The sequence below is a fragment of the Podarcis bocagei genome, assembly GCF_964188305.1.
Source record: "Podarcis bocagei genome assembly, chromosome: 1".
Classification (NCBI taxonomy): domain Eukaryota; kingdom Metazoa; phylum Chordata; class Lepidosauria; order Squamata; family Lacertidae; genus Podarcis; species Podarcis bocagei.
This window is the reverse complement of record NC_138125.1, coordinates 85,575,645-85,633,982: the sequence shown is the minus strand read 5'-3', so window position 1 is coordinate 85,633,982 and position 58,338 is coordinate 85,575,645. Positions and strand designations below refer to the sequence as shown.

At 42.9% G+C, this 58,338-nt stretch overlaps 5 protein-coding genes and 1 pseudogene across 6 annotated transcripts; all 6 read left to right on the top strand.

Annotated features, from left to right (window-relative positions):
• Window positions 1-11,736: 11,736 nt before the first annotated feature.
• On the top strand, window positions 11,737-12,737 carry LOC308592766 (olfactory receptor 5AR1-like; annotated as a pseudogene). The gene has a single exon. The product of its transcript is annotated as an olfactory receptor 5AR1-like (transcript).
• A 5,305-nt stretch (window positions 12,738-18,042) lies between these two features.
• Window positions 18,043-18,981, top strand: LOC308573030 (olfactory receptor 5AR1-like; the record flags this gene model as incomplete). The annotated part of the gene is made up of 1 exon (XM_081169702.1): window positions 18,043-18,981. One exon carries the CDS (start codon window positions 18,043-18,045, stop codon window positions 18,979-18,981), a length of 939 nt encoding a protein of 312 aa, XP_081025828.1.
• A 5,967-nt stretch (window positions 18,982-24,948) lies between these two features.
• LOC308573162 (olfactory receptor 2G3-like) lies at window positions 24,949-25,884 on the top strand (the record flags this gene model as incomplete). Its single annotated transcript, XM_081169821.1, has 1 exon — window positions 24,949-25,884. The coding sequence occupies one exon, from the start codon at window positions 24,949-24,951 to the stop codon at window positions 25,882-25,884; it is 936 nt and encodes a 311-aa protein (XP_081025947.1).
• A 6,967-nt stretch (window positions 25,885-32,851) lies between these two features.
• LOC308572934 (olfactory receptor 9G19-like) lies at window positions 32,852-33,821 on the top strand. The gene has a single exon (XM_081169497.1). The coding sequence runs from the start codon at window positions 32,867-32,869 to the stop codon at window positions 33,818-33,820; it is 954 nt and encodes a 317-aa protein (XP_081025623.1). The 5' UTR covers window positions 32,852-32,866; the 3' UTR covers window position 33,821.
• A 4,247-nt stretch (window positions 33,822-38,068) lies between these two features.
• Window positions 38,069-39,037, top strand: LOC308572939 (olfactory receptor 9G19-like; the record flags this gene model as incomplete). The annotated part of the gene is made up of 1 exon (XM_081169511.1): window positions 38,069-39,037. Exon 1 carries the CDS (start codon window positions 38,084-38,086, stop codon window positions 39,035-39,037), a length of 954 nt encoding a protein of 317 aa, XP_081025637.1. The 5' UTR covers window positions 38,069-38,083.
• A 12,927-nt stretch (window positions 39,038-51,964) lies between these two features.
• LOC308573175 (olfactory receptor 9G19-like) lies at window positions 51,965-52,900 on the top strand (the record flags this gene model as incomplete). The annotated part of the gene is made up of 1 exon (XM_081169847.1): window positions 51,965-52,900. One exon carries the CDS (start codon window positions 51,965-51,967, stop codon window positions 52,898-52,900), a length of 936 nt encoding a protein of 311 aa, XP_081025973.1.
• Between the last annotated feature and the right edge of the window lie 5,438 nt (window positions 52,901-58,338).

The following is a 58,338-nucleotide window of genomic DNA, read 5'->3' as shown; positions in this document are numbered from 1 at the left end:
TACCTTCTTACAATGGAATATATGAGGGCTCCACACCCTTTATATCTCACACATGAGATATGTGTGAGATAATGAAATAAAAAATAGTGACTATTTTAAACAATGACAGAACTTTGAGTGAAGCAGGGGTGGAGAAACACTGAGAGGAAAATTGTGGTTTTAAACAAGAACAGATGTTTGAGTAAAGCGGGAATGGAAAGACATAGAGGGAATTGCCCATTTTAAAACAACAACTGGGGTTTAAGTAAAGCAGAGATTGAATGATACAGAGGAAAGTTGTAGTTTTAAATGACAGCAGAGGTTTGGGGAAAGCCAAGATGGAAATTTAAAACAAGATGCCAAATTTAAAACAACAGAGGCTTGAATAAAGCAGGCATGTAGAAAAATTGAGAGAGGGAAAGGAGCAATCTTGAACAATGACAGAGGTCTGAGTAGAGTAAGCAGGGGTAGGTGACACTGAGGGTGGGGAAAAGCTAAATTCAGAAATCACAGTTTAGTAAGCCCTGCATCCTCAACTAGATACTCATTGGTTTCCAGCTACTCAAACTAACTGAAAACAAAAGATTCAAAGTTCATTAAAATGGATATTTACCTATTTTTTTTTTAAAAAAAAACACATTTCAGTAATGGCAACTACTATTCTTGCAGAAGAAAGATTATTCCTTCCCCATAAAAACTCAGCATGTATATTATAGGATCTGATTGCATCACCTCAGCCTTACCTGTAGTCAAACAGAATTTTCTTCATATTGTGCACTGATTCTAGAGGCTATGAGTGTACATGTGTTTTAAAGAACTGATTCTAGAGGTGATGAGAGTATATGTGCTTATTGAACAACAGAAAGCCTTGGGGGCAACTTCCCATGACACTCATCCTAGAGAGACCATGCAGTAATAATCACCATCTTGTTAGTCTCATCAGGTAATTGTAATGTGTGACACAATGCTGATTCCTTCCTTGCTCTGAAGCAGGGATGGGGTCCTGAGGCCCTTCAGATGTCGCTAGACTCTCAATCTTCTCCAGCAATCATGGCCAATAGTCAGGGATGATGGGAGTTGCATTCCAGTAATATCTTTGTGCCCCCCTTCAGAGATTACAGACTGACTTTGCAGATATGCCTCCATGCCAGGGCTATCAGCATCTTTTGAGTAAAGCATGGATAGAGGAAACTGAGAAGGAAGTGGTGGATTTAATGATTTGTACTTTTTTGAAATGATTTGTACTTTTTTGAAATGGGTCAAAGCTTTCCTGACCAGAAAGGCAGCTGCTGCTTCAGTAGTCAAAGCTCTACTGAAGGATATCATCCCCCAGTTTGGAGGTCCTCAAATAACAGAGCCAGATTTGGGATCCCACTTCAATAATCAAGCTGTTTAAACAGTGCTTACATCCTTGGGAATAACCCAGCAATTGCATCCACTGCATTGCCCACAGTTATCAGGGCTTGTTGAGAAAACTACTGGGAAAATTAAGGTGGGATTGGGAAAACTTGGTGAAGAAACATAGCTTAGAATCACCTCAATGGTAGGTACAAGCCTGAGCCCCGATGAAGTCCTCTTTGGAAGATTATTTCAGTTAACTGGGCCATTATGCATTCTATATGCTTCACTAATGGGAGGAGATTAAAAATTGGCTGAACATGTTGAAGAACTCCAGAATGCATTGACTCTCACTCTTGCGCTCTTTGGGAATACTCAGTCCTGGCCTCTGGATGTGGCCCTGTATGATCTGCAACCTTGTGACTGGGTCCTCGTAGAGAAGGTAATAAGAAAGAAAGAGCCACAGTGGGATAGCCCTCATCAGGAACTTCTGGCCATTCATCCCTCTGTAAAATGGGAAGGAAACAACACCTGGATTTACTGCATGCAAGTTAAAATGAGTTCCTGGCCTGTTGCAGTTTTTACCCTGGAGGTTAGGGGAACATCGGGTGCCTCGGGGGAGCACAGCTGAGGGACTGACCTGGAAAAGGTCACTCCAGAACCAGACCATAGAATTACAAGAACGAGAAGCACAAATGGAGTTGGAGGAATCACAGATATTCCCCTTGAGGCTATGCAGATGACCAGACTGAAGCATTTCTCCAGAAAGACCGGTAAACTGAAACGAACTGTTTCCCTTTTGGAAGGCCAACTATTGATAGAGAAAATACTAAGATAGAAGATTTTTCAAACTTTCCATCTGAATGATCTGGACCTGAACGTCACCAGGGAGTTTCTCGCCCTTGGTGGAATCATAGTCTTTGGTGGGCAGTTGCATTATTATTTGTGGTACTTACTCCTTTGTTTTTCATATTTCTTTTTGGTTGGACTTAATATGTACTATAAATTTGTTGTTGCTTTTAAGTCTTTTTAGTTGTTGTTTTTTAAATCTTATACCTATGAACTGCCTTGAGATCAACAGATGAAGGGTGGTATACAAATTTAATAAATGAAATTTATTGCAATGTTTAATTCTTTGTCAGAAAACTATATCTCAACAAAATGAAAGGTGGGGTTTATTGCAAATACAGAGTATTGCAATGCAGCCTTTCTTCTGTACAGAGGATGATGGGAAGGACTTCAACTAATTTAAAGAAAATTTGGATGAAACCACTACAGTGGTACCTCAGGTTAAGAACTTAATTCGTTCCAGAGGTCCGTTCTTAACCTGAAACTGCTCTTAACCCGAAGCACCACTTTAGTTAGTGACTTTTTCTGAAGTAGAGTTACTATCTTGAAATCAGACCATGTGATCTGACCATGTGGCCAGCATGACTAAACCGCTTCGCCAATCAAAAAGCAGAACAAGCAAATCAGAAAGTTGAGGCTATAAAAGGGGAGGTAAGGCCGCTACACAAGCACATCAGTGATCAGCAGGCCTACCTGTCTATGGTGGAGCTGAGAAATCGGGAAAATAACCTGAGATTGAGAGCTATTCCAGAGCTTGAACAGAAAGATTTGACTGGTTACTTGACAGCAGAATTTTCAAAGTTCTGGGGTATAGAAGAATACAAAGACTTTAAAATTACAACTGCATTTAGATTGGGAAGAGTCGTGAGGAGGGACAGATCCAGAGACTGCTTGATCATTCTGAGATCCAAGCAGGAGAGAGACAAAATATTAGGCCTTCATTTCAAGAAATCACTTGTTATTCAAGACAAAAGAGCAGAAATTTACAGAGATATACCAAAACAACTTTTGGACCTTAGAGCTACATACACAGACCTAGCAAGACTACTGAGAGGTAATTCAATTCCTTATAGGTGGGAGTTCCCCCAAGGATTATCCTTTACCTTCAAAGGAAAGAAAGTTAAAATCAAAACAACAGAAGACCATCAGAAGTTCCTGAACGACCACGGAGAAGACCTTCAAAAGGGAGCAGCAGCATCTTGGCCACTGCCACCGCCTGGAATAGTACCGACACCTACACCCTCGGGATCAGAGGAAAAGGAAGACACCTCATTATAGGACCAACAGATTGATCCAGGATGTCTCTGCAGCTGCTCAGTTGGAACATTAATGGCGGAAATTCTCCGGAGAAAAGGAGAAGAATCTTTCATATTTTGAAAAAAGAACAATTGGACATTATCTGCTTGCAGGAAACTCATGTGACTAGGCTCCATAGGAAAGTGTTAATTAACAAAAGACTAGGCCAAGAATTTATCTCATCCGATAGAGTTAAGAAAAGAGGAGTGGTGATCTACGCAAAGGAGAGCCTGTCACCAAAATTTTTATTCAAAGATGAGCAAGGAAGAATTGTAGCAATTGAAATACAGACACAAGGAGAAAAATTTTTGATATTAGGGATTTATGCACCAAATGAGGGGAAATCAGAATTTTACAAGAAGCTGCATGAGATAATGCTGGACTATCTGGATTACTCCAACATCATTATGATGGGAGACATGAATGGTGTGGTCTCTACAAACATGGATAAGTCACAAAACCAAAATTTAACAAAAGATGGTAGACTACCTAAGACTTTTTTTGAATTAACTGACAATATGGACTTGATTGATATATGGAGGACAAAGAACCCCCTAGGTAAAGAAGGAACCTTCTTTTCTGAGGCCCATATGTCATGGACAAGAATCGACCAAATATGGATAACTAGAGGGCTGGCACCTAAGACTAGAAAAGTGGAAATCTGCCCTAAAACTTGCTCCGACCATAACGCCATGAAAGTGGAACTGAGACTTACTCCAATCGGTTCCTTCAGATGGAAAATGAATGACACCCTGCTAAGAGACCAGGAGATTGTGAAGAAGGCCCAAAAAACTTTAAAAGATTATTTTGAAATAAATTTGAACACCGCGGTGGAAAAGAGAACAATCTGGGATGCGAGTAAAGCAGTCATGAGAGGGTTTCTGATACAACAGAATACGATTAAGAAAAGACTCTGGAATGAAAAAAAAGATAAGATCCTAGAGAAGATAAGAGATGGAGAGAAAAAACTGAGATCAAAACCAAAGTCGAAGGAGGTTCTAAGAGAAATTAAATTCCATCAAGCACAATATGCGAAACTGATAAATCAAGAAGTTGAATGGAAAATTAAACAAATGAAACAAAGATTTGAATCAGCGAACAAATGTGGAAAACTGCTAGCATGGCAGTTGAAAAAGAGACAAAAATTGAACACGGTCACCAATCTAGAGATTGATGGGAGAATTATTCAGAAACCAGATGAAATTAGAAAGTGTTTCCAGAGATATTTAAAAAAACTTTACACGCAAGGGCCGCAGGAAGAGACTGAGATAGACCAATTTCTAAAAATAAATGGATTACCAAAATTGGCTCAGGAAAAGAGAACAATCCTGAATTATAAGATAACACAACAAGAAATTGAGGGTGCCATTCAGAATATGCAACTAGGCAAATCTCCAGGACCAGATGGACTTACCTCCAAATATTATAAGACATTGAAAGATTTCTTGATACAACCACTATTGGAGGTCTGCAATCAGATCATGGAGGGGAGGAAGGCGCCGGAATCGTGGAAAGAAGCTTTCATCACATTGATACCCAAACTGGAAACTGAAAAAACTCAACTTAAGAACTACCGTCCCATCTCACTCCTAAATGTGGATTACAAAATTTTTGCAGACATTTTGGCAAGTAGACTTAAAAAAGTATTAAATGAAGTAATTCATAAAGACCAGGCAGGCTTTCTCCCAGGTAGACATCTGTTTGACAACACTAGGAATATTATTGACATTTTGGAGCTTTTGCAGACTAACATCAACACGAAAGCAGTGTTAATTTTTATTGATGCGGAGAAGGCCTTTGATAATATTTCTTGGAAGTTTATGAAGAAAAACTTGGAAGAGATGGGAGTGGGACGGGGGTTTGAAAATGGAATAGAGGCAATCTATTCAGAGCAAAAAGCTAAATTGATAGTGAACAATGTGGTGACAGAAGAATTCAAAATTGAAAAAGGAACACGACAGGGGTGCCCTCTATCCCCTCTTTTATTTATCTCAGTCCTGGAGGTGCTTTTGAACATGATTAGGGAGGACCGGTTGGTGCAAGGGATACAGGTCGGAATGAAACAATATAAACTGAAAGCCTTTGCGGATGACTTGGTTTTAACATTACAGGAGCCAGAATCTAGTACAAAAAGAGTTTTAGAACTGATTCATGAGTTTGGTCGGGTGGCAGGATTTAAGTTGAACAAACAAAAAACCAAGGTCTTGGGGAAAAATTTGACACCTTTAGAAACAGATGGGTTTCAGAAAGAGACAGAGTTAAATGTGGTTAAAAAAGTGAAATACCTAGGGGTCAATTTGTCTTCCAAAAATTTGAATTTATTCAAAGATAATTATGAAAAATGTTGGTCAGAAGTTAAAAAGGATTTAGAAATTTGGTCAAGATTGAAACTTTCCTTGTTGGGTAGAATTGCAGCTATAAAAATGAATGTATTGCCAAAGATGTTGTTTTTGTTTCAAACCCTACAGATTGTGGACAGAGTGGAATGTTTTGGAAAATGGCAGAAGGATATTTCTAAGTTTGTCTGGCAGGGCAAAAAGCCCAGGATTAAGTTTAAAATTTTAACAGATGCAAAAGAAAGAGGGGGATTTGCCCTGCCGGACTTAAGGATATACTATGAAGCAGCAGCCTTCTGTTGGATGAAGGATTGGATACTTTTAGAGAACACTGATGTCCTAGATCTGGAAGGGTTTAATAGTTCTCTAGGATGGCATGCATATCTGTGGTACGACAAGGTAAAGACTCACAAAATGTTTAAAAACCATATTGTCAGAAAAGCAATATTTATTGTCTGGACAAAACATAAAGACTTATTAGAAAACAAGACCCCAAGATGGTTATCACCAATGGAGGCTAAGGCCCGGAAAAAACCCAATATGGAAGCCGGTTGGCCGAAATATTGGGAAATAATAGAAAAAATTGGAGACAATTGGAGGTTGCAGAGCCTGGACAAATTAAAGAATAAGGTGCGAGATTGGTTACATTATGCTCAAATTCAAGAGGTTTTTAAAATGGACAAAAAAATTGGATTCCAGGTGGAAAAATCGAAGTTAGAGACAGAATTGCTTGAATCAAAGACTAAGGTACTTTCGAGAATGTACAACTTGTTGCTTAAATGGAATACCCAGGATGAGACAGTCAAATCAGCCATGATAAAATGGGTGCAGGATATTGGGTATAACATTATGTTTGAGGACTGGGAAAGGTTATGGACCACCGGAATGAGGTTTATGGCATGTAATGCCTTAAAGGAAAACATTATGAAAATGATATATAGGTGGTACATGACCCCAGTCAAGCTTGCAAAAATATATCACCTGTCTGATAACAAATGTTGGAAATGTAAAGAGGCTGAAGGGACATTCTTTCACCTCTGGTGGACCTGTCCGAGGGTGAAGGCCTTCTGGGAAATGATCTATAACGAGCTAAAAAAGGTATTTAAGTATACCTTCCCCAAGAAACCAGAGGCCTTCCTCTTGGGCATTGTCGGCCAGAAAGTGTTAAAGAAGGACAGAACGTTTTTTATGTATGCAACAACAGCATCAAGAATACTCATCGCAAAGCACTGGAAGACACAAGATTTGCCCACACTGGAAGAATGGCAGACGCAACTGATGGACTATATGGAATTGGCCGAAATGACTGGCAGAATCCGAGACTTGGGAGAGGATACAACGGAGGAGGACTGGAAAAAATTTAAGGACTATCTACAAAAATATTATAAGTTATATGAATCTTAAGAATTTGCATGCTTTGGAAAATCTAGCTTCAGCAATCAGGATTTAGAGATATAGGAACCTAAGTTATGAGTATGAAAGGATTAAAGTTTAAAGTAATATTATATTCAATTTAAGGTATAAGTAAATTGATAATAAGTATTTAAAACCCAAAATATAATATTTGAAAAGTACAAAAGAATGCATGAAACAAGGTAATAATTTGCTGATATCTTTATTGTAAAGAATGCAGGGTGAGGGAGATGTGGGGAAGTCCGGTTGGTTATGAAAAAATGTTTTGAAATGTTGGAGTTCTTTTTTTCTTTCTTTTTTTCTGTTTTCTGTACCTGAAAAATGTAATAAAAAATATTTTTTAAAAAAATATGAAACTGCTCTTAACCCGAAGCACCACTTTAGCTAATGGGGCCTCCCGCTGCCACTGCGCCGCCACTGCATGATTTCTGTTCTCATCCTGAAGCAAAGATCTTAACCTGAGGTACTATTTCTGGGTTAGCGGAGTCTGTAACCTGAAGCATCTGTAACCTGAAACATCTGTAACATTCTGTATGTGGCAAGGGTTGGAAGGATTTAGACCTGTTCCCCGGTATGATTTGTCACCAAGCATTGGGGTGATAGTATATTTCTGTTTTGCTTGGAGTCAGCAAATGCAACCGGCCCTATAGTTGGCATGTTATTGGCATGTTATTGCAGGCTGCCTGTGAAAATGTGTTAAAATGGTGGGAATGGATGGTGGGAAATAAATGAATCAAACCCTCTAGGAAGTTGCAAGGAACAGGAAACAATTCCAAAGGGCCATGCAACTACAATAATAGCAGAGGACCAGAATGGATACTGTATGGTTTCCCAGAATCCAATTTGACTATTTGATTAAGCCCTGAGATAGGTTGGGTATTTAAAGATAAAATAAGTGCAAACTTCTCAATTCCTCAGTCATTTTCTTTATATTTTTTGCAAGAGGCAATGTCTTGTGCTATGGATAACTCAGGTTTTAATATTTTAGGCTAGGAGCAAAATTGTAACTGGTATAGGAATACAGTGGTACCTCAGGTTAAGAATTTAATTTGTTCTGGAGGTCCGTTCTTACCCTGAAACTGTTCTTAACCTGAGGTACCACTTTAGCTAATGGGGCCTCCGGCTGCCGCATCACCGGAGCACAAGTTCTGTCCTCATCCTGAAGCAAAGTTCTTAACCCGAGGTACTACTTCAAGGTTAGCGGAGTCTGTAACCTGAAGCATCTGTAACCCAAAGTACCATTGTAGTAAGTATAGGGGAAATTCACAGGCTTACCCCTCCACATGAATATTCGTTCTCTATATTTTATTTGTGGACAAATAACATATAGAAGGTTATTTATGGGATGGAGGAGAAGGGTGCACAAGGCACTCATTCTAAGGGATCCATGACATCACTGAAAAAGAGAGGTACCATTGCTTTCAAAACAGTGCTGGTTGACGGGTTTCCCCTAGCAGCAGGTTGAGTGTGGCTAGTCCAATTTTAGTATATGTGCTGCCGAAGCGAGCACGAGTGTGGCTAGTCCAAAGGCAGGTAAAGGATTGAGCAATAGGGGAGGAGAAGACAAAGAAAGAACAAGATAACCACAAAACCAGTGAAGTTGAGAATCAGTCAAGTCTCATTCTAAAGCATTTTCTAGGGGATCTCATAACCTTGGTTGGCTTCAGGAATTTCATGAAAGAATAATTTATTAATTCATACAGGAAGGCTCATCTTTCTATATTGTTCGACTTCCATTTTGTTGCTTTTACACTTGCCAAATTTTATAAATTAAGAAAAACCATTGCAGGGAGAGCAAAGAACTTCCTTATACATTATTTTCTGGAAGCAACAAACAACCAACTAGTGTGAACCATGGAAAGCAGTAATGATGACGGTTGCGTAAAGGACTGCAGGCCTTCCTGGGCCATCTGCCAGGCTGCCTGTTCACTCATCCCACCCACCTACTCACTCAGCTAAGCCGTCTGCTCGTTCAGACCCCAGGCTTCCCTCTGTTGTGCAATCATGGAAGCAAACAGGCGGGTGGCAGCATCACAGGGAACAGGTCAAAGCCCACCTGGACTGCCTGCCCGCCAGTGTGTTTGCTCATTCTGCTGGCCTGCTCATTCACATAGTCATCCTATCGGTTTTGCTCGTTCCATCCACTGTTGTCATGCTGCAGTTCACATGGTCACCTATTGGCGGCCACACAAACTGCAGCATGATGACTTTTTCCCTTCTAAAAATATTTAAATATAAACACAGTTATGGCCTATTGCTTCTAATTATTGGCAGCCACTTTATCAATAACCCAACCAGGTGTTCGCATTCCCATGTTGCCTCTGGATGGCAGATAGGCTCTCCTACAATTATTAACTTTTCACTCTACCAGTAGTGTTACATCAGTGTTTCTCAAACTCGGGTCTCCAGCTAGCAGGACAAGTGGTCAGGGATGATGGGAGTTGTAGTCCAAAAACAGCTGGAGACCCAAGTCTGGGAAACACTGTGTTACATTCTCTTTGCCACACTAATGAACGGAAACAACAACTATAAACCACTGGTGTTATGCCACTTTGATGTACAGTTTCCATACAGATTTAGGAGATGTGTGATGTCAGAGTACAGGCAATGGCATGTAGACAGAACATGATGTATTGACAATATTCAGGATACAGAGGTTGACAAATATAGTAAATTGATTAGCTACAGCTCTGGCCTTGGTTCACTTGTAGGATTAAATGATCCTCATTTACTTAACAATCTTGATTCTAATTAGTAACTTCTTCAATAACTTGTGGCTTGCCCTGTGAGTCTTTATTAAAACAAACATTTCCTGGATTCTGCACCCCAGAGAAGACAAGCAAATGAATAAATAATTGTGTACAAAGGACATTATTAGGAGGATATTAGTGTTGGCATTCTTTGCTGATAAAGTCCTATTATTTTTAATTGCAACATACAGAACTCTGTAGCACAGTCTATAATTATTCCCTATGGGCTTTGTTTGTCCCATAACAAAATAACCCTTAGAGTATTTGTCACACTATGGAATGATATGATGCAAAATACATCTTAAAAGTGTAGATGTGGAGTTTGGATGAGTATTGAAAATGCATTGAAAATCAACTGGAATCAGTATTTATGAAAGGCAGTATATAAAGGCCTCAAATAATAAATATATTAATAAGTAGTTAATGGTATTTACCATAACAAGGGAAAAGTTGTTGCTCAGATAATTTCCTAGCATATTTTGATGAAATAAAAACCCATCTAAATGATACATATTTTTTACCTGAAGGGAAAATTTTCCCCATGATTCTCAACTTTCAACTTTGTACATTAATTGAAGGTTAGGTATTCTCACCTCCATGGCATTAAAATAATTTCACAGACCTCTGTTTTTAATGCAGATTTTGTTTCAAGTCTTTATCATGCTTATTTTTGAAGATATTCACTTCAGAATTGGTGAGGGAACATGTTAGTGACTTTTTCTGAAGTAGAGTTACTATCTTGAAATCAGACCATGTGATCTGACCATGTGGCCAGCATGACTAAGCCGCTTCTGGCGAATGAGAGCAGCACACGGAAACGCTGTTTACCTTACCGCTGGATCAGTACCTATTTATCTACTTGCACTTTGACATGCTTTCGAACTGCTAGGTTGGCAGGAGCAGGGACCGAGCAACGGGAGCTCACCCCGTCGTGGGGATTCGAACCGCCGACCTTTTGATCGGCAAGTCCTAGGCTCTGTGGTTTAACCCACAGTGCCACCCGCGTTCACTTTGTAGTTGTGTCTTAATTAATGTGGCCTTGTAGTGGGTCAGTGAAGTGCACTTACTGTTCCTCTTTCTTACCTGAATCACACAGGCAAAAAAAATCCAAGGGTAGGAATGGCAGCCTTCTACTGCCAAGGGTTGCATTCCTTTGGTGGAAATTTGTTGGCATGGAGGGCACATGCCCAGGGTGGACAGAGGCAGTGCAAATGATAGGCAAAGTTTGCTGAATGAACTAATTGAACATAAAGAGTGTCCCACTCCAGTTTTCAACATGGCTGCCTCAGGTATGGAGCTGACAGGCTGTCTGTGTAAGATGGCTGCCTAATTCCTCTTAGCTTGCCCTACCCACCTCACCTTTGCAGTTCCCCTCTTTCAGGCAGCACTAGCAGACGGAGGGGGAGAAACTTGTTGCTTTGGGGATGCTCTGACTAGGAGTACCCATTGCTCTGTTAATCTTCATCTAACCCAGTGAGTTTTTATAATTTTTACTGCATTCATTCTCTGTGCCATTGTAATTATTTGAAAGAGTAACTTTTACCCCTAGAGAAGACACAAGTTTTAATAGATTGTGTTCCTTTCTATGCATACATCAGTTGAGAAGTATTTTGTCAGTTTTATAGAGAAGGCTAAAGAAGCAGTATCTGGCAATGCAGACTAATTATCCATTTTTCTGAAGCAGGTTACAACATTACTATTTTCTGGAACTGGCAGTACAGGCTTTGCCTTTCCTCACTTCTCCTCTTCATCTCCTGTTCTGAAATTGTCTGGTGATGTCTGAGGGCAATCACACCACTGTGACAGAGTTCATTTTTGTAGGCTTCACAGATGATCCAGCCTAGAGGTTATCCTCTTTGTGGTGTTCTTATTGATCTACCTGGCAAATTTGGTTGGGAATGTGGGCATGATCCTCTTGATCCTCCTGGATGAGCAGCTCCACACACCCATGTACTTCTTCATCTGCCAGCTCTCAGTAATGGACCTGGGCTACTCCACTGCCATTGCCCCACGCATGCTGGCTGACTTCCTGTGGCAACGTAAGGTCATCTCCTTCTCCAGTTGTGTCATTCAGTTTGTGTTTTTTGTGATATTTGTGGATGCTGAATGTTACACCTTGGCTGCCATGGCATATGACCGCTATGCTGCTATCTGCCGCCCTCTCCATTACTCCTCAGTCATGTCAAATAAGGTGTGTGTGGTGCTAGGGATTAGTTGCTACTTTGCAGGTCTGATGAGTATGGTGGCCCACACCAGTCTCACATTCAGCCTAGATTTCTGTGGGCCCAACGTTATCAACCACTTCTTCTGTGAGATCCCTCCACTCATAGCGTTGTCTTGTTCTGACACTTCCATCAGTGAAATCTTCCTCTTCTTCTGTGGAGTCAACGAGTTCAGCACCATCATTGTCATCCTTATCTCCTACTTTTTCATCTTTGCTGCCATCTTGAGGATCCGCTCTGCTGAGGGCAGACGTAAAGCCTTCTCTACCTGTGCTTCCCACCTCACCGGGGTCACCCTCTTTTATGGGACAGTTATGTTTATGTATCTGAGGCCACCATCAAGCTACTCATTAGATCAGGACAAATGGGCCTTTGAGTTCTACACACTCATGAACCCCACACTGAGCCCTCTAATCTACAGCCTGAGGAACAAGGATGTGAAGGAAGCATTTAGAAGAAAGCTACTTCCAAGGTGGAGAGGAGGTGGGGTTGTGGGCCCACCCCCCTCCCACTCAAGCGGGGGCTGGCTCAATCGGCGGGCTGGGGAGGCGTGACCTAGCTCATTTAAGGCCGGCGCGCCCGGGGACTGCCCTCTTTGCCCCGTACCAGCTGCCTGGTTTTCCCATCCCACCCACCCTTTAGGGTTAGCTAGCATTGACCTTGCTATGGACTCCGGTTGGTCGCCGCAAGGGGCCTGGTAGGAATTTTTCCAACTTGGCGCACTTCCAGCCTTTTGGTTTTTTCGCCTACCTCGTAGCAAATGTCACAACTTCCTCGGTATTGGCGGTTAGGCATTGGCAGAGGTAATTGTTATGCAAATGAAGGGGGAGGGAAGCGCCATACCTTCCCCCAATGAAAAGGGTAGTCCAGTAGAGGACTCTGGGGGGGCGTTGCCCTGTCCGAAACCTAGGGAGGTAAGGGCCTCCGGCACGCCCCCGAGCAGTGACACCTGTGGGGTCCTAGTTGGCGTACTTCAACAGGACCCCCACGGCTGGTGGATAACCCTTCCCGGTCTCCATGCCGGGTAGTCGATAGGAGCCAGTGCCTAAGGCCAATACCTTCCAATTCCTGTAATCAATAAAGTTGTGGCCTTTTATGCTCATTAATCTTAAATAATGTGTCCAGTGTCTTCATTTCACATGGGGGGAGGGGACTTGCCACGCAATCATCAACAAGAAAATGTTTTCACACTAACTCTGGTTATAACTATGAGGTGGTTCATAGAGATTGATGAGGAAAGGGATGCACTGTGTACCTAGTAGAGCAGAGTTATTCTGTGAAGTCCTGGTTATCTATACAGCCGTACCTTGGTTTTCGAACAGAATGTGTTCTGGAAGTCCGTTCAACTTCCAAAATGTTCAGAAACCAAGGTGCAACTTCCGATTGGCTGCAGGAGCATCCTGAAGCCAATTGGAAGCTGCAGAAGCTGCACCGGACATTCAGCTTCCGAGGCAAAGTTTGCAAACCGGAACACCTACTTCCGGGTTTGCGGTGTCCGAGTTCCGAGTTGTTTGTAAACTAAGCTGTTCGAAAACCAAGGTATGATTGTATACCAAATAAGTCTATTTAAAGAAGGAAATGTATAAGGAATGGTACATAGGCTGGCTAATAAATAACTGTTGTCATAATGTCTTTCAATATGAGTGTATGTATGTTTCCTGATGGAGCCTTTGGATGCAGAGGCAGCATACCAGCTGCTAGGGACAAATAATAAGGGAAGCTGTTGTCTTCATGTCCCACTTGTGAACTTTCCAGGGGCATCCAGTTAGGCACTTTTGAAGCAGAATACTGAACACAATGGACTGCTGATCCAATTCAGCGTGGGAGGTGTATGTGTGTGTTTGTGTGTGGGGTGTTTCTATGTTGCTTTTCATTCAAATGAATCCCAAAGCGGCTTAAGAACAACAACATGATAGAACATAATAGAACATCACAAATACAACATAAATCGTATAGCATAATTAACAAATATTCAGTGAAACAATTACAATCTATAAAATACTGTCAACCAAACAATGACATAAAAATAAACTAAACATCACAATTAAAGCAAAAGTCATATTTTATGATTACCAAATAATATAGCATTAGTAATCTATAAAATAATATTCGGAACACTTAACAAAATAGCAACCAGAACATAAACTAAGCACTGTTATGTTCATACACATAATCTCCCACCCCTATGACTCATAATCTTGCACTCTCTTCAGCTCATTAGGATACACATACACATAATGCCTGCAGCAGCAACTCCCTTCTGAAGGTTCCTCAGGCTAGAGGTGGCAAAGGTGAAACAAACAAACTCCTGATAGCAAACATAGTATGTATCCTCTAACAGTTCTTCTTCTTCTTCTTCTTCTTCTTCTTCTTCTTCTTCTTCTTCTTCTTCTTCTTCTTCTTCTTCTTCTTCTTCTTCTTCTTCTTCTGGAAACAGCTCCCTTATGAAGGTTCCTAGGGCTTGAGGATAGGGCAAAGATGGTGGAAAAGCCATTACCTTCTGGCCAACACAGAGTCTCTCACCCCTCAATGGATATATTCTGAAATACAGGAGGACTACAGCATAGGACTAAGCTTCCAACTTTAGGTTTAAAAGAAATAGGCTGCTGGGCTATGGTATATAACATCATATACTTAAAGTATTTAGTTACAGATAGGTAGCCGTGTTGGTCTGCCATAGTCAAAATAAAAAAATTCCTTCCAGTAGCACCTTAAAGACCAACTAAGTTAGTTCTTGGTATGAGCTTTCGTGTGCATGCACACTTCTTCAGATACACTGAAACAGAAGTTGCCAGATCCTTCTATATAGAGAGAAGGTGGGGAGGGGTATTACTCAGAAGGGTGGTGGGAATGGGAGATTGGCAGATAGCTGAGATGAGCCTGTTGACGACTCTTAACGACTGCAATAGGTCTTACAGGAAAAGGCAAGGGGTGAGAAGGTGAAAAATGGCTAAGTCATGTATAATGAGATAAGAATCCAATGTTTTTGTTCAAACCAGGTCTCTCCATGGTAAAACATGTTTTACTACAAAGGAATTTCAGAAATAGACTGGAAAGAGAAGCTGCTGAATTGCAACTCATTACCAAACTTAAAACCATGGAGAGACCTGGTTTGAACAAAGACATTATACATGACTTAGCCATTTTTCACCTTCTCACCCCTTGCCTTTTCCTGTAAGACCTATTGCAGTCGTTAAGAGTCGTCAACAGGCTCATCTCAGCTATCTGCCAATCTCCCATTCCCACCACCCTTCTGAGTAATACCCCTCCCCACCTTCTCTCTATATAGAAGGATCTGGCAACTTCTGTTTCAGTGTATCTGAAGAAGTGTGCATGCACACGAAAGCTCATACCAAGAACTAACTTAGTTGGTCTTTAAGGTGCTACTGGAAGGAATTTTTTTATTTAAAGTATTTAGGTGGTCATTCCCTTTCCCCAGAGAATCATGGAAGAAGTTGTAGTTCTGTGAGGTGGGGGACATGAATGTCTAACAGTGACTTCTTATTAAGTACCCACTCAAAATATAATTTCAATGATCTTTGGAGGAATCCATGACAGTTTTAATTATGAGGTACTCTACTTCCAGAAGAGGAACTTCAAAGGAAGCACCATCCACATTTGGCTGAGGAGGATTCTGTGACATATTGGGAGGACTGAGTCAATTCTAGGTATAATTTTCTGTATAACAGCACAAAATTTGTGTTGCTGAGGAAAGGTTCAAGAGAAAGAACTTCAATTAACATCTTTAATTATCTCTGTAAGGATGAAAGGGAGAAAGTGACAAGGGGAGTACCCTTGAGAAGTATTTTTAATGGCTACCTGTGGAGCCATGTAATCCTTGCATCAGCCATCTGGGGTTCTGAGCTGGATAAATAAATACCACCTTTCTGACTTGCCAGTTTACAACAGCTAAGAACCAGAGGAGAGGACAAAAGTATGGACTGAGCATCTGACTTTCAGGTGGGATAAAGTTTTTCAAAGCAGGAGGGGCTCAAGGTTGTGTAAGTAGATATGTGAACCCAAGCTAGCTCAGGGAATTTTGGAAATTTAAGAAGACAAGGTTTCTGCTTGAGGAATCCCCTAGCAAACATTGTCCATGCTAGAGAGTCCACCTTGCTTAGAATTCTTACTCAAGTTGACATTGAAAGCCAAGCAAGAATCTCCTGAAAGCAGTTGTTGTTGTTGTTGTTGTTGTCGTCGTCGTGCTGCTAGAATTGGGCAACAGATAGGCACAACAATTTTTAACAACCCAAATGCTGTGCTCTTCCAAGGGTAGTCTGGTTAAAATGGCTGGTGAGTAAGATGCAGTGATGGCCACTGACCTGGATAGCTTTAAAAGAGGATTAGACAAATTTATAGAAGAAAAGGCTATCAGTGGCTGCTATGCACGGTGGTTATGTTCTACCTTCACTGTTACAGGCAGCAATACTATTTGCTGTGAATCACAAATGAGGAGAGTGCCATTTCATTCATGTCCTGCTTGTGGACTTTCCATAGGCATGTGGTTGGCTGCTGTGATAGCAGAATGCTGAACTTAAGAGGCCTTCAACCTAATCCAGCAGGGGTTGGCTTAGCTTCTTAATGTTTACATATTCAAAACCAGGACAATTTCAGGGTCATTATCTTCTTTTATAGCAGGCAGAGCTAACAATTCAGGGGGATCTGCACAGGGAATATTTACTTCAGTGGAATCTGGAATAAGTCATGCAAACAGGGTGCTACAGAGACCATGGATATAACCCAGAGAACTAGTAGGACAATGGAAGGTTCCAGGCCCTGTGCTTCTCTCATGGTTCTCTCAGGGAAGGTTGGGTAGAAGACTAGAAGATCCATTAGCTCCCAGGAAGAAGAGATGGTAGCAGGAGAAGAGTAACATCAGGAGAGTATAGATGCTTCCTCCCCTTCTCCCACAGATTAGTGATTTGGGGAAAAACACCAGACTCCTCCTATGTCAGGGAAAGAGGGGAAGGAGTGTCTTATAGGAGCTATCTGAAGGCAGCCCTGTTTCGGGAAGCTTTTAATGTTTGATGTATTATAGTATTTTAATATTCTTTTGGAAGCCGCCCAGAGTGGCTGGGGAAGCCCAGCCAGATGGGCGGGGAATAAATAATAAATTATTATTATTATTATTACTATTCACCCAGAAGTCCCATTTTTTAGCCTAACCCTATCTGCCATGGTGGAAAAGATTGCAGAAGCTTCATATCCTCAATAAACTGCACCAGTTACATAAATGTGCCCCTGGATGTGTTTCCCTTTTTACTGCACTCTCTGGCTACACTTTTCTAGATCCACATGCAAAGTATATGAAAAAAAATTATTCACTCTATTGGGATCTGGTAAGAAATGGAGCTACCAGCATGAGTTTGACCGAACTGCAGGAGGCAGTGGAAGACAGGAGTGCCTGGCGTGCTCTGGTCCATGGGGTCACGAAGAGTCGGACACGACTAAATGACTAAACAACAACAACAAATGGAGCAAATAATGGTCAAAACTTTATAAAGCAGCATATTCTATCTGTGGCTTTAACTAAGGCAGGCTTTGATTCCAATCAGGGAAGCGAATGAATAAAAATGTTTAATTATTGTACTTTCCTCCATATAATAAAATAACTGCTTTCTTTTCTTTAGGAAGAAACACTGAATGTGATAGTTTATGTTCCTTTCATAACATTGACTAAGGGGACTTGAAGTGATTGGTGGACCCAGTTGCAGAAGGAGTGCTGTATTCTCTGTCCAGCAGGGCAGACTGCCTTTCTCCCATTCTATTGCTCTACACTACAAAGCATTTCTTCTGACTCAAGTAGTGTCTTCTGTCTTCTGTCCGGATCCCAAGATCCCCAATTTGTCTTCAGCCATGATGGCTGAGGGCAATCATAGCCAGGTGACAGAGTTCATTTTCTTGGGCTTCACAGATAATCCACGCCTCGAAATGGCTCTCTTTGTGGTCTTTCTTTTCATCTACCTGGCAGATGTGGTAGGAAATGTGGGCATGATCCTCCTGATCACCGTAGATGAGCAACTCCACACACCCATGTATTTCTTCCTTTGCCACCTCTCCTTAGTGGATCTGGGCTACTCTACTGCCATTGCCCCACGCATGCTGGCTGACTTCTTACGCCAGCGAAAAATTATCTCCTTCTCCAGCTGTGCCACACAGTTTGCATTTTTTGTAGGTTTTGTGGATGCTGAATGCTATGTCTTGGCTGCCATGGCATATGACCGCTATGTGGCCATCTGCCGTCCTCTCCATTATACCACAGTCATGTCAAAGCAGGTTTGCATGGTACTGGCTATTGGTTCCTATGTAGCAGGTCTAATAAGCCTGGTGTCCCATACCAGCCTGACTTTCAGTTTAGATTACTGTGGCTCCAATATCATCAATCATTTCTTCTGTGAGATCCCCCCACTCCTAGCATTGTCTTGCTCTGACACCTACATGAGTGAGATCCTCCTCTTCAGCCTCTGTGGCTTCATCGAGTTCAGCACCATCCTTATCATCCTTATCTCCTATCTCTTCATCTTTGCTGCCATCATGAGGATCCGCTCTGCTGAAGGCAGACGTAAGGCCTTCTCTACATGTGCTTCCCATCTCATTGGAGTCACCCTCTTTTATGGGACAGTTATGTTTATGTATCTGAGACCGACATCCAGTTACTCATTAGATCAGGACAAATGGGCCTCTGTGTTCTACACGGTTGTGATTCCTATGCTCAACCCTCTAATATACAGCCTTAGGAACAAAGATGTGAAGGAAGCTTTTAGAAGAGTTGTCAGCAGAAAAGTTTTATCCCAGTAATATCTTCTCTCAGTGCTCTTTCTAGTCAATTCTGCTTGTCCTTTGCCTAGAAAGCACGGGTCTGAGCAGTTTCCCACTTGTCTCAGACTTTCTAGGCATGGGTCCAAATGATTTTGCCTTTGCCTCCCACTGTCCTCCAGAAAACCCACTCCTTAGTGCTAAATCTGAAGAAACAGTAACCTGTGGAAAATTCAATTGCTGTTTGTTCTGATTCAGCACTAAATATTGAGTTTCCCTGGGGGAAAGCAGCAGGGCAGCCTTCAGTGATGACATGCTAAGTTCAAAACATTACGAGAAGGAATACATTCCATGTCTTATGCTGCAATATAATATTGTGCAGGAGTCTATAGATGTTTACAGAGTATGATAATAGCTATTCTATACTACTAAGGAAAGAGAGGGAAGAAGACTTGTTTCCATTAAGAGCTGTAATATTTGTTTCCAAGTGTGTGGCTCTATGAATATAATGCAAGTTTTAGAATAATTACAATATTTCCCAGTATTTTTCACTAAACACACACACACACAATTATTCTCAAAACAAAAAAGAGTTAATGATAATATCTTACTTTCAAATGTTTTATTTATGAAAAACATTATTAGAATTTTTTTCTACTTTAATTTTGATTGCAGTGATGATGAGCCATACACAAAGCAAACATTTTAAGAGAGTATTATATTGATTCACATTTTTCTGCACCCAGAGAGTTGGAGTTTGAGAAAATTAATTACAGTTATGTCTCGTTGGTATTCATGGGACTGAAGTTGGTCATGACTAAGCTTTCACATTAATTTTAGTGGGACTAAGTGTTTCCTTTCATGCGTCAAAATATATTAGGGACTATGTCAGGACGGAAAAAGGACTATAAAAAACACTCCAGAAAAATTACTTTAAGAGGTGAGCTCAATCCTTTGCTATGCAGAAGTAAGTCTCATTGAGCTCAATGAGACTTTCAGGTATGTGTATAGGATTGAAGCCTTAGTAATCATTTAAGTTCTACTTACTACATTACACTCGCTGAAAGTTTTTGGGTTTATTTCTCAAGCTACTTATGGGAGATTTATGTGACTCTGGGTTATGTGAGGCTTGCATCAAAAATGGAAGGTGGAAAATGGTGTGGTGGAAAATGGTGGTCAAAATGCATAGTCAAATTATATGTTCTGCATCCTCATAAAAATGCAGCATAACAAGAGTCACTGAGGTGAAGGTATGGTTGCTTCCCAAAAGACAAATTCTACACACATTCCTGATGATTTGTGCTCATGATGCTCTAAAGACAGTCATACACAATCCTGCTTTCAATCTTGTTTGCTCCTCCAAATGTTTTGAGGTGGTCATTTCATGGACTGTGGCTGGATGAAAGACGACAAAGTGCTAGGGTAGCATCAGGTCGTTGGATAGAGGGTGAACAACTAAAATGATGTCTATATTTGCCTATATAGTGTAGATCCCAGTGGAAATACTTTGAAGATTCTTAGGATTCTGTCCTGTAATACATTACTGAATAAAGTCTGTCTGATTTGGAATTTAGTGTGGGCCTCCATACTTGAACCCCTCAAGAGGAATTCCCCCCAGAGTAGCCAATATGGTGCTCTCCAGATATTGTTGACTCCAGTCCGAGCCAATATGGCCAATGGTCAGGGATGATGGGAGTTGTAGTCCAACAACATCTGGATGGCACCACATGAGTTACCATTGATGTCAGAAAGATGCTCGTGGCTATAAGACTAGTCATTCCTTTACAGGGATAGGCCTGATCCTCAAACAACCCCTGCTCCACAAAGTGGCTTACTACTAAATATAGTGGACATGTGCACTAATTTACAGAGGGCATTCCTATATTTGAAGTCAGAAGGCAACCCTCAGAAAACCTGAGACCTCTGCACTGGCCTGAGACCTCCAGGTATAGGGCGGTATATAAATTCAATAAATAAATAAATACTATTTGATGGAGTCTTCTATTTGAATGGTTCCCCAACCCTAGCCCATTTTAAGATGAGAGAAAATAAGAGAGAAAAGGGACTTGAAATTGCCCAAGATCCTTAGCACCTGAGCAGCAGAATGAGTACACACTCAAGTCACCTGGCACACAGTTTCTCTATGTTGACATGTATTTCTATTTAAACTATAGTTGCACGTCAAGGCCCCGTACTCTCTCCTTTGATGAAATAAAACACTAGTATTTTACTGTAGGTTAATGGGTGAAAAAAAGGTCACAACTTTTATTGGTTACAGAATGTGAGTGGTATTGGCTTTAGGTATTGGACCCAAGTATATCTGACTCTTGCCTGCCATGCAGGAAGTCTCACAACGGTTGGCCACCTGTAGGGGGGTCATGCGAAAGGCTGGGCTGGATGAATCCCTAGCTGGAATTAAGATTGCCGGAAGAAATATCAACAACCTCAGATATGCAGATGACACAACATTGATGGCAGAAAGTGAGGAGGAATTAAAGAACCTTTTAATGAGGGCGAAAGAGGAGAGCGCAAAATATGGTTTGAAGCTCAACATCAAAAAAACGAAGATCATGGCCACTGGTCCCATCACCTCCTGGTAAATAGAAGGGGAAGAAATGGAGGCAGTGAGAGATTTCACTTTCTTGGACTCCGTAATCACCACAGATGGTGACAGCAGCCATGAAATTAAAAGACGCCTGCTTCTTGGGAGAAAAGCAATGACAAACCTAGACAGCATCTTAAAAAGCAGAGACATCACCTTGCCAACAAAAGTCCGTATAGTTAAAGCTATGGTCTTTTTTAAAAAAAAATAAATTTTTTATTGGTTTTACAACATTTTTTAAACAACACAAACAAATAAAAAGACAAACAAACATGTATAATTTCATAACCTTTTTTTCATATCCCTCCCTTCTCGGATTCCCCCATACCTCCCCTTTCTGCATTCCAATTTCCAAAATTATTTCAGCAGCTTCTAATTAATTTTATCAAATATATAACCTCTTAGTCTTTTCTTCAACTTAATCTTACGTCACTGTAATCCCTTTTTCTTTCTCAACACCTTGACATTTTAGCATTCATCAATTTTATAATAGTTCTTAAGGTAAATTTTAAATTTCTTAAAAGGTCCGTATAGTTAAAGCTATGGTCTTCCCAGTAGTGATGTATGGAAGTGAGAGCTGGACCATAAAGAAGGCTGACCGCCGAAGAATTGATGCTTTTGAATTATGGTGCTGGAGGAGACTCTTGGGAGTCCCATGGACTGCAAGAAGATCAAACCTATCCATTTTTAAGGAAATCAGCCCTGAGTGGTCACTGGAAAGACAGATCGTGAAGCTGAGACTCCAATACTTTGGCCACCTCATGAGAAGAGAAGATTCCCTGGAAAAGATCCTGATGTTGGGAAAGATGGAGAGCACAAGGAGAAGGGGACGACAGAGGATGAGATGGTTGGACAGTGTTCTCAAAGCTACCAGCATGAGTTTGACTAAACTGTGGGAGGCAGTGGAAGACAGAAGTGCCTGGCGTGCTCTGGTCCATGGGGTCACGAAGAGTCGGTCATGACTAAACAACTAAACAACAACAACAAGGGGGAGTGCTGTTGATGTACATCAACCAGGAGCTCCCCCATGGTAACCAGAAAGTTCGTGCCATGGCCCTAGCCACCACCTAGGCTTCGGACAGGAACCATGACCCCCGGATTCCTTTAACGGAATACCCTTAAAGGGGAGAGTTAGGTGATGGCCACAACCTCCCCTCCGATAAACCAAGGTTTTCCAATGCCTAGCCACCAAACCTTACAAAGTTGTGACAATGTGCTACAAGGTAGGTGAAAACCAAGTGGCTGGTGCCAATCTGCCAAATGGAAATATTCCTACCAGGCCCCTTCAGCAGGCGACCAACCGAAGTCCATAGCAAGGTCAAGGTGAAGAACACCAGAAGGGAGGGCGGGAGATCCGTGGAAGCCAGGATTAGAGAGGGAGATCTCCTGAGTGCGCAGCCGCTTTCATGTGGCAAGCCACGCCCCCCAGCCGGCTGGATTGGCCTGCTGTGGTCATGACGCACGCCAGGGCTCCCTGTGATGCGGGGGCCTAAACATGCCCCCCCCCGCGCTGAAAGGCAGGAAGTGCAAGGCCCGCGTGCAACCCCGCCTCTCTCTGAAGAGAAGTGGCTCTAGTATTTCTAAATTTCAGAGAGGAACCAGGGGGCTTGTTGTTATCATCACTGATCAGCACTGACAACTAGACTCATTTGCAATGAAGCAATCAGAAGCACACTTTTTGGCCCCCAATCTGCTGGGGCAAGTAGATGTGGTTTGGAGAAAACACCCTGGCAGGCCAAACTGGAACCCCCACCAGGCCTAATCTGGCCCACAACCAGAGGCTCCAAGCCCTCTGTTTTATTGTGTCACAATATTTTTTTGTATGTGTTTGCTGTAACAGACTAATGTGAGGTGATTCTTCAGAGACATCAAATCCCAAGTGCTTCTCCTACTTTTCTATAACCTTTGCTTTCCATCCTGTTTTTTCTTCTGCAGAAACATAATGGAGGAGTAAGAAAGGATCCTTGACAGTAACTTTTCAGCTCCGCGCTTGTTGGGTTGGGTTTTGGGGTGGGGGGTGGGGGGTGGAGTGTGGAGTGTGTTTCTGGGAAGCGGCAGGGCAGTTACAGAACTCCAGGTAATATAACTGCTTCCTAACTGTGTTGCGAAAATGGGGCAAAATGCTAATGTTTAAATTTTATTTAGTTTGTTGCTTTAATAACAACAGGAAGTCACCAATGTGCACTATGTTTTTATAATCACTGGGAACTGGTTCCACATACAACAATTTCCAGAAGGATAGCTGTGTTAGGTTTGTTGCAGCACAATAACAAAAAAGTATTGTAGTACCTTAAAAACTAACATATTGATGACTGCATAAGTGTTCGTGGACTACAGTCTGGGATTTTGCAGGTTCTGTCTACTCATCCTTTCCACTTAACCATCCCCTTACTTATGAATTCCTGCAGTCAACTGACTTATGGCTAGGACCTAGAAACTTGTACCAACACTTTCCTCTGATTTTCAGAGCATTCTATAAATTAACAAGAAAAGAAATTACGTTTGAAAATTAACAAAGAGAAGAGAAAAGTTTGAGGTGTGGGCTTGTGCTTATCTTACTTTTAAGATCATCAAGGGGTGTTTGTATGGCTGTCCTTTCTTTCACTGTACAAAGCATCTCTCTAGTGGCTTGCAGCCTTCCTGGGAGCCCCTGCTTCCTGAAAATCTTTGGTTCAGCTTTCCTGTAAGTGCTGGGTGGTGAGAAAGCTGTCCACCATGCTTCTGACAGCTATTCATTGTTGCTGTTTTGCAAATGAAGTCTCTTCTGCTGTTAAAGAAATAGGGGAGGGCATTATGAAAGATGAAAGGAAGGACTTCCCTTAAAAAACCCTAAAAAACCACCCAAATTCTGAGGCTCTCAGGAACCTGATTCCTAGTTTCCTACACTTCTCCAAATAGGGAAGACATCATAGAGCAGCTCCTCCCATGCACTTTTTCAGATTAGTAAGCAGAACATGGAAGCAACAGAGCAGTGGGGAAATATTTAATCAGGGGTGGGGTGGGGTGGAACAACATACTCACTGAAAGCTTATGCTTTCTAAAGTCTCCTGCAATGAGACAGAAAAATGGATGTCTCTTTTGCAGAGAAAGAAAACTGCCAAGAAATTGGAAGAGAGGTCTTGGAACATCAATTTAGCATTCACCCCACCATTGAAATGCTACTTCCTTGTCTCCATTTCAAACACTATCATTAAGACACAGAGCTGCATTGTGTGTTTTTCTCATGGAAAGGTAAGTTTTTCCCCCAGCAGTGGAACATCCATAGAGTACAAGGAAATTTGCAAGGGTTGCCATTCTCATCACTTCAGTGAGCATCAATACCAGGAGCAGTATATGTCACTAGGTGCTGATTCTGCACTTCACTTCATCTGCTGTTTTCCCTTATCCTCCTCACAGATTAAATGTGAATGAAAATGATTGGCTGCAACAAAACATTTGTGGCCGAGTTCATATTTTTGGGGTTCTCCAATCAACCAAGGGTGCAGCCGGTGCTCTTTGTGGTGTTTCTGGCTTGTTATCTGTTCACAGTGTTTGGGAACATCATCATCATCTCAGTTGTCAGCACTTACCCTCGGCTTCATACACCCATGTACTTCTTCCTTATCAATTTGTCTTTCTTAGACATTTATTATGTCTCCACCAATGTCCCCCAGATGCTGATGAACCTTGTGACCAGAAGGAAAACTATCTCATTCTGGGGTTGTGCAATCCAGATGTATTTTTCCCTGGCGTTTGGCATGACAGAGTGCTTTCTGCTTGGTGTCATGGCTTATGATCGGTATGTGGCAATCTGTCAGCCTTTGCTTTACATGGCCATCATGAACTGGAAGCTCTGTGCTCAGCTGGCTGCTTTTTGCTGGTGCAGCAGTTTGATGAGCTCCATGATTATTAACATTTTCACCTTACAATTGCCTTTCTGTGGTCCTAACATCTTGAACCATTATTTCTGTGAGGTGCCAGCAGTGCTGTCTTTGGCTTCCACTGACACTTACCTTGCTGAAATGGTTGTCTTTGTTTTCAGCATTATCATAGTCTTCATTCCCTTCCTGTTTATTATTGTCTCATACACCTACATTTTCTTAGCTGTGCTGCGGATACAAACTGCCCAAGGAAGGGTCAAGGCATTCTCTACCTGTGCATCCCACCTCACTGTTGTCACCATATTTTATGGGACAGCCATCTTCATGTACATGCGACCAAGGTCGAAGTCCTCACGAGACGGGGACAAAGTGATTGCTTTGTTTTATACCATTATAATGCCCATGCTTAACCCCCTGATATATAGCCTAAGGAACAAGGATGTGAAAGATGCTCTGAAGAGACCATTGGTGCTAATAAGATGATGGGTTTTTCTGACCAGATGGTACCCAGAAATAACTTTTTGTTATTAAGCAGCATATAAATCTCACTAAGGAATGATGGACATGTCAGTCAGGATTTAAGCCAGGTTCCACCCTGTATGATGACCTCTGCCAGGAGAGAGACAGGGGAAATGTGTCCCTGTTAATTCTCCTTGAACTCTCAGTAGCTTTCAATGCCATCAGCCACTTCTGGAGCAGGTGTCTGAGTTAGGGATGGGCAGCTCCACTTTGAAGTGGTTCCAGTCCAGCTTGAATGGTCATTTCCAGAGGGTGATGCTTGGGGAGTGCTCTTCAGCCCCATGGAGCCTTCAAAGTGGGGTTCCTAAGGGTTCAATTTCATCCCCTTTGCTGTTTAACATGAAACCACTGAGTGGGGTTATCCAGAGTTTTGGAATATGTTGTCATAAATATGCTGATGACACACAGCTCTACTTCCCCTTACATCTGCAGTTGTGGCTGGGGATGTGCTGGACTATTGTCTTGCCTTGATAATGGATTGAATGAGAAGCAACAACTGTAGCTCAATTCAGACAAGACTGAGGCACTGTTTCTGGGTGGTTCCCTAGACTGAATGGATGGGAGGTTGCCTGCTCTTGATGGGGTTACACTTCTTCTGAAGGAGTGGGTACTTCTGGACCCTTTGCTATTGCTTGAAGCTCATGTGGTTTCAGTGGCACAGAGTGCCTTTCATCAGCCTATTATAGTGGTCATGAAGGCCCAAGCTAGACCAGTGAGAGCTGGTCATCAGCATACACAATGACAATGAAGTCCCCTAAACAATAGTCAGCAGTCCTAGTCAGGGCTTTTTTCCCCAGTTGGGACTCACTGGAACACAGTTCTAGCTCCTCTCAGATGGGCACCATTGCCATTCTAAGAGAACAAGAGAGTCATTCATGCTGAGTCCTAGCACCTCTTTTTCTAGAAAAATAGCACATTGGTCCTAGGGTTCTCCAACACCATGCTGAAGACCACCTTCACTAAATCAGATAAGGACGAGGTGTCAGCATCCCCAGTGTGACTCTGTGACTCACAACTAGGTGCAAGGATGTGAAATATGTTCTGGCAAGACAACTGATGCCAATGAGCTGGTAGTTGTTGTTGTTTTCTGGACATTTCTCAGAGAACTTTTTGTTATTTATGAGCATATAAATCTCATTGATGAATCCCATGCATAAAAAGAAAGTTTGATCCAAGGAATCCCTGTCTGTTTGTGGCCAGGTGGTTGTCATTATTTATTTTTGACATGGTCGATCACGAACTCCTGGACCACCGCCTTGCCAAAGTGAGGATCCAGGGCACAGTCCTTCAATGGCTGCGCTCATTTCTCTCTGGTCAGGGACAGAGGGTGGCGCTTGGTGGGGAATTGTCATCGTGCCACTCCTTGGTGTGTGGAGTACCTCAGGGTGCGATACTCTCCCCGATGCTTTTTAACATCTTTATGCGCCCCCTCGCCCAGCTTGTCCGGAGTTTGGGGCTGGTTTGCCATCAGTATGCTGATGACACCCAACTCTATCTGTTGATGGATGGCCATCCTGACTCGGCTCCAGACACACTGACCAGATGTTTGGAAGCTGTGGCTGGATGGTTATGTGGGAGCCGGTTGAAGCTAAATCCTTCGAAGACAGAGGTCCTGGGGCTGGGACGGGACAATATGGGATTGGGGGGGCAACTCCCATCTCTTCCGGGGGCGCAATTAGTGCCAGCACCATCCGTTAAGAGTTTGGGTGTAATCTTCGACACCTCCCTTTCCATGGAGGCGCAGATTGCAGCTATAACAAAGGTGACATTTTTCCATCTCCGCCAAGCTAAGCAGTTGGCTCCTTACCTTTCTCGCCCTGACCTAGCCACTGTGATCCACGTGACGGTCACCTCCAGACTGGATTATTGTAACTCGCTCTACGTGGGGCTGCCCTTGAGACAGACCCAGAAACTCCAGCAGGTGCAGAATGCTGCAGCGAGACTCCTTATGGGGTCCTCGCTGCGAGATCACATTCACCCGGTGCTATACCAGCTGCACTGGCTCCCGGTAGAGTACAGGATCAGGTTTAAGGTGCTGGTATTAACCTTTAAAGCCCTAAACGGCCTAGGACCCTCGTACCTACGGGACCGCCTCTCCTGGTATGTCCCACAGAGAAACTTACGGTCTTCAAATAAAAACATCTTGAAGGTCCCAGGCCAGAGAGAGGTTAGGCTGGCGTCAACTAGAGCCAGGGCTTTCTCGGCTGTGGCTCCAATCTGGTGGAACACTCTGTCACAAGAGACTAGGGCCCTGCGGGACTTGACATCTTTCTGCAGGGCCTGCAAGACAGAGCTGTTCCACCAGGCCTTTGGCCAGGGCACAGCCTGACTCCCTCCTTCGCCAATCTTCGCGGAGTTTGATTTGAATTAATTTTATAATGAATGATTTTAGAGTGTTGTGTTGTACTGTTGTACTGTTTTATTGTTGTTAGCCGCCCTGAGCCCGGCTTCGGCTGGGGAGGGCGGGATATAAATAAAATTTATTTTTATTGATTGATTGATTGATTGATTGACTGACTGACTGACTTACGAGCCAGTGTGGTGTAGTGGTTAAGAGTGATAGACTCGTAATCTGTGTTCGCGTCTCCGCTCCTCCACATGCAGCTGCTGAGTGACCTTTGGGCTAGTCACACTTCTCTGAAGTCTCTCAGCCCCACTCACCTCACAGAGTGTTTGTTGTGGGGGAGGAAGGAAAAGGAGATTGTTAGCCGCTTTGAGACTCCTTCGGGTAGTGATAAAGCGGGATATCAAAATCCAAATCCAAAACTCTTACTGGCTTACTCACTTATTTAACTTGCATAGTTCCCTTCATCTGTAGATCTCAGGGAAGTTCACAGCATAAAAATACAAGATAAAAACACAAAATACGTAATAAAAACAAGAACAAAAACAAATAAAAAACAAATAAAACCCTTCCCCCATTCCCTCCCATGAAAACATTTAAAAGGATATAGGATGTTAGTTAGCCCAAGGTCTGGTTGAAGAGGAACGTTTTCACCTGATGCCTAAAGGTAATGAAGACACCAGTGGAAATTATCTGCAAAAGCATTCTGCAATTGGAGAGCTACTGCAGGAAACTTGTGTTTCCACCATCTGGACCTCTTCCGGAGGAGGAACACAAAGAAGGGCCTGAGAGGATGATTGCAGGGTCCAGTTTGATTCAGATGGAGAGAGGCCTTGAGGTATTGCAGTCCTGAGCCATTTAAGGTTTTGTGGGTCAAAACCAGCACTTTGAATTGGGCCCAGAAACTAATTGGCAGCCAGTGTAGTTGGGCCAGGATCAGTGTAATATGCTCAAACCATCTTGCCCCAGTGAGCAATCTGGCCACCAAAGTTGTGCCGGCTGAAGTTTCTGAACAGTTTTCAGAGGCAGCCCAACATATAACACATTGCAATAATCTAACCTAGAAGTTACCAGAGCACAGACAACAGTAGTTAGCTTATCCCTGTCCAGATAGGGGCATTACTGATCCACTAGCCAAGCTGGTGGACAGCACTCCATGCCACTGAAACCACATGAGCCTCAAACACCAGTAAAAGGTCCAGAAATACCCCCAAGCTATGTACCCGCTCCTTCAGAAGAAGTGTAATCCCATAAAGAGCAGACAAGCTCCCATCTATTTGGTCTAAGGAACCACACACTAGCAGTGCCTCAGGAGATAAAACTGAACCCTGAGGAACCCTGCTTTGAAGAGCACTCCCCAAGCAACAGCCTCTGGAAATGACCATCCAAACAGGACCAGAACCACTTCAAAGTAGAGCTGCCCACCCCTTACTCAGACACCTGCTTCAGAAGGATATCATTGTTGAAGGTATCAAAATCCACTGAGAATTCAAAGAGAATAAACAAGTTCACATTTCCTCCTCTTCAAATGCATGTGTTTGAAAGGATGTGTGAAAGATCAAGTTCTGGGCAGCCAAGCACAGATACCAGTACATTTACAAATTCGTGTGAGTGTGTGTGTGTGTGTGTGTGTGTGTGTGTGTGTGTGTGTGTGAGAGAGAGAGAGAGAGAGAGAGAGAGAGAGAGAGAGAGAGAGTCCACAGGGCCATCCTGTTAGGCTGCTACAGATTGTAATGGATTGCTTTGAAGTCATTTCAGCACCAGATGAACCACCCCCCCCCCTGCAAACCACCCTAATATATAATGTGCAGAGGAGGGCAACCAAGATGATTAAGGGGCCGGTTCAACCAAGGTTGAAGGAGCAGGGTATGTTTAGCCTGGAAAAGAGACTGAGAGGAGATGTGGTTGCAATCTTCAAATATCTCAAGGGCTGTCACATGGAAGATGGAACAAGTTTGTTTTGTGCTGCTCTGGAGGATAGAACTTGAGCCAATACCTTCAAGTTACAAGAAAGGAGATTCTGACTAGACATATGGGAAAACTTTCTGATAGTAAGAGCTGTTTGACAGTGGAACAGTCTTCCTCAGGAGGTTGTGGACTCTCCTTCCTTGGAGGTCTTTAAGCAGAGGTTGGGTGGCCATCAGTCATGGATGCTTTAGCTGAGATTCCTGCTTTGCAGGGGGTTGGACTAGATGACCCTTCTGATCCCTTCCAGCTCTACAATTCTACGATTCAATGATTTCAGCTGAAAATTAAAAACTAATGAATATTTGTCGAAGCTCCCAAATAATATGGACTTCTAATGGATCTGCAGCCCTTACATTTGCTGCTTTTTCTTGTTGAAATCATAAAGATAAACACAATGTAGGTGCCTCATGCAAGTTAATGAACTCAAGGGAAGATGTTCACAAGACTTATTCCCTCCCCAAGGAATAGAGTAAGTAAACAAATCTTTACACAATTATCATATAGCAGCCCACCTGAGAGCAACAAACACCAAATGCAAGCTTTTAATTGAGCCAGACCTCTGAAATGCCACCCCACTGACAGCACACTGGGAACAAGACCTTCAGAAAGAGAGAACGTTCTCCCCACCTATCCTTGGCAGTCAGGATTATTTGGCATGAAGGAACAGAAGTACACACTGAGATCAGCTTCTTCTGAGAAGATTTATAATGCCATCTTTCCCTTTTTATATTCCAATTACAACATTTCTAGAATCCCATGCATTATGTGTGGAATGATGCCTACTTACTTTCCAATATAACAAGGAAAAGGGGACACAGACACCAGAGCCATTCTTTGCAAGCAACAGAAAACCATGTGTTTATAACCCAGCACACCCAAAACTGACTTCCCGTTTTCATGCAATGTCGCTTTTCTTTTATGTGTCCTAGCTTGGAAAGACTTGCAGCATCTGAAAGAAAAAGAAGACCTCTCTCCTTGAATGCATTTGATGAGGTAAGGAAATCAGGCTTCAAGCACTGATGGTTCTGCTGCCAGAATGATTATGATGACTATGATTTTAGAACTGAAGATGTCTGGATAGCTTTTTTAAAAAACTCCATGTAATTCAATGGTTAGCTTAGAAGAGGGTAAAAAAAAGAACAGAGGCTGTCTCTTCCCCACCTCCTTTGTTCTCTATATTGTAGGTTGGTTCACACATGCATGTCTTGTCTGCAGCATCAGGTGAACAGCACAGACTGAACTTCCTCAACACCTCCGAACACAATTAGTCCAATACAGGAAGGGAGATCAGCATGTGGGTTTTTCACTCATGCAGCTGATGAGGATGCAAACATCTGGTTTGCATTCAAGCCTTCTTTGAACTGATCAGGTGTGTCTTTTGGTGTGGCTGCCAAAGAACATCTCCTTCTGGAACCATTGGCTGTGTATGCAGAAGCCATGGTGAGGCTCCACAGCTCACACCATCTCCATCCACACAAACTGCTGCAGCACACTGGGATAGAGAGGAGGAGGGTTGTGATGGTTGTGAGGTAGCTGTGGTGCAAAGGTGCCAGCAGCAGCACCAGACTGGCTCCACCAGTGCATTTGCACTGTACCAACATCACTGCCACAGCACCCCTTCCCTTCTCAGTCCCAGTATGCTGCACTGACTCAGTCAGACAGAGGTCTGGTGAACAGGGCAGTGTCACCATATGCCTGCTTTTATGTTATTAACTCATAACCAACACTTTTAAATAAAGTTAACTAACAGTTCTTGTCATCAGAAATTAAGTGGGACACCAATCTCCCTTATCATGATTGAAGCATTGAGTTATATGTAACAGAGTGGGAAGATGCAGAAGCACTAATATTCTTAAGTTTATTTACTAAGTCCTTTGGTGCTGTTTGATTAAACAAGTGAGAGCTGCACCAATATGTCAGTGTACCCTTGCATACTAACAGGGGTTTTCAGGGTTCCTGTCTCAATATTCTTGTAAGACATTCATATATAAAATGTACAATAATAGTTAATATGAACATGGGATAATTGCCATGTCTGGCCAAACTCTCACAATATGTAATTGACAGGTCCAGAAGTATGCATTTTCCTGTGTCAGTTCTCTGTACTCTAAACGATATTTTCTAATCTCTAGAAATTAGAGAACATTTAAATAATGCATAATAATTAGAAAACATAGAAATTAGACTGCATGATAATCAGAAAACAGAGAAATTAGAGCACATAATAATTAGAAAACAGAGAAATAAGAGCACATGTATTGAATAATACATAATAATATGTATGAACAGCCATAGTCACCAGCACTAGACACTTCAGAAATATTTTTTCAAAAGAGGAAAAAGGAAGTGGTTAAAAATAATGATGAAACTGAGACAAAAATGTCAGTTTAAAAGGTATTTTACTTAGTAAAAAAAAAAAAGCTTTGGTACAAGTGAGAAATCAAAAGCCCAACATAATTTTGAAGTGCATATTAGTGAGAATCCCATTAAAGAGGTAATCTCCTCCCTCCCCATTTTTAATTGCCCTTGTGAGTTCTCTGATTCAGAACATATTGAGGAAAAGGAGCTCTAATAGGACACCATGGTGCCATTCCAAGTGTTAAGTGTCCTGTGTGTTTTCAGGTCCTTCAGCCAATGATTGACAGAAGATTCATGGAAGGAGGAAATCACACCACAGTCACTGAATTCATCCTTTTGGGATTCACAACAAATCCCAAACTGCAACTCATACTGTTTGTGGTGTTTCTCATCATTTATCTAGCTAGTCTAGCCGGGAACATTGCACTCATTCTTCTAATCTGCAGCAGCTCTCACCTCCATACGCCCATGTATTTCTTCATTGGGAACCTTTCCTTCCTGGATCTGTGGTATTCCTCCGTCTATACGCCAAAGATCTTGGTGAACTGCATCTCTGAAGACAAGAGCATTTCCTTTGGTGGTTGTGCCTCCCAATTCTTCTTCTCAGGTGCCTTTGCCTATAGCGAGTGCTACCTTCTGGCAGCCATGGCCTATGATCGTTATGTGGCCATTGCTAAGCCACTGTCCTATGCCACTGCCATGTCCAAAAAGCTGTGCACAGTGCTGGTGGCCCTCTCATATCTGGGGGGGTTCATCAATGCCACTGTTGGAACCAGTAAAACCTTCTCGTTGAGCTTCTGTGATGGCAATGTCATTGATGACTTCTTCTGTGACGCACCCCCTCTGATAATGCTAGCATGTGATGTGACTGACAATTACCAGACTATGCTGTACGTCCTCCTGACTTTAAACATCATTGCCCCTTCAGCCTTCATCCTTGCCTCCTATATCTTTATCCTAGCAGCCATCTTAAGAATCTCCTCCACTGGTGGCAAATACAAAGCCTTCTCCACATGTGCTTCCCACCTGACAGCTGTCACCTTATACTATGGCTCCATCCTCTTCATTTACTCACGTCCCAGTTCCAGCTATGCTTTGGAGCATGACAAATGGGCTTCCACATTCTACACAGTGGTCTTTCCCATGCTGAACCCCCTGATTTATAGCTTAAGGAACAAGGATGTGAAAAAGGCTGTGAAGATGTTGATGACAAGGAGGACAGATTTCTAAATTAAAAAGACTGTAAGATCAGAAATAAGTGTATACGGTAGTTTTGTAACACATATCTGAATGATGTTATCATCATAACTTCTAATCTAAAATATCAAAAGTCTCATTTGAGGCACTGTATTGAAAACTCAAATGGTTGGCTTCTCAATTGCATATGACTGATAGCTTTCAATTTTATATGTGTCAGTCTCAAATGGAGGTATCTGTCCCATAGGAAATGTGAGCTGGAGTTCCAACTTGGCCCCACGACTGTGGTTGCCCGGGGTCATGGGTGCCATGCAGCCCTGGCACTGAAATTTATGAGTGCCCATCATGAGGAATATTGTGGGTGTTCGGGCACCCAGGCCCCGGGGAGTGGGCACCTATGAAAGTGAGAAGTAAAGATTCTCTTTTTCACCTTAGCCTTTCAGATCTCCTCAGAACTCTGTGGCTGTCTTATAACCTCTTAGTCAACTAAGTTATGTGGGACACAACAACTATGGAAGGGAGACAGGGAAGAGAATGAAGAGATACCTTTTGCTCCTGTTTAAGGCAGTCACAGAAAGGAATGCATCAGGGCATGTTTAGGGAGGAATCAGAAATGGTGGAACCCCACACCTCCCAGGCCAAGACATTATGAAAATATTTGGGACTCCTTAATAATGATACCTGCTGACAAAGGTCCATATAGTTAAAGCTTTGGTTTTCCCAGTAGTGATGTATGGAAGTGAGAGCTGGACCATAAAAAGGCTGATAGCCAAAGAATTGATGCTTTTGAATTGTGGTGCTGGAGGAGACTCTTGAGAGTCCCATGGACTGCAAGAAGAACAAACCGATCCATTCTGAAGGAAATCAGCCCTGAGTGCTCACTGGAAGGACAGATCCTGAAGCTGAGGCTCCAATACTTTGGCCACCTCATGAAAAGAGAAGACTCTCTGGAAAAGACCCTGATGTTGGGGGAAATGGAGGGCACAAGGAGAAGGGAACCACAGAGGACAAGATGGTTGGACAGTGTTCTCGAAGCTACCAACATGAGTTGACCAAACTGCGGGAGGCAGTGGAAGACAGGATTGCATGGCGTGCTCTGGTCCATGGGGTCACGAAGAGTCGGACACAACTAAACGACTAAACAACAACAGCAATAAGGATACAGCATTAGCATTGATGGCACAATTAAATAGCATGCATTCCATTCCACTGCTGGTGGTTTTGATTAAGCAAAGGATAGGTGTGCAGCAGATTAATTGGAATGTCATGTGTGATTCAAGCACTCAAGTTTCTGATCACCTGTGTTTTCTGTGGGTATGATGTGTTGCCTCTGTGGCAGCAGAATCTCTGACCAGTAGAACCCAGTAGAAGGAGGCCTCTGCCTAGGGCCAAGAGAGGTGTTCTGTTTTGTTTGCATGGTAATGAGAAACTACCTAATTTGCACTTATTGAATCAAGATGTAAACAGAAACACAGCTCTCCTTCAAAATTCATACTTTTCCCAATTTTGCGGTGCTATTCTTTAGTTAAACCATGTGTAGGGAAAAAATGCATTATATTAGGGGAGCCTTTGCAAAAATGTATATGTTTGTCAAAACTGAACACTAAAATGGTGATAGTTTTTCACGATGATTTATTTCTAAAACAACAACAACAACAACAACAACAACAACAACAACACCCAATTCAAAATTGCTTTGGAACTGTGGAAACCTGAATTTAAGATTGACAGATTCACTGTTATCTTCTTCCACCTTACACCAACGTCCTTAAGGAGCAAGGACTTGTGATTGTGGTGAAATCCTTTTTTCTCTCTGTTCTCAAAATGCTTATCATAATTTTTGTTCACCATTAGGTTTCTGATGGGTGTGGAATGAATGAATGAATGAATGAATGGATGGATGAATGAATAAATAAATAAATAAATATTATTCATGAATTCAATATGTCATGATGCAACATGGTATATGATTGCCTTTTTTATGCTTGCATGGGTTCTGTTATTCAGACATCTCAGTGACATCATGGTGCCCCACATCCTATATGATTGGCCTGTAGTTCTACATGGTTTCACATGCCTCAGGGTGATGTCAAGGTATCTACGAACTAAAGAGCTAAGATCAACAAAGTGCATAGGGGCTGGTATGTGCAAATAATCTCAAGAAGTTGTGAGCTAAATATTACCTTCGTGTGTGTGTGCAAAGTGTAGGTAATTAATTTGACACAAAAATGGAATTCTGATGGATGGTTGACTGTGGACTGTGGACATACAAGTTAATGAACTCTAGGGAATATGTTCACAACACTTATTCCTTCTACAAAGAATGTAGTGATAAACAAATCTTTACCCAACTACATAATCATATAGCAACCCACCTGAGAGCAACAGGCACCAAATGCAATCCTTTAATTGCACCAGAGCTCTGAAATGCAGTCCCACTGATAGAACCACTGGGGCGGGGGGGGGGGAGAGAGAAAGAATCAGAACCTTCTGGATAAATATCCACTTGCTCTTTCTAATCAGGACTGTTTGATGTGACGGAACAGAAGAACACTGAGATTAGCTTCATCTGAGGAAATTAAAAATGCCATATTCCCCACTGTTATATTCAAAGTAAAACTTTAAAGATACCTATTGATTTTCTAGTATAACAAGGAAAAGGGTACATAGACCCTAGAGCTCTTGGTTCCAGAGCTCAGCATCAGAACAGAGACACTTTCCATAACCTTGCAGTTCTTCCATATTGTGCTGCCAGAAGTCACTTTAAGCTTATCGCCAAGAGAAAAATGACATTCTCTATCATTAATTGGCCATCAGTGGCCAGTGACAGAAAACATGTGAGCATAACCCAGTACACCTAAATTTGGCTTCCAGTTTCCCTGCAACTTGGTTCTATTTTTATTTAGCCTAGTTTGGAAAGCTTTGCAGAGCCTGGAAATAACAAAAAGGGGTCTCTCATTGGATGGGCTTGATAAGGTAAGGAAATGGTAAGGAAATGAGGCTTGCCTAGTTGAAAGGGTTGCGTAATTTTGGTGCCAGAATGATTAAGATGAGTATGATTTCAGAATAACAACTGAAAACCTCTAGATATATTTTTTTTAAAATGCCATCTGATTAAAGGATTACATTAGAAAAGGGTTCAACAACAAAAACAGGGGCTCCCCTCCTCTGTTCTTTATCTTCTTCTCACATGCTTGTCTTGCCTGCAGCATTAGGTGGTGATTTGCAGCTAAGCATGAGTCATCATAGGGGACGCGGGTAGCGCTGTGGGTAAAACTTCAGTGCCTAGGACTTGCCGATTGCATGGTCGGCGGTTCGACATCAGCAATGATTGAAGCTTGGAATTGAAAGGGAATACACAAATGGACTAATATTCTTACATTTAATTGCTGAGTCTTTTGGTGCTGTTTGATTAAATAAGTTGCATCTGCAACACAATGTCATAGTGTATTCTTGCATCCTAGCAAGTGTTCTGAGGGTTCCCGTCTCAATCCAATTGCAATATATTCCTATATATGATTAAAACAATCTGTTTAATGTGAACAAAGATTTAGTTCCATGAATCTGGTCCAACTCTCATAACATGTAACTGATAGAGCCAGAGGTATGTATCTTCCTATGTCCGTTCTCTGTACTCTAAACGATATTTCCTGATCTCTAGAAATTAGAGCACATTTAAAATACATTTTTCTGAACTGCCATAGTTCGGAAAACTTTTTGCAAAATAACAACAAGAAAGTCAGATTGAAAAACAAACTGAAATAAGTGTCAGATTAGAAAATATTTTATCACATTGGCCTGAATACAAGCCTCACTTTTTTTCCAAATTCTGACCGTGAACAGTTAAAGTGTGATTTAACTTCGTGACCTTACAAAAATGGACTTTTACAGTGTTGCTGTTGAAACAGACATGCGGTTTAATGGAATGGGTGTGAGTGCCTGCAGAAATTTAAGGAAGCGGCTTATATTCGGGTATTGTCTTGTTTTCTCTCCCCCCCCCCTTGAATTCTAAAGGTGTGGCTTATATTCGAGTGTGGCTTATATTCAGGCCAATACGGTATATAGACTTAGTAAAAAAATGGCTTTGTTCCAGGTGAGAAATCTGAAACCTCAAAATAATTTTGAAGTGCATATTAGTGAGAATCCCATTAAAGAGGTAATCTCCTCCCTCCCCATTTTTAATTGCCCTTGTGAGCTCTCTGATTCAGAACACATTGAGGAAAAGGAGCTCTAATAGGACACCATGGTGCCATTCCAAGTGTTAAGTGTCCTGTGTGTTTTCAGGTCCTTCAGCCAATGATTGACAGAAGATTCATGGAAGGAGGAAATCACACCACAGTCACTGAATTCATCCTTTTGGGATTCACAACAAATCCCAAACTGCAACTCATACTGTTTGTGGTGTTTCTCATCATTTATCTAGCTAGTCTAGCCGGGAACATTGCACTCATTCTTCTAATCTGCAGCAGCTCTCACCTCCATACGCCCATGTATTTCTTCATTGGGAACCTTTCCTTCCTGGATCTGTGGTATTCCTCCGTCTATACGCCAAAGATCTTGGTGAACTGCATCTCTGAAGACAAGAGCATTTCCTTTGGTGGTTGTGCCTCCCAATTCTTCTTCTCAGCTGCCCTTGCCTATAGCGAGTGCTACCTTCTGGCAGCCATGGCCTATGATCGTTATGTGGCCATTGCTAAGCCACTGTCCTATGCCACTGCCATGTCCAGAAAGCTGTGCACAGCACTGGTGGCCCTTTCATATCTAGGGGGGTTCATCAATGCCACTGTTGGAACCAGTAAAACCTTCTCATTGAGCTTCTGTGATGGCAATGTCATTGATGACTTCTTCTGTGATGCACCCCCTCTGATAATGCTGGCATGTGATGTGACTGAGAATTACCAGACTATGGTATACTTCCTCCTGACTTTTAACATCATTGCCCCTTCAGCTTTCATCCTTGCCTCCTATATCTTTATCCTGGCAGCCATCTTGAAAATCTCCTCCGCTGGTGGCAAGTACAAAGCCTTCTCCACATGTGCTTCCCACCTGACAGCTGTCACCTTATATTATGGCTCCATCCTCTTCATTTACTCCCGTCCCAGTTACAGCTATTCCATTGGGAGTGAAAAATGGGCTTCCACATTCTACACAGTAGTCTTTCCCATGCTGAACCCCCTGATTTATAGCTTAAGGAACAAGGATGTGAAAAAGGCTGTGAAGAAGTTGATGACAAGGAGGACAGATTTCTAAATTAAAGAGACTGTAAGGATAACTTGATTGATCAGAAATAAGTGTGTGAGATAGTTTTGTAACACATATCTGAATGCTGTTATCATCATAACTTCTAATCTAAAATATTAAAAGTCTCATTTGAAGCGCTGTTTTGAAAACTCAAATGGTCGACTTCTGAAGTACACATGACCGATAGGTTTCAATTTTATATGTGTTAGTCTCAACTGGAGGTATCTGTCCCATAAGAAATGTGAGCTGGAGTGCCGACTTGGCCCCATGACTGTGGTTGCCCGGGGCCATGGGTGCCAAGCAGCCCTGGCACTGAAATTTACGAGTGCCCATCATGAGGAATATTGTGGGTGTTCAGGCACCTAGGGCCCCAGGGACTTGGCACCTATGAAAGTGAGCAGTAAAGAGTCTCTTTTTCACCTTAGCCTTGCAGATCTCCTCAGAACTCTTAGTCAACTACGGTACGTTATGTGGGAGATAACAACTGTGGAAGGGAGACAGGGTAGAGAATGAAGAGACACCTTTTGCTCCTGTTTAAGGCAGTCACAGAAAGGAACGCATCATGGCATGTATAGGGAGGAATCAGAAATGGTGGAACCCCACACCTCCCAGTCCAAGACATTATGAAAATATTTGAGACTCCTTAAGAAGGATACAGCATTAGCATTGGTGACACAATTAAATAGCATACATTCCACTGCTGGTGGTTTTGATTAAGCAAAGGATAGGTGTGCAGCAGACTAATCGGAATGTCATGTGTGATTCAATCACTTAAGTTTCTGATCACCTGGGCATGATGTGTGGCCTCTTTGGCAGCAGAATCTCTGACCAGTAGAACCCAGTAGAGGGAGGCCTCTGCCTAGGGCCAAGAGAGGTGTTCTGTTTTGTTTGCATGATAGTGAGATACTACCTAATTTCCACTTCTTGAACCAAGATGTGAACAGAAACACAGCTCTCCTTCAAAATTCACACTTTTCCCAATTTTGCGATGTGCTGTTCTTTAGTCAAACAATGTGTAGAAAAAATGCATTGTATTAGTGTAGTCTTTGCAAAAATGTGTATATTTCTCAAAACGGAACACTAAAATGGTGATAAAATTTCATGAGGATTTTAATTTTTAAAAAAACCTTCAACACCAAATTTCAAATTGCTGCGGAAATGTGGAGACCTGAATTTAAGATTGACAGATTCATCCTTATCTTCACCTTACACCAACGTCCTTCAGCAGCAAGGACTTGTGATTATGCTGTAAGTTGGAAACAATAAGTGAAATGAGAGTCAGTGCAAATTAGTAAGAAGTGGTGGTATTTAGGGCAAATAAATTCTAACAATGTATATAGTTATGAAGTCTGAATTGGTTATATGTATCCACTTAAGAAAGAAATCTTGGGTTCACTGTTGTCAGCTCAGTGTTAATGAAATGAAAAATGTAAACTCAATGTATTCCCATTCTCATTATTATATTTGTGTAATGGGATGATTAGCTGCTTGTGCGTAAAATCGTGCTCCCTCAGAGTTTGTGCGACTCCACAAACCTCTGTGTGTGACAGAGCTCCACAAACATGTCTGCTCTTAGTCACTCGTAGTGTCTGACAGTGGCTGTCTGCGGAAGCGTTTCCAGCAAAGAAGCTCCTTAACGGAAACGCGTCTCCTGGACTCACGGCGTGACAGTTTCCGGCGAGGTGTGGGTCTCCCTATGGGAGACTCAGATACCTCCCCACTGTTCTCGCTGGAAGCGTCTCTGAGCCCTCCCTCCTGCTCGCATTCCCTCAGAGATCCACTCCTCCCCCTGCTGGTTCCTGCCTCAGCTGTTGAGTCTCTTTCTTCCTCCCTGAGACCCTCCACCGCCTGATGCTCCGATGGCAGTTCCCTGACATCCACCTCCCCTCCAGGGCCCCCCTCACCCCCTCCCATTTCCTCTTCCCTGGGAGGTGAAGGGTTAAAACCCCGAAAAGAATCTTCTTCATCTTCAGACGTCTCGAACAACTCCCTCCATCGATCGCCGTCCTGGCTCGCTGAATCCTCCTCCTCTTCGGAATCTGTGAACCCCTCCAACTCCTCTTCCTCGTCGGTGGTGGCAAAGTATTTCCTTCGGAACCTCGCTACAGGCTGAGGTTTGCGTGGGAACCTCTGATGAAAAGTTTCTATTAAAAATTCGTCATTGACATCCTCTGCCCTAACCCAGGTGTTTTCCGACTCCGGTTCCCCTTCCCACATTACCAAATACTCAACTTGATCTCCCTTCCACCTGGAATCGAGGATCTCCGCTACATGGTAGCTGTGTTCCTTCTCCTCCATTGCTGGTCCCCTAGTGACCCTCCCTTCACTGTCCCCTTTATACGGTGACAGCAATGACCTGTGGAAAACTGGGTGCAGCTTCATGTGGTTCGGTAACCGGAGTCTGAAAGCCACTGGGTTGACCTGCTGCATGACTTCAAATGGTCCCAGCCTTTTGGGTCTTAACTTCTTACAACCCCCTTTGAATGGCAACCCTTGGGTTGACAGCCACACTTGGTCCCCCACCCTGATGCTTTCACCTTCCCTTCTGTTTTTGTCTGCCTGCCTCTTATATTCCTCCTTAGCCCTGTTTAAGTTGAGTTGGAGCTGGCGATGGATCACTTCCATTTCTTCAACGAACTGTTCTGCAGCTGGAACGCTCCAGTTCTCCCCTTCCCCCCCTGGGAAGGCTCTGGGATGGCACCCGTGATTAGCCAAAAAGGGGCTCATCCCCGTGGACACGTTCTCTGCATTGTTGTAGGCAAATTCTGCCAACGCCAGCTTCTCCACCCAATCATTCTCTCTGTCATTCACATAACACCTCAAATATTGCTGGAGAACACCATTCGCTCTTTCCGCCTGCCCGTTGGTTTCTGGATGACGGGCCGTTGAGAAATTAACCTCAACATGCAGTAAGCTCATGAGCTTCCTCCAGAACCTGGAAGTAAATTGTTTCCCTCGGTCTGAAACCACCCTCAAGGGGGCGCCATGCAACCTAAACACATTTTCTACAAACAATTTGGCTGTTTCTTCTGCTGTGACCGCATGTGAGCAGGCTATAAAGTGGGCCATTTTAGTTAACAGGTCTACCACAACCATGATGGCTGTTTTCCCTCTAGACCTTGGCAGATCAGTCATAAAATCTATGGCCACTGCTTCCCACGGTCTTTCAGGTGTGGGTAGTGGTTCTAATAAACCTGCCGGTGCCCGCCTCTCCCCCTTGGCTCGTTGGCATTGTTCACACCCTCTCACATACTCCCGCACATCTTCCCTGACCTTGGGCCACCAAAATTCCCTGGTAACCAGCCACATGGTTTTGTGTTGCCCAAAATGCCCCGCTGTGGGGCTATCGTGCAGTTGCTTGAGTACCTTCTCCCTCAATTCCCCTTCGGGTATATATAACGCTCCCTTGTAGTACAATGCCCCGTTTCTCTCCTCAAAACCCCCGGGTTTGTCTCCCTCCCTCCTGAGACCCCTGAGTTTGTCCTGGGCGTATTCATCATGCACCGTACCCTCTACCAACTCCCTTTGCCCCACCAATGCCGCCCCACACACCCAGCGGTCCTCTGGAATGACATGGGTCTCTTCGGGTGCTCCCTCCCCCTCCAAATATTCAGGTTTGCGTGAGAGAGCGTCCGCCCTAACGTTCTCTGGGCCTGGCACGTAACAAATCTCAAAGTTAAATTTGGAGAACTCCTGGGCCCATCTCAACTGCCGTTGGTTGAGCACTCGCGCAGTTCTCCAATACTCTAGATTCTTATGGTCCGTGCACACTTGCACCTTATGTTGTGCACCAATTAGCAGGTGCCTCCATTTCCGGAAAGCCTCATGAATAGCAAGAAGTTCCCGGTCGTACACCGTGTAGTTCCTCTCGGATTTGTTCAGCTTTCGCGAAAAGAAGGCACACGGTCGCCACTCTGACTCCTCCTTCCCCGACTGCAGAAGAAGCACCGCCCCTATGGCTCTGTCAGAGGCGTCTGTTTCGACCCTCAGCTTCCTTTGTAAGTCCACATGCAGAAGTTGTTCTTCCGAGGCGAAGGCCCTCTTCAGTTCCTCAAACGCTCGCTCCGCCTCCGCCGTCCATACAAACTTCTTTTTACTGCTGAGACAGTCCGTAATGGGCGCCGTCAGGTGGGCGAAGTTTCGGATGAACTTACGATAAAAGTTTCCAAACCCTAGGAACCTCTGCACATCCTTCTTGGTTTTGGGTGTTTTCCAGTCCAGCACTGCCTGCACCTTACCGGGATCCATGGCCAATCCCTTGTCTGACAGGCGGTACCCCAGGAATTCCACCTCCTTGGTATGAAACTGACACTTCTCCAGTTTCACCCACAGCCTGTTGGCTTGCAGCCTGCTCAACACTTCTCTGACGTCTCTCACATGTTGCTCCTCATTCTCCGAATACACCAACACATCATCTAGGAAGGCAACACAATTCTTGTAGAGCAAAGGACCCAGTACGTGGTTCATAAAAGATTGAAAGCACGCTGAGCCTGCTTGTAATCCAAAAGGCATAACGAGATATTCAAATGCCCCCAAAGGGGTAAACATGGTGGTTTTCCATTCATCCCCTTTCCTTATACGTATCAGGTTGTACGCCCCCCTTAGATCCAGCTTTGTAAAAATCTTTCCCTTCCTCACCCTGGTCAAAATATCATCAATCCTGGGCATAGGGAAAGTCACTGGTTCAGTCACTGCATTTAACCTCCTAAAATCACATACAAGTCTCGGCTTGTCCGTGTGCTTTTTATCCACAAAAAACACTGGGCTACCCCCCGCTGCTTTGGACTCTCTGATGAAGCCCCTCTTCAGGTTCTTGTCAATAAATTCTCGCAACTCCTGCATTTCTCTGTCTGACATGGCATACAACTTGCCCACAGGAAGCTGTGCTCCAGGGAGTAGATTGATCTGGCAATCAAAGGGCCTATGAGGGGGTAGTTGGTCAGCTTCCTTCTCGCTGAACACGTCGCTGAGATCTGCATACTGTGGTGGCACCTTCACCTTCTCCATTACTTCTGTCCCTGCTAGGGTGGCTTGGGCCCCTGCTGAACCCTTTTCCCCTTTGCAGTGTTCTAAGCAATGTGCTGAACCAAAGGAAACCACTCTTTGATGCCAGCCCACCAGCGGATCATGTAGCGCTAGCCAGCTCATTCCCAAAATAATGGGAGCGCCTCCCAAGGTGGCCACATTAAACGCTATCAGTTCTGTGTGCCTTGCCACCCTCATTATCATTGGGACAGTCTGCAAGCTGACTCCTCCTCCCAACAACTCCCTGCCATCAATCGTGGTCACCTGCAGGGGGTTGCTTAAAGGGATCGTCTGTATCTGGTGTTCAGCAGCAAACTCCTTGCTCATAAAATTGCAGGAGCTGCCTGAGTCCAACAGCGCCTTTATTTTTAGGGGGTGTCCATTTTGCAGCTCTAGCGACACATCAATAACTAGAGCAGGTTGAGGAGCTTCTGGCACGGGCACTTTCACTGCTCTTTGGCCTGGCTGCAGTGCCCCGACTGTGGCAACCAGGCGTTGGCTTTTACCTGCTCCGTTTCTCCCTGCTCTCCTCCCTCAACAGCTCCCACCATCCCTTGCCATTCCTTCCTCTGGGGGCAGACTCTGGCAAAGTGGCCTGGCTGTTGGCAGAGATAGCATTTCCGGGCGCCTTTTCCCTCCTTCTTAACCCCCTCACTGGGTTTTGAAAATGCGCGCGCGCGCGCTGTTCCGATTTCCATCGGCTCTGCCGGCGGGAAAGCTGGCTCAGGAATGTCTGGAATGCGGAACTCCTTCCAACGTTCCCCTCTCCCTTCCCGCCTCTCCAAGGCTCTTGCCTCCTGACGCGCTCCTATGGTCAGCGCAGATTTGGTCAGCTGATCCATAGACACCGCCCTGGGGCTCCGGGACAGCTCGTCTTTCACAGCCGAAGAAAGACCTTCTTCAAATAGCATCTGAATAGGTGCCGCCGATAAATCCCAACCCAGTCTGTGAATCAGCATGGTAAACTCAGTCCAGTACTCACGGACAGATCGGCTTCCCTGCTTGCAAGCCATTAGCTGTCTGCGCACCACCCCTTCCTCAATATCGCTGGAAAACATGATATCCATTGCTCTAAAGAACTTCATCGTGTCCTTTAGGACGTCATTGTGCGTTGCCATTAGGGGTCGAACCCAGTCCCGCGCCCCTTTCTCAAGATGCCCAATTACGAAAGCAACTCGCGATTCCTCATCAGGGAACTCATCGAACTGCACATTAATGGCATATTGCATCTCTGTCCTAAAGGCATGGTAATCCTTGGGGTCCCCCCCAAACTTCTGCACCAATCCTGGTACCTTTCTGGGGAACTGAGTGGCTCTCCCCTTCTTGTCTGCATCCTGAGCCCTTCTCTCCTCAAGCCTCGCCGTCTGCAGCGCAAGTTGGACTTCCAACGCTCGGTACCTTTCTTCCAAGCTTGGACCAGCGCCAACTCCTGCTCCTCCGGTTCCGGCTGGTTCGCTCATGATGCTTTCTCCTGCACAGGCAGCGTACAGAGACTGTCAGACTGCTGTAATGGGATGATTAGCTGCTTGTGCGTAAAATCGTGCTCCCTCAGAGTTTGTGCGACTCCACAAACCTCTGTGTGTGACAGAGCTCCACAAACATGTCTGCTCTTAGTCACTCGTAGTGTCTGACAGTGGCTGTCTGCGGAAGCGTTTCCAGCAAAGAAGCTCCTTAACGGAAACGCGTCTCCTGGACTCACGGCGTGACAGTTTCCGGCGAGGTGTGGGTCTCCCTATGGGAGACTCAGATACCTCCCCACTGTTCTCGCTGGAAGCGTCTCTGAGCCCTCCCTCCTGCTCGCATTCCCTCAGAGATCCACTCCTCCCCCTGCTGGTTCCTGCCTCAGCTGTTGAGTCTCTTTCTTCCTCCCTGAGACCCTCCACCGCCTGATGCTCCGATGGCAGTTCCCTGACAATTTGCAAATGCAAAAATTAAAATGGATTACTGTTTGAATACCATATTGGCCCGAATATAAGCTGCACCCGAATATAAGCCACACTTTTAAAATTAGAGGGGGGGGAGAAAAAAGGGGGAAAATACCCAAATATAAACAGCTCCATTCCTCGCTGCTCCTGGCTGCATACTGGGGGAGGGAGGAACTGTGCTGCATTGCCAGCATCCTTTCCTCTTCCTCGCTCTCTCCTTTCCCAGCCTTGGGGGAGAGGATGGGGGACTACGTGCAGGGCAGGCACCACTTTGCTAGGCTCCTGGCGCTGTTTGCCCCACGCTCCTGGCTGCATACCATAAGGTCGCAAATATAAGCCACACTTTAATTTTTCACGGTCAGAATTTGGGGTGGGGGGGTGAGTCTTATATTCAGGCCAATATGGTATATGACCACAGCGGAGAGACTCCTTTGTGAATAAAGATGAAACATTTATTGTTCCTCAACACTGGAAGGAAAGTTGTTATGCTGGAATGGAGAAAGACTACTGTTGACATTTATTGATAATAATCATTGAAGAACCACTTTTAGACTTCTTGTGCGAAAGGAAAACTGAATGAACTGAAATGTCTGGATCTGAAGACTGGGGAAATATTGCCTAGCAGAAGGAGGAACAGCTGGATGCCATCCTGGAGTGAATACTTTGAATACTTTGAATATTTATACAGTGGTACCTCGGGTTAAGTACTTAATTCGTTCCGGTGGTCCGTACTTAACCTGAAACTGTTCTTAACCTGAAGCACCACTTTAGCTAACGGGGCCTCCTGCTGCTGCTGCACGATTTCTGTTCTCATCCTGAAGCAAAGTTCTTAACCTGAAGCACTATTTCTGGGTTAGCGGAGTCTGTAACCTGAAGCGTATGTAACCTGAAGCATATGTAACCCGAGGTACCACTGTATATATATCTAACTGATAGACAGATAATCCAAAATCCTTCTCTCTCTCTGGGAGAAGAAAGGGAAGCCCCAGTGAGAGCTGGGAGGGTCCACCCCGTTTTGTGTGAGAGAAGGGTTAAGATCTACCCTTGAGAGAGGGCTTTGTGGTTTCTTCATAAGATCCACTTCTCCCAGCTTCCTCACTCAGGTCTCGGTCATAAACACTACATTGGCTCCCCCACCCACTATCAAGTCTTGGATCAGTGTGATCATATTATGAACCAATCCGGCATTCAGCAACAGAACAGCCAGATTGGTGCATATTTTGGTGGTAGAGGAACGAGAAACCTGAGACTCCGTGGGGGCAGAGGCGGAGCTAGCTGCTCCGGCACCCGGAGCCGTGTACATGCTGTGTACCCGGGGGCGAGGCTAGCCGCCCCAGGGGCAGGGCGAGCGTCCCAGGGGGCGGGGCGGCGATATCATCCCCTCTCAGGGATGACACCCGGGGTGGACCACACCTACCACACACCCCTTCCTCCGCCACTGCGCGGGGGGGAAAGAGAAAGGTAAACCCAGGGCTTTTCCCACTTGGAACTCACCAGAACTCAGTTCTGGCATCTCTCAGGTGGGCACCATTGCCATTCTTAGAGAATGAGAGGGGTGTTTGTGGTGAATTCCAGCATCTCTTTTTTCTATCATCATCATCATCCCTGTATTGCACTAGCCAATGGCCATGGCATCATTCACAAAGGGAACAAAGAATAGCAACAATAAGCATAAAAAACCATAAAAACATCAGGCACCGCAGATACAATGAACCACAATCACTTCTCCTAAAAAATTATTTGTTGCATACGATAGAATAGCAAGGGGTTCTCAGGTAGAATGTGCCAGCTTAAATGTCCAAATCACCTTTGCAATTGACCGCTATTTTATCTAATTCTTTTCTCCTGATCTTCTTAGCTGCTAACGCATATAGTGCTACTTTATAAGTTACGAAGTCGTCAGTATAACTCAGCAGCCATTTCACCCTTTCCACCCTGTTCGAGTGTGTTCCATTCGTGAGCAGGGGTTTTATAAATCGGTCTCTTGGTTCTATATATAGTGGGCATTGGAATAAATAGTGGCACAGGTCCTCTACGCAAGGTTGCCCACACAGACAAACCCTCTCCTTGTCCTGTACTTTGCCGTACCAATCATCCACCAATGCCGAGGGCACTGATTGGAATCGTAATTCTGTAAAAGTGTTTTTTCTAGAAAAATAAAGCACATGCAAGCACCAGGCATTCCCATCATAGGATTCCCTATGATGAAATCCTTTTCTCTTGTTCTAAACATGCTTATCATATTTTTTGTTCATCATTAGGTTTCTGATGGGTGCGGAATGAATGAATGAATGAATGAATGAATGAATGAATAAATATTATTCATGAATTCAATATGTCATGATGCAACATGGTATATGATTGCCTTTTTATGCTTGCATGGGTTCATTTTTAATGCGGGTGAAAGATGAGAGTGAAAAATATGGTTTGAAGCCCAACATCAAAAAAAGAAGATCATGGCCACTGGTCCCATCACCTTCTGGCAAATAGAAGGGGAAGAAATGGAGGCCATGAGAGACTTTACTTTCTTGGGCTCCATGATCACTGCAGATGGTGACAGCAGCCACAAAATTAAAAGAAGCCTGCTTCTTGGGAGAAAAGCAAGGACAAACCTAGAGAGCATCTTTAAAAGCAGAGACATCACCTTGCCAACAAAGGTCCGTATAGTTAAAGCTATGGTTTTCCCAGTAGTGATGTATGGAAGCGAGAGCTGGACCATAAAGAAGGCTGATCGCCGAAGAATTGATGCTTTTGAATTATGGTGCTGGAGGAGACTCTTGAGAGTCTCATGGACTACAAGAAGATCAAACCTATCCATTCTTAAGGAAATCAGCACTGAGTGCTCACAGGAAGGACAGGTCCTGAAGCTGAGACTCCAGTACTTTGGCCACCTCATGAGAAGAGAAGACTCCCTGGAAAAGACCCTGATGCTGGGAAAGATGGAGGGCACAAGGAGAAGGGGATGACAGAGGACGAGATGTTTGGACAGTGTTCGTGAAGCTACCAACATGAGTTTGACCAAACTGCGGGAGGCAGTGGAAGACAGGAGTGCCTGGTGTGCTCTGGTACATGGGGTCATGAAGAAACGGACACGACTAAATGACTAAACAACAACAAATGGGTTCATTTATTCAGACATCTCAGTGACATCATGGTGCCCCACATCCTATTATGATTGGCCTGTAGTTCATATAGGATGGTTTCTGTCCTATAGGATCTGTCATATAGGATGGTTTCACATGCTTCAGTGTGATACCAAGGTGTCTCTGAACTAAAGAGCTAAGATCAACAAAGTGCATAGGGGCTGGTTGTGCAAATAATCTCAAGAAGTTGTGAGCTAAATATTACCTTCATGTGTGTGTGCAAAGTGTAGGTAATTAATTAGACACAAAAATGGAATGTGCATAATTCAGCTGAAAATATAAAACTCATGAATACTCATTGAAGCTCATAGATAATATGGAATTCTGATGGATGGTTGGCTGTGGACTGTGGATATACAAGTTCATGAACTCTAGGGAATATGTTCACAACACTTATTCCTTCTACAAAGAATGTAGTGAGTAAACAAATCTTTACCCAACTACATAATCATATAGCATCCCACCTGAGAGTAACAGGCACCAAATGCAAACCTTTAATTGCACCAGAACTCTGAAATGCAGTCCCATTGATAGCACCACTGGGGCGCAGGGGGGAGAGAGAATCAGAACCTTCTGGATAAATATCCACTCACTCTTTCTAATCAGGACTGTTTGATGTGATGGAACAGAAGAACACTGAGATTAGCTTCATCTGAGGAAATTAAAAATGCCATATTCCCCACTGTTATATTCAAAGTAAAACTTTAAAGATACCTATTGATTTTCTAGTATAATAAGGAAAAGGGTACATAGACCCTAGAGCTCTTGGTTCCAGAGCTCAGCATCAGAACAGAGACACTTTCCACAACCTTGCAGTTCTTCCATATTGTGCTGCCAGAAGACACTTTAAGCTTATTGCCTAGAGAAAAATGACATTCTCCATCAATAATTGGCTACCAGTGGCCAGCGACAGAAAACATGTGAGCATAACCCAGTACACCTAAATTTGGCTTCCAGTTTCCCTGCAACTTGGTTCTATTTTTATTTAGCCTAGTTTGGAAAGCTTTGCAGAGCCTGGAAATAACAAGAAGAGGTCTCTCATTGGATGGGCTTGATAAGGTAAGGAAATGAGGCTTGGTTAGTTGAAAGGGTTGCGAAATTTTGGTGCCAGAATGATTATGATGAGTATGATATCAGAATAATAACGGAAAACCTTTAGATATATTTTTTAAAATTCCATCTGATTAAAGGATTACCTTAGAAAAGGGTTCAACAACAACAACAAAAACAGGGGCTCCCCTCCTCTGTTCTCTATCTTATTCTCACACGTTTGTCTTGCCTGCAGCAGTAGGTGGTGATTTGCAGCTAAGCATGAGTCATCATGGAGGAAAGAGGATAGGCTGAACTTCCATATCACCTCAAATACGATCACCCAAATACATCAAGGGAGATCAGCATGTAGGTTTTTCACTTATGCAGCTTCTGATGATGATGATGCAAACACAAGGATGGCATTCAAGCCTTCTTTGAACTGGTCATGTGTGTCTTGATGTGGCAGGGGATGAACATCCCCATCTGGAACCACCAGGTGTCTGCAGAAGACATACATAGGGCTGCACAGCCCTGCTGATCTCTGTCCAAATGAGTTGCTGCAGCATACCAGGATAGAGAGGGGAAGGAGTGTGATGCTGCTGACTTGGTACATTGGAAATGGGCCAGCAGAGCACCACATTGACTTCACGGGTGCATTTGCACTGTGCAGACCTCACTGCCACCACACCTCCTCCCCTCTCTAGTGACTCAGTAGGACAGAAGTCAGGCCGGCAGCGCAGACATGACATCCACTTCTAGCATTATGTTAATGGCTCACGACCATCACCTTTAAATAAAGTTAATTCACAAATCATGACATCAGGAATGATTGAAGCTTGGAATTGAAAGGGAATACACAAATGGACTAATATTCTTACATTTAATTGCTGAGTCTTTTGGTGCTGTTTGATTAAAGAAGTTGCATCTGCAACACAATGTCATAGTGTATTCTTGCATCCTAGCAAGTGTTTTGAAGGTTCGCGTCTCACTCCAACTGCAATATATTCCTATATATGATTAAAACAATCTGTTTAATGTGAACAAAGATTTAGTTCCATGAATCTGGTCAAACTCTCATAACATGTAACTGATAGAGCCAGAGGTATGTATCTTCCTATGTCAGTTCTCTGTACTCTAAACGATATTTCCTGATCTCTAGAAATTAGAGCACATTCATAATACATTTCTCTGAACTGCCATAGTTCGGAATGTTTTGCAAAATAACAACAGGAAAGTCAGATTGAAAAACAAACAAACTGAGAAAAGTGTCAGATTAGAAAGTATTTTATCACATTGGCCTGAATACAAGCCTCACTTTTTCCCCAAATTCTGACCATGAACAGTTAAAGTGTAGCTTAATTTCATGACCTTACAAAAATTGGCTTTTACAATATTGCTGCTGAAACAGACATGCGGTAAATTGGAATAGGCGTGAGTGCCTGCAGAATTTTAAGGGAGCGGCTTATATTCGGGTATTGTCTTGTTTTCTTTCCCCCTCTTGAATTCTAAAGGTGCGGCTTATATTCAAGTGTGGTTTATATTCAGGCCAATACAGTATATAGATTTAGTAAAAACATGGCTTTGTTCCAGGTGAGAAACCTGAAAGGCCAAAATAATTCTGAAGTGTGTATTAGTGAGAATCCCATTAAACGAGTAATCTCCTCCCTCCCCATTTTTAATTGCCCTTGTGAGTTCTCTGATTCAGAACATATTGAGGAAAAGGAGCTTTAATAGAACATCATGGTGCCATTGCAAGTGTTAAGTGTCCTGTGTGTTTTCAGGTCCTTCAGCCAATGATTGACAGAAGATTCATGGAAGGAGGAAATCACACCACAGTCACAGAATTCATCCTTTTGGGATTCACAACAAATCCCAAACTGCAACTCATACTGTTTGTGGTGTTTCTCATCATTTATCTAGCTAGTCTAGCCGGGAACATTGCACTCATTCTTCTAATCTGCAGCAGCTCTCACCTCCATACGCCCATGTATTTCTTCATCGGGAACCTTTCCTTCCTGGATCTGTGGTATTCCTCCGTCTATACGCCAAAGATCTTGGTGAACTGCATCTCTGAAGACAAGAGCATTTCCTTTGGTGGTTGTGCCTCCCAATTCTTCTTCTCAGCTGCCCTTGCCTATAGCGAGTGCTACCTTCTGGCAGCCATGGCCTATGACCGTTATGTGGCCATTGCTAAGCCACTATCCTATGCCACTGCCATGTCCAGAAAGCTGTGCACAGCACTGGTGGCCCTCTCATATCTAGGGGGGTTCATCAATGCCACTGTCCTTACTAGTGAAACCTTCACATTGAGCTTCTGTGATGGCAATGTCATTGATGACTTCTTCTGTGATGTACCACCTCTGGTGAAGCTTTCCTGTGATGTGACTGACAGTTACCAGACTATGCTGTACGTCCTCCTGACTTTAAACATCATTGCCCCTTCAGCCTTCATCCTTGCCTCCTATATTTTTATCCTAGTAGCCATCTTGAGAATCCGCTCCACTGATGGCAGGCGCAAAGCCTTCTCCACATGTGGTTCCCACCTGACAGCTGTCACCTTATACTATGGCTCCATCCTCTTCATTTACTCACGCCCCAGTTCCAGCTATGCTTTGGAGCGTGACAAATGGGCTTCCACATTCTACACAGTAGTCTTTCCCATGCTGAACCCCCTGATTTATAGCTTAAGGAACAAGGATGTGAAAAAGGCTGTGAAGAAGTTGATGACAAGAAAGACAGATTTCTAAATGAAGAATACTTTATATATGACATAGTAGATTTATTTATAATGTAAACTGGTTTTATAGCACACATTTGTATGCTTTCATTGTCATATGTTCCCAATATCTCCCATTTGAGGAACTGTATTAAGAACTCAGTTTTTCCCCTTCTCAACTATACATGGCCCACAGCTATGAATTTAATATGTGTCAGTCTCAAATGGAGGCAACTGTTTCTGAACAAATATGAGCAATAAATATGCTCTCTTCCATCTTAACTTTTCAAATCTCTTCAGAACTGTGTTATAACATCTCTCTCTTTTTTACTCATAACATTTTATTCATTTTCCAACAATAACAAAAACAAACCAAACAACAACAATAAAAAAACAGATTGACTTCCCCCTTTTCCCTTCCTTGGTTCCATTGTATATCAATGTACTACATGTCCATTATAAAGTTTTAACCATTTGCATTACTTATTATCTGTTCATAATAAATGACAAGTATTCTTAAAACCCTGTATATATGCAATAAAGTCCTTCCATTCTTCCTTAAATTTGTTGTCATCTCTTCCTCTTAATTTCATTGTCAATTTTGCCATTTCAGCATATTCCGTTAATTTAACTTGCCAATCTGGGACACTTTCTTCTTTCCAATGTTGTCCTAACATTGTCCTAGCCGTGGTTGCGTACATAAACAAGTTCTTTTGTGATCTTGGTAAATCCATACCTGTAATACCTAATAGGAAAGCTTCTGGTTTTTTGTCAAAGGTTATTTTAAACATCTTCATTTCATTAGAAATCATTTCCCAATACATCTTAGCAATTTTGCAATCCAACCACATATGAAAAAAATGTACCTTCTGTTGTTTGACATTTCCAACACGTATTTTCCTCAGTTTTGTACATTTTTGCTAATTTAACTGAATAATAATAATAATAATAATAATAATAATAATAATAATAATAATAAGTAGTACCCTGCTCCCCTCCCGGGCCGAAACCGGGCTCAGGGCAGCTAATATCAAATGTATGACACATTAACATAAAATCAGGCAATCAATTAAAATACATTCTATAATCAATACAGGATCAGAATAAAATCCAATCAGATGACAACCTGCAGATTAGGGTTGGGGACCTTAAATGCTCACCTGGCCCAACTGTTTGTGCTGAACTTACACGAGCCTATGAGGAAAAATAGGAGGCCACTTTTATGCAAGTTCTTATGAAAGGGGAGAGGGAGTCAGACTGAACCCCGACCAAAGGCCTGGTAGAACAGCTTCGTCTTGCGGGCCATGTGGAAAGATGTCAAATCCCGAAGGTCCCTGGTCTTTTGTGACAGAGCGTTCCACCAGGCCGGGGCCACGGCTGAAAAGGCCTTGGCCTGGTCAAGGCCAGTCTAATCTCCTTGAGGCTCAGGACCTCCAAGATGTTATTATTTGTGGACTGTAAGGTCCTCTGTGGGGCATTTCAGGAGAGACGGTCCCGTAGGTACGAGATACCATGTATACATCATTTTCATATAATTTTCTTTAATCACCACACATGGTGTAAATTTTATCTCTTTCTTCCATAGTTTTCCCCATTCCTCCATCTGTATATTGTGTTCCAGAACTGTGTTATAACATCTCAGTATACAGGCAATCCAACTCACCATTGAACCCATTGTGTTTTGACCAGATGAAATTTTGTCTTTTGTTCTTTTCCGGAACAAAGCCCCATGAAAATTGAGGGCTTCATTGACTCATTGAATTGTAGAGTTGGAAGACACCCCCACCTCTTGCAATCCAGGAATCTAAACTAAAGCACCCATGCCAGAGGATGGCCATCCAACCTCTGCCATGAAATTTATAGGAAATGATATTCATACTGTTAATAATAGATAAAGTAATTTTATCTATTTTCCCATGAAGAGAGTATTTGAATTTCCTGCACTGGTATGTGAAAAGTAACAACTGATTTTCACAGTCAACCAAATCACATGACTCAGCTGGATTCTACCCCCTTGCAGCTGTGCTCTGTTGTGCTACAAATAGTCTGCAATTAGGTTTTATGCCTGCTGAGTGAAGTTATGCTTATCATTATTCTTCCAAATCTGAGTCTCCTTTTTATCAGTTTCAGGTATCTAAGTAATGGTGCCTGCAATTTTCCTCTTCAAAAATATTCAAGGAAAGAGTATAATAGATATGTCTAAAGCTTTTGAGGTCAAAAGTTGAGAACCCACAAATTGTGCATATAGTAACTATACTTTTAGACATTATATCAAATGCATGGACGTCAGGTGAGGATGGGCAGGAATGTAAGGTACCATTGATATTAAAGAAAAAATAGATTAATTGAACTGTTCTTTACTACTTGTTTCATTCCATACCAAAAGTCTTTTCATCTACCTTAAAATATGCCTACAACAATAATGTAAAATTCTTACACTGCAAGCAACCTGCTGTCGAATATTTCGATTTTAGGATTTGTCCTTCCGGCTCTCTTTACTAAGGTGAAGAAGCTTCAGTGATGATGGAATCAGTAGAAAAGAGGGTTAATAAAACAAATTCAGAAAGATGAGGGAAAATATTTTAAGGCAGAAAAAGAACTTCTGAGCTCTTTCTTACAACCCAGTCGAGAAACTTTGGGAATCAATGAAATATTATATAAAGCCAAGTCTTTTGTTTAGGAAGGAAATTATTTTGTTGGAAATGATGATGAAAAAAACCAAGTAAATATTTTTCCTAATCCATAGTGGTCTCCGTCACTGAGTAGAGACAGTGCTTCAAACAGGATGATGCGAGGCAGGCCCTGGACTGCCTGGTCTAATTTTATAGTGGAGTGAGATCAGGACCCTGGACAAGAACAAGGATGCTGAATCTGAATGTAGGAGCAAGAGCTTCAGGACTTCAGTAAGTGGAACTGAGGTAATTAAGGTTTGTAAAAAACTACTTTAATTAATTAAATAGGTGTGTGATCTTATGAAGCAGCCAATCATTACAGTTAGTTACAAGATAATGGTGATGACTGATGTAACAAAAACATCTCCTCCAGTCTGCACTAGCTATTCTGATGCTCGCCCTAAATAATCCTGATGTTTCCCCTACATTATGTTCCCTCTCTCCCTATCTTCTTGTTCTCTTTCAGCTCTTCCAAATATATACCTGAAGGCTCCAGAGAAAGAAATGACCACTAGAGAGATTTGGGGAATGGGTTCTCAAAGTCTATTTCCTCAACAAGTAAAACTCTTGATTTGCTTGCCCATATATTAGGTTATTCCAAAGGCATAAAAACAAATCCCAGCAGAGCATGAGAAGTTTTGTGTCATTAAAGAGGCCACTGGGGCAATATCCTCCAGAGACAATAGAATGCTCTGACTAAATATCAAATAATATTTTTCTGATATGAAGCCACTAATGGGTTGTGGGTGAATTGCTGGTTCCAGCACTTATATAAATCAGTCCAGAGATTGAATAAGCTCATTTTCTTCTGGAATCAGCACCATCCATGACTATCATATTGTGCCCTATGACCAGTGGGTGCCATCAAGATTAAGAGCTAAATTTTGTTCCAGAGCTTTATCACCTAACAGGTTCAGCTTATTTGATTCTATAGATATTTGATTCTATATGATAAGAAACAGAAACACCCTCTTTCACTCCTCCCTGCATACTGGCTTGTACAGCACAAAACCCGCAGAAGAAATCAGTTGACTGACCAAGCAAATCACATCTGGGAATCAATTCTCAAAGCGTATGTTATGCACCTGGTTGTTTTGTTGTCTTTGAAATGTTTTCTGGAAAGAACAAGGAGGAGAAGATTGATGACAAGCCTCGTTGCCTGGGCTGGAGAAGGTAAGGCAATCAAAGGCAACACACTTCAAAGACTTGGGTGCCCAGATTAAAATCAAGGTTATAATTGTGATGGAGATTGGTATTAATGGCAGCACTTTTAAAAGCATGCTTGAAATGCCTCTGGGTATATGTCAGTAATTTTTTTAAATAATAAAATTGGATTATAATAAATATGGCTTTAAAACAACTTCCATTAAAATAAATTCATGTGTAAATCCCATTTTGAAAGCATATTTCTTAAGCAGAAATGAAGCACTTAAAATGGAAAGCAACTGTCCTTTCTGCTTCAGTTGCTGCTCTTACATATTGCTTTCTACTGGATTTCTATTTATGTTCCAAATACACTTACAGTGGTACCTCTGGATGTGAACGGGATCCATTCTGGAGCCCTGTTCACATCCTGAAGTGAACACAACACACGATTGCACGTGCACGGGTTGCAATTCGGCACTTCCGCACATGCTTGTGATGTCATTTTGAGCGTCTGCGCATGCGCGAGTGGCGAAACCTGGAAGTAACGCGCTCCATTACTTCTGTGTCACCGCGGAGCATAACCTGAAAACACTCAACCTGAAGCACATTTAACCCGAGGTATGACTGTATTCTAAACATCTGAGTTTACAAAGGAGGGGCAGAATATTATTATTATTATTATTATTATTATTATTATTATTATTATTATTATTATACAACTTTGTATGCCTCCCTTCATCTGAACATCACAGGGCAGCTTATGACATAAGAAATGCAAACTGGGAATACAAAATGGATAATAAAATAAAAGCAAACCAATAGTGCCTCCCAAAAACACATTTAAAAGGCCATAGAATGTCCAATCAGCCATAAAATGGTGGGCATGACCAAGTAAATCAAACCTTTTAACAATAAATGAAATTTGGATCTTTATATAGCACATTGGATGGGGCAACAGGGTTGTGGAAGAATTTGGAGTGTGTAAGAGCATTGCTTGCATCCTTTTCCACTGTTGTCCTCTGCTACTTGTTAAGATCAGAGATCTCTTATTTTCCAGATGCTGAGAACAGTACAAGCCATTTAGCTCAGAGGTGAGGACTTTTTTCAGCTCAGTGGTGTCCTTTCCTCAAGGGCAAGCTTCCAAGGACCACATGTCAGTGATGTACAGGGGCCAGGGCAAAACTGGGTGAAGCAGCAGCTGTGACACCTCTGCACAGTAAGCTGCATTCTGCCTGCGGAAAAATCAGAGGTTTCTGTGCACACAAATATATAGAGTGAGAGTGAGAAACAGAGATCCATCCAGTCAAGTAAAAGGCATTTTCACAGTTCAGGGACTCATTTCAGCCAAGCCAAAGTCTTCAAGATGCCTCAGGGAGGGGAGATGGGATGGATGGATCTGTCCATCTCAGTTCTCTCTGTTTTCCCCATTTCAAATTCCGTTCTTCACATTTTGCAGCAAGTTGCAAAATAATAATAATGAAATCCTCATGAAAATTCATCAGCATTTTAGTTTAGGTTTCTCCCAATAAACACATTTGTATACACAGTTTCCACTAAATTACATGTTTTAAATATCCACATTCCCATTATATATATGCACTTTTGTAAATAATGTTTGGTTGGCAAAGCGCATAGCAAAATCGGGATGAGT

Bases quoted from the DNA above. Each gene is read 5' to 3' on its own strand.
- LOC308572934 (XM_081169497.1), top strand. From the start codon at position 32,867: ATGATTGACAGAAGATTCATGGAAGGAGGAAATCACACCACAGTCACT.